This window comes from Symphalangus syndactylus, chromosome 9, assembly GCF_028878055.3.
Source record: "Symphalangus syndactylus isolate Jambi chromosome 9, NHGRI_mSymSyn1-v2.1_pri, whole genome shotgun sequence".
NCBI lineage: Eukaryota > Metazoa > Chordata > Mammalia > Primates > Hylobatidae > Symphalangus > Symphalangus syndactylus.
In genome coordinates this window covers 46,157,489-46,229,577 of record NC_072431.2, presented here as the reverse complement: position 1 = coordinate 46,229,577, position 72,089 = coordinate 46,157,489, and the positions used below count along the sequence as shown (strand labels likewise).

At 34.9% G+C, this 72,089-nt stretch overlaps 1 non-coding gene and 1 pseudogene across 1 annotated transcript; both read left to right on the top strand.

Moving 5' to 3' along the window:
- The first annotated feature begins 36,024 nt into the window (after positions 1–36,024).
- On the top strand, positions 36,025–45,507 carry LOC129490651 (NADH-ubiquinone oxidoreductase chain 5-like; annotated as a pseudogene).
- Positions 45,508–62,392: 16,885 nt separating this feature from the next.
- Positions 62,393–62,499, top strand: LOC129490817 (U6 spliceosomal RNA). The gene has a single exon (XR_008660313.1). It is a non-coding gene; the product is annotated as a U6 spliceosomal RNA (small nuclear RNA).
- The last annotated feature ends 9,590 nt before the right edge of the window (positions 62,500–72,089 follow it).

Genomic DNA, 72,089 nt, shown 5'->3' with positions numbered 1-72,089 from the left:
GTTCCTTTTGCCACCACACTTCTTTATGAAAGCTGAATCATATCTTCTCTACATCCTACCCTCCCATCAATCCTGACCCCTGGAAGCACTGCTGTGCATGAAGACTTTCTCAGGAATGACTTTCTCTCAGTTAATTCCCAATCTACTTTTAATTAGCTAACTTCAAATTTGTTTATATCCCTAATCAATCAATGTTCTCTAGAGGGTCACAAACAGACTTGCAAAGTACAATTCAGTGGTCTATTCTAAACCTTTACTTCTTTAACCACTTCAGTGCATCTGATTTTTCAAATTCTTTTCTCTGGCTTTTCTAGCACTGAAACAATCTACCTTTGGAAATTTTGTTATCCATCTGTTGTCTACTTTTTCCCAGCCTCAAGATGTAGGAATTCCATTCTTAGTTCTCTGATCTATCTCCATACCTTGACAAACTCCAAAACAGCACAATTTTGAGTCTGTATGTATAACTTGAGTAAAATATCAGGTGGCAATAAACACAAGATTCAATGGTAGATTTCATCTAAAGTTGATCTTAACTGAAAAAGCAAGAAAATGCATGTAGAATATGCAGTTAAAATATTTCATGTGACTTATGTTTGAATAATAATAGTAATGATAACAAATAAAACTAACATGTAATAGCGCTAGCTGCTTTACTTAGACCTATTTACTAGATCTGTCAGTATTATTCAAATCTACAGAACAAAGGACTGAAGAACAGAGCATTTAGCTAAATTTTCCAGTTACTCCTATATAAGCTTTGGTACTGGGATTTAAAACCTGGCATTATGGATCTAAAGTGTTATGTTCTTAATCACATTTTCAAGTAAATACTTTTCCCTTTGGAAACTAAAAACGACAAGAGAGATAATAAAGGTTTGCTATCTAACAACTAATACCCACTTCATCTTAGTTAACTTACCCACCTCCCATCATTTGTCTACATATTAGGAGGCAATTTATAACTGGAAATATAAAAATATAAGAGAACGGTTTTCTGGGAGTCAAAAGTTTTCCATTATCATGTGTTTGTGTCTGTGTGTGAGAGAGAGAGACAAAGAGATAAAGAGGAGGAAGGAGAGGAGAAGAATTATAAGAGGAGAGGAAGGAAGGAAAAAAAAAAAACAGAGAAAATAAGAGAGAAGAAAGGAGAGGAGAAGCAAAGAGAGGTCCCTGACTTCTTTCATTCTGATTTGGTACAATACTGCGTACAATTGGACACGTGACAGCAATGTTCTATGACCACAAGAAGAGATGATATTATTTATGAGGGGAAATGCTATGTCGGGGGCACCAATTATTAGGGGGACCAGTCAATTGCCAAAGCCTCCAATTATGATGGGTATTACTATGAAAAAGATCATGACGAATGCGTAGGCCGTGACGATAACATTATAGATATGATCATTACCAGAAGGTTGCCAGGTTGACCTAGTTCAGCCCGAATAAGGAAGCTTAAAGCTGTGCCTAGGACCCCAGCTCAAGCACCGAACAACAGGTATAATGTTCTGATATCTTGGTGATTAGTTGAGAACAATCAACTGTTGGTGAACATAGGTGGGGTGGGGGGTGGGGGGGCGGGTGAGGGTTGGGGGGGCGGGTGGGGGTGCGTAAAATGGCTGAGTAAGGCATTACACTGTAGATCTAAAGACAGAGGCTAAACCATTTTTTACCAGCCCCGAGGTGATCATCATGTTGAATTGCAAATTCAAAGGAGCAGCTTCAGTCCTGCCGAGGCATCTCCCGCCCTTTTTTCCCCCCCGCGGCAGGAGAAGTAGATTGAAGCCAGTTGATTACGGTATTTAGCTGTTAAGTAAATTTTTGTGGGTTTAAATCCTGTTAATCTAGTAAGGGTTTAGCTTAATTAAAGTGGGTGATTTGCGTTGAGTTGATGCAGAGTAGGGTTTTGCAGTCCTTAGGTATTGCAGAAATTAAGTATTATTTACTTACTGAGGAAGTTTTGAAGGCTCTTGGTCTTGTTTAACCTAAGTTTCTAGGAGATAGATAGGGTAAGTGGGGAGATTGGTAGGAGGAAGGTGGTGAGGATGGTTAATAGGGGGAGGAGTAGTTTGGGTTTTGTATTTTCAAATTGTCACTTTATTTTTACATTGTTGGACATGGGGAATAGTATAACTGAAGCAGAGTAGATTAGGCGTATGTAAAAGTATAGGTTAAGGAGGTTATAATAGCTATAGCAGTAGGAATGGTAAGGTTATTATTTTTTGTAAACTCTTCAATGATAATTCATTTGGGTAGAAAGCCGGTTAATGGAGGAAGGCCTCCTAGTGATAGTAGAATAGATGGGATCAGGGGTGTTAGTCAGGTTAATTTGTTTCAGGTGTGAGATAGTGCTAGGGCTGTAGTGCTTGAGTTTAGGTTGAGTACTAGGAATGCGGTAGTTGTTAGAGTAATATATATGGCCAGGTTAAAAATGGTAATATTTGGGTTGTATATTAGCACTGCTATTATTCAGCCTGTGTGAGTGATTGAGGAGTATGGTAGGATTTTACGTAGTTGTGTTTGATTAAGTCCACCTCAGCTGCCTGCCATGATAGATAAAACTGAAAGGGTAAGGAGAATATTTATGTTTACTAATGGGGAGATTTGATATATAATTGAAATAGGGCCTAGTTTTTGTCATGTGAGGAGCAGTAGGCTGACACACAGAGGGTGGTAGAGCAGAAGTTTATAAATGACTTGGGCCCATCCGTGGGACCAATTATCTCTAGAATTTCTAAAACATGAGGAACATAGGCCGCTATTGTTTATAGCACAATTAGTCAAGTGTCCTTTTACTTGCAGCTGGAGAGACTCTAACATAGTCAGGTCTGAACGCTGCTACTTTGTGCCATCAGATACTGTGTTACAGAGACAGTGAAGAGTTAAGATGCAGAACCAGATTGCCTTTAAAAACTTATGTGAGCATCTCAACCCTCTCCTTACACTCCAGCTTCCTCATTTACAAAATGGAAATAATTATAGCAAATAATTTTATTTTATTTTTATTATCAGCATCATATTCCTACCTTTATTTTTGTTGTAATTATTCCTTTGTGGCTAAATTTTAAATATTCCTTTCTTGCTCTGATGTTTCATCTACATATTTCTAATCACCTTCACATTATACATAACAGATTGCTGTTACATTGTCTTTAAACATTTTATATGCAAGTTAAATATGGAGACAGTTTTAAATCAGCAGATCATGGACGTCTGTTTGAAGGCACACAAGTGAACAATTTCCACGAAAAGTTTTGATTGGAGAATCTAGAGATTGGTTAGTAAGTGATGGGATCCTGAAAACTAGCTATAAAGCCCAAAGAGAAATGACTGCTGAATAAAGATGTAGTTTCCCCAAATAGTAAGAATTAAACATCAAAGGCCATAACATTGCTATGAATAATTGTATTGACTATGCAGAATTACACTGAACTAATTAAAGTACCTTGAGCTTTGACGTTTTCATTTTTGTGACAAGAAATGCTCGTCCCCTTATCTATGTTCACTAATTAGTGGTAAAATTTGCTGGTAAGAAAAATGTCATGCAATCAGTTCTGTCTGTGAGGTATTTCTCTTTGATATGGTTTTCTTCTGAATATTTTTTTTTTTTTTTTTTTTTTTTTTTTTTTTTTGAGACGGAGTCTCGCTCTGTCGCCCAGGCTGGAGTGCAGTGGCGCAATCTCGGCTCACTGCAAGCTCCGCCTCCCGGGTTCACGCCATTCTCCTGCCTCAGCCTCTCCAAGTAGCTGGGACTACAGGCGCCCGCCACCACGCCCGGCTAATTTTTTGTACTTTTAGTAGAGACGGGGTTTCACCGTGGTCTCGATCTCCTGACCTCATGATCCGCCCGCCTCGGCCTCCCAAAGTGCTGGGATTACAAGCGTGAGCCACCGCGCCCGGCCTCTTCTGAATATTTTTACATAACATCTTTTTTATCATAAAATTTAAATGGTTAAAATAAAATTTTTTTCCACCCTAAAATAACAATAATTTAAAAATCTGACTCCTTGTCATCTACCCATTCAGTCTCGATTCCTTAGCCATTTAGTTTTTCTCTTCTTCATGCACCCACTCAGATCTATAATATTTAATTCCTAAATTTACCACAAAAACCTCTACCTGCTTTTCCTTATTCTAAGCTCCGTACTCTCCAATTAAGATTATCCTTCCTAGTGTGACTTCCTCTCTTTGAAAGTCAGTTGAAACTTTCAGTCCCAGAGTTAATCTATCACAATTATAGAATACTTTAAATAGCAAACGTATACCACCATATCTACCCTGACAGATGACCTCAACCTAACATGATCTTTCTGCTAGAATTATATAACAAAACAGGGTTGTCAGCCTCTGCACCACAGCTGATCCTCAGGAGACCCAGTCTCAGTTTCGGCCCTTCTCACTGCAGTTGCAGAATCTATTCCACCTGTGAAGTGACCGGCTGAGAAACAAGCACCCATCTGAACCAATGAGATGTGCTAGGGCTGAACAGCCTCTATGTAACAGCAGATCCTGAGGGGGACAGTCTCAGCTCTAGCCCTTCTTTCTGCAGTTGGGAAACCTCTCTGCCCCTGCAAGGAACTACTGGAAGGCACATCCATGTAGGCCATCTGGGCACACTCACTAGTTTTCATCCCACAGCAGATCTTGGCGGTCCTGTCTTGGCTCAAGGTGCTCTCTCTGCAGTCCCAACTGTGCAGAGTAATCCTGGGAGACACTCCAGTTTGGGCCACTGGGACAGGCTTACAGGCAAGGGCCCTGGCCAGCCTAGGTACCGTCCTTGTTCTTCCCCAGGTGATAACACCCAGATGAAAGAACCATGCCAATCTCAGAGCCCTAGCAAGACTCACAATACACATGGGCTTAGAGAACCCTCCAGTGCTGAGACATTTGCAGAGTGCATGGGCTCATGGAACATAACAGTCTGCTTAGAATCTCTGGAAGACCCACGGAAGAAGGACAGACACAAACAAAGCCAGAATATGAATATTAAAATATGGAATCCCTCCATGTGGAGAACATATTGCATGTCCACAAGCATAAAGAACATTCAGAGAAATGTGACCTCACCAAACATACAGAATAAGGAGTCAGAGACTGACCTTAAAGGTATGGAGATATGTAATCTTGCAAACAAATAATTCAAAATAGCTGTTTTAAAGAAGTTCAGTGAATATCAAGGAAATACCGAGAAATTATTCAAGATTATCAGATAAATTTATCAGAGATATTGAAATAATTTTTTAAAATTTAACAGAAATCCTGGAGTGAAAAATACAATGACTAAAATAAATAATGCAATAAAGAGAATCAACAGCAGAATTGTTCAAACAAAAGAAAGAATCAGTGCGCTCAAAGACAAAATATTTGAAAATGCACAGTCAGAGAAGAAAGAAAAAAGGATAAAAAAGAAGAGAAAAAGCTTAGGAAATCTATAGTGCCACATCATAAAAGCAAATATCTGTGTTATTGGATTTCAAGGTGGAGCTAAGAAAGACAAAAGAGTAGAATTATTATTTCAAGAAATATTAGAAAGCTTTCCAAACCTAGAGAAATGTATAAATATCCAGGTCAGGAAAATCAAAGGTCAGTAATCAGATTTAACCCAAATAAGACTACCTCGAGACATAATCCATAATCGAACACTTAAAGATCAAAGACAAAGAGAGGATCCCAAAATCCTCTGATAGAAAAGAAGTAAAAAACATATAATGTAGCTCCAATACATCTGGCAGCTGACTTCTCAGCAGAAACTTTGCCAGCCAGGAGGAATCATTCAGAATGATGAAGAAGGGGAAAGAAACTTCAACCAAGAATTCTGTACCCAACAGAGCTATCCCTCAGAAATGAAGGAAAGATAAATATTTTCCCAGACAACCAAAAGTTGAAGGAATTCATTACTACTAGACATGTCATGTAAGAAATAATGAAGGAGTTCTTCAAACTGAAAGGAATGCACACTAACCTGTTACAGAAAAACATTTGAAGGTAAAAAATCCACTGGCAAAACTAAGTATATGGACAAAATTAGACTTACTTTATTACTTATTCTAATACTATTTTAGTGTTATGTAAGCAATTATATAATTATATCTTTGATGACTAAAAGACAAAATTATTAAAAATGATAATAACTACCCTAACTTATTAAGAGATAGGCATTATAAAGAGATGTAAAATGTGATATCCAAAATTCAAAATGTGGAGAGTCAATGCAATTAAAGAGGACAGGTGTTTTTTGTTTTTGTTTTTGTTTTTGTTTTTTTTTTGTGTGTGTGTTGTTGGTTATTCTTACCCTTACAATTAAAGTTAAATTGTTATCAATTTATAATAACTTGTTATAACTATAAGATGTTTTTGTAATCTTCATGGTAAGCACAAAGCAAAAAAAAAAATACACTAAAATTAAAAAACAGCAATCAAAACACACTATTAGAAAAAACTATTTAACCAGAAAGGATGACAGAAAGGGGGAAAAAAAAACTACAAAACAACCAGAAAATAAGAAAAAAAAAACGGCAGGATTAAGTCCTTACCCATAATAATTACTTGAATATAAATGAATTAAATTCTATAATTAAGGAACATAGAGTGGCTGAATGGATTAAAAAAAATAAGACCCAGTTACATGCTTCCTATAAGAAGGTCACTTCACCTAGACACACATAAATTGCGTGAATGGGAAACGATATTATGTGCAAACTGAAACAAAAAAAGGAGAAGAGTAGCTATATTTATATCTTATAAAACAGACTTTAAGTCAAAAGTAGTAAAAAAGACAGAGAATGTCATTATGTAATGATAAGCATATATAATAATTTTAAGTAAACATGCATAAAACACTGAAGCACCTAAACATATAAAGCAAATATTAATAACCTAAAGAGAGATAAACCTCAATACAGTAATAGTAGCAGACTTTAACATCCCACTTTCAGCAATGGATATATCATCCTCACAGAAAATCAGCAAAGAATCCTCAGAGTTAAACTGCACCCTAGACCAAATGAACCTAACAGACATTTACAGAACATTCCATCTAACATCTGCAGAATATACATTCTTCTTACAGAAGATAAAACAGTCTCCAGGATAGACCATATATTAGGTCACAGAACAAGTTTCAAAGAATTTTTAAAGTGCAAAATTAAATTAAAATTTTTTTCTGATCACAGTGGAATAAAACTACAAATCCAGAAACTGTGCAAATACACTGAAAGTAAACAACATGCTCCCAAACAACTAATGTCTCAGAATTTTAACATTTCTTGAGACAAACTGAAGTGGAAACACAGCATACCAAAATCTATGGGATTACAGCAAAAGCATCTCTAAAAGGAAAGTTCATAACAGTGAATTCTTACATCAAAAAGCAAAAAGAGGCCAGGTGCGGTGGCTCAGGCCTGTAATCCCAGCATTTTGAGAAGCCAAGGTGGGAGGATCACTTGAGGTCAGGAGTTCGAGACCAGGGTGGCAGCATTGTGAAACACCATCTCTACTAAAAATACAAAAATTACCTTGGCATGGTGGCGGGTGCCTGCAATCCCAGCTACTTGGGAGGCTGAGGCAGGAGAACCGCTTGAACCTGGGAGGCAGAGTGTGCCGTGAGTGAAGATCAGGCCACTGCATTCCAACCTAGGTGACAGAGCAAGACTCCATCTCAAAAATAAATAAATAAATAAATAAACAAATAAATAAAAAATAAAAAAAGCTCAAATAAACTAATATTATACTTCAAGAGTGGTGTGCGTCTGAGTTGCTAAAGCAAGGACAGTATTCTCCCATGGCTATTGAAGAACAAGTGGCTGTTATCTATGTGGGTGTAAGGGAGTATCTTGATAAACTGGAGCCCAGCAAGATTACAAAGTTTGAGAATTCTTTCTTGTCTCATGTTGTCAGCCAGCACCAAGCCCTGTTGGGCACTATCAGGGCTGATGGAAAGATAGAATAACCGGATGCAAAGCTGAAAGATATTGTAACAAACTTCTTGGCTGGATTTGAAGCTTAAACTCCTGTGGATTCACATCAAATACCAGTTCAGTTTTGTCATTGTTCTAGCAAATTAGTTCCATTTGTAAAAGGGTTACTCTTATACTCCTTATGTACAGAAATCACATGAAAAATAAAGGTTCCATAATGGTAATAAAAAAATAAAACTAGAAAATCAAGATCAATCAAACCAAGCCCAACATTAGTAGATAAAGAATATAATACATATCAGAGCAGAAATAAACAAAAAAGAAAAAAATACAATAGATTAATGAAATAAAGAATTCATTTTCTAAAAGAACAAAGAAACCTTTAGCTGGAAGCTAGACTAAGAAAAGAAGAGAGAATACTCGAGTATTAAAATCAGAGATAAAAAAGAAGACATTTCAACTAATACCACAGAAATACACAGGATTATAAGAGACTATTATGAACAAATATACACCAACAAAGTGGAAAATTCAGAAGAACTGAACAAATCACTGAACACATCCAACTTCCCAAGATTGAATTATAAAGTAATAGAAAACATTAACAGACCAATGATGAGTTGAGTTGAGTAATTGTGTTGAATCAGTAATAGAAAATCTCCCATCAAGTAAAAAAATAAAACAAAAACAACAACAACAACAACAACAAAAGCAGGACATAATGACTTCACTGCTAAATTCTACCAAAAATGTATAGAATAACTAATACCAATTATACTCAACTTCTTCAAAAAAATTGAAGAATAAGGAATACTTCTAAACTCATTCTACATGGTCAGTATTACCTTAATACCAAAACCAGACAAAGACACAGTAAAAAAGGCAAAACTAAAAGTCAATATTCTCGATGAACACAGATGCAAAAATTCTCAACAAAAGAGTAGCAAACAGGATCCAAAAGCACACAAAAAAGATTATTCATTATGTTCAAGTGGGATTAATCCCAGGGATGCGAGGATAGTTCAAAATATGCAAACCAGTAAATGTTACATTAACAGAATGAAGGACAAAAACCACATGATTATATCAGCAAATGCAAAAAAGCATGTGATAAAGTCCAATATTCCTTCATCATAAAATTCTCAACAAATTAAATATAAAAGGAATGTCCCTCAACACAATAAAGGCCTTATATAAGAAAAACACAGCTAGTGTCATACTGAAGAGGGCCAGTCGAAAGCTTTTACTCTAAAATATGGAATAAGACAAGAATGCCCACTTTGATTACTTTTATTGAACATAGCACTAAGAGTCCTAGCCACAGAATTAGGCAAGAGAAAGAAATAAGGGACATCCAAATGAGAAAGAAGGAAATTAAATTGTTCCTGTTTTCAGGTGACATGACCTTATATATAGAAAATCCTATAGACTACACCAAAAAAAAGAAAAAAAGTTAGAACTAATGAATTCAGTAAAATTGCGGGATACAAAATTAACATACAAAAATCAAGACCATTTGTACATGCTGATAATGAAAAAGAAATTAAGAAAGCAACCCTATTTACAATAGTGGCCAAAAATATAAAATACCAAGGAATTAATTTAACTGAGAAGATAAAAGATCTCTACAATGAAAACTACAAAAAATCTGTGAAATAAATAAGCAGAAAAATATTTTATGTCATGGATTGAAAAAAATAATATTGTTAAAATGTTCTTACTACCCAAAGTTATATATAAATTCAATGAAATACCTATCAAAATACCAATAAAACTTTTAACAAAAATAGGAAAAGTTATCCTAAAATTCATGTAGAACCATAAAAGACCCCATACACCCAAAGTAATTTTGAGCAAAAAGAACAAAGAAGGAGGCACCACTCTACCTGACTTCAAAATATACTACAACACTATAGTATCTGTAACAGCCTGGTATTGATGTAGAAACAGACTAAAAATAGAACAAAATGAAACAGAATAAAGATCCCAGAAATAAATTAATGCATGTACATCCAACTAGTCTTTGACACAAGTGCCAAGAATACACATTGGGGAAGAACAGTTTCTTCAATAAATGGTGCTGGGAAAATTGGATATCCATATGCAGAAGAATGAAACTATCTCTCGCCACTTAAAAAATCAACTAAAATGGACTAAAGACATAAATGTAAGATCCAAAACCATAAAACTACTAGAAGTTTTTAAGGTCTTTACCAAAAAGTCACTTCCCAGACCAGTGTCCTAAACCATTTCATCTAGTAGGGCAGCATCAATAATTTCTAATAGTCTTACCATCATTCTTCTTATTTCTATTTTTTCTTCTACTAGTTTCTACAACCACTGAAATCTGATTTCTATTATAATTTTACTGAAATCACTCTTGTTACAATCATTCACAATCTTCTAATTATTAATAGCCATTTTTAATTCCTCTATACTCTGTGGCCTAATTTGATGCTGATGATTTAATATCAATTTTTTCTGTATCTTTTTCTACTATTCTGGCCATTTGATTTTATTCTCCTTTATAAGCTATTTCTTCTTTGCTCCATTTTACAATATGATAATTCCTAGTCTTCTTTATACCCTTTTGTTTTTAATATATCCTAGGAACTGGTGACCCACAAACATGTCAATGTACAAGAGCATTTTGCATTTCCACTCCTGTGTTTCTGATTTTCTATTAAATATATCCTAGTACATGCATCCAAAAGCTATAGTTCCAAAATGATTCCATCAATTTTTGCCAGCAGGCATGAGAAAGCAAACAATATTTATAGAAAGATAAGATGGTCTATGTGGCCCATGATCCATGACTATGTGAATGTTATCTCCACTTCCTCAAATGTCAATGCCTGAAGCCTGAGCCTGCTCCTAAAACTCAAACTTTCCTCAATCTCTACAAATATAAAGTCAACAATGATTAAAAATTTTACTTCTTTTTTTGTACTTTTTTTATTTCCAACTTTTATTTTAAGATCCAGGGTACGTGTGCAGGTTGTACAGGTTTGTTACATAGGTAAATGTGTGCCATGGTGGTTTGCTGCACCTATCAACCCATCACCTAGGTATTAAGCCCAGCATCCATTAGCATTCTTCCTTATGCCTTCCTTTCCCTTTACCCCCGACAGGCCCAAGTATGTGTTGTTCCCCACCATGCGTCTGTATGTTTTCATTGTTCGGCTCCCACTTATGAGTGAGACCATGTGGTGTTTGGTTTTCTGTTCCTGTGTTAGTTTGCTGAGGATGATGGCTTCCAGCTTCATCCATGTCCCTGCAAAGGACATGACCTCATTCCTTTTCATGGTTGCATAGTATTCCATGGGATATATGTACCACATTTTCTTTAACCAGTCTATTGTTGATAGGCATTTGGGTTGATTCCATGTCTTGGTTATTGTGAATAGTGCTACAATGAACATACACGTGCATGTATCTTTAAAATAGAATGATTTATATTTCTTTGGGTATATACCCAGTAATGGGATTGCTAGGTCATATGGTATTTTTTCTTCTAGATCTTTGATGAATCACCACACTGTCTTCCACAATGGTTGAACTAATTTACATTCACACCAACAGTGTAAAACTATTCCTTTTTCTCCGCACCCTCACCAGCATCTGTTGTTTTTTGACTTTTTAATAATCACCACTCTGACTGGGGAAAGGTGGTATCTCATTGTGGTTTTGATTTGCATTTCTCTAATGATTAGTGATGTACTTTTTTTCATATGTTTGTTGGCTGCATGAATGTCTTCTTTGGAGAAGTGTCTGTACATGTCCTTTGCTCACTTTTTCATGGGTTGTTTTTTTCTTGTAAATTTGTTTAAGTTCCCGGTAGACTCTGGATATTAGACTTTGCCAGATGGATAGATTGCAAATTTTTTCCCCATTCTGTAAGTTGTCTGTTCACTCTGATGATAGTTTCTTTTGCTGTGCAGAAGTTCTTTAAAAATGAATCAACATAAGCTACTTAATGCTACATTGCTGTACCTCTGCATTCCTCTGAATAGCTAACTCTTTATAGTTTCTAATACTTTCATCTTCAGGACACCTCCCCCACCTTGTTTACCCTAGCACGTTAGCTTTTATTACTTGTGTGCTATTCAAAGAGCAATTCTTCATTTATCCTTACTTGTCATTCAGCTACAGTGAGCTGTCGCATAACTCCATTTCTCTGCTTTAGATTTTTGAAAATTAAAATTCCAATTACACACGAGAAATATCTATATCCTTCATAGGTAGCCAAGATATACATATCTATTTTTTTCTTATTTTTTATTTAAATGGCATTTCTTCCTACCTTTCCATTATAACAGATCTTGAACAATGCCCAGGGTAAGGGAAAAGCAATTATGGGTAGGATGAAAATATTAATAAACTCAAGATTGAAAATAAAACTTTTCAAGCTTCCCCATTTTTTAGATTAAATCATTTTCATTCAACAGGTATATATTTAGTAACTGACATTTGCCAAGCACAGTACCAGAGCTAGGAAAAATAAAAGAAAAATAATGCAAAGTGAACTGAACTGCACTTACACACAAATAAAAAAATGTAATCTGCTCTTTTTCTTTTATGGTATCTCTTTACATACAGTCAAAACAGGCTGATATTGTAGAGTTACTTTCTTAAATTCTTATTTTTTATTTTTGTGGGTACATGGTAGGTGTATATATTTATGAAATACATGAGATACTTTGATATAGCCATGCAATGCACAACAATCATATGAGAGTAAATGGGCTATACATCACCTCAATCCTTTATCCTTTGTGTTGCAAACAATCCAATTATACTCTTAGTCACTTTAAAATGTATAATTAAATTATTATTGACAATAGTCACCCTGTCGAGCTATCAAAAATATTAGATTTTATTCATTCTTTCCATTTTTGGCATGCATTAACCATCCCCACATTCTCCACTATGCAACCCCTCCCAGCTGCTGGTAACCACTCTTCTACTCTCTATCTCCATGAGTTCAATTATTTTAATTTTTAGTTTCCATAAATAAGAACATGCAAAGTTTGTCTTTCTGTGCCCGGCTTATTTCACTTAATACAATGACCTCTAGTTCCATCCATGTTGTTGCAAATACCAGAATCGCATTTTTTGTGGTGCTCCATTGTGTATATGTACACATTTTCTTTATCCATTTATCTGTTGATGGACACAGATTGCTTCCAAATATGGCTATTGTGAATAGTGCTGCAATTAACATGGGACTGTAGATATCACTTCAATATCTTAATTTCCTTTCTTTTGGGTTTATACCTAGCAGTGGGATTGTTGGGTCATATAGTAGTTATATTTTTAGCTTTTTGAGGAACTTCCATATTGTTCTGCATAGTGGTTGTACTAATTTACATTCCCCCCAATAGCGTATGAGGGTTCCGTTTTATCCATATGCTCGACAACATCTGTTATGGCTTTTGAATAAAACCATTTTAATTGAGGTGAGATATCTTATTGTAGTTTTGCTTTTCATTTCTCTGATGATCAATAATGATGAGCACCTTTTTATATACCTGTTAACTATTTGTCCTCCTTTGAGATACGTCTATTCAGATCTTTCGCCTGTTTTTAAATCAGTTTATTAGATCCTTTTTCTATATAATTGTTTGGGCTCCTTATATATTCCAGTTGTTAATCCCTTGACAGATGAGTAGATTACAAATATTTTCTCCCATTCTGTAGGTTGTCTCTTCACTTTGTTGATTGTTTTCTTTGCTGTGAAGAAGCTTTTTAACTTGATATGATCCCATATGTCCACTTTTTGTTTTGGTTGTCTGTGCTTGTGGGGAATTACTCAAGATATTTTGTACAGTCCAATGTCGCAGAGACTTTCTCCAGTGTTTTCTTTCAGTGATTGTGTAGGTCTTAGATTTATGTTTTTAATCCATTTTGATTCGATTTTGTATATGGCAAGAGATAGGGGTCTAGTTGCATTCTTCTACACATGGATATCCAGTTTCCTCCGCACTATTTGTTGAAGAGACTGTCCTTTCCCCAATGTATGGCCTTAGCATTTTGTCAAAAATGAGTTCACTATAGATGCATGGATTTGTTTCTGGGTTCTCTATTCTGCTCCATCAGTCTATGTGTCTGTTTTTATGCCACTACCATGCTGTTTTCATTCATATAGCTCTGTAGCACAATTTGAAGTTAGGTAATGTGATTCCTCCAGTGTTGCTAATTTTGCTCAAGATATGTTTGGCTATTCTGGGTCTTTTATGTTTCCATACAAATTTTACAGTTTTTTTTTTTTCTAGTTTTGTAAAGAATGTCACTGGCATTTTGATAGGGATTTCATTGAATCAGCAGATTGCTTTGGGTAGTATGGACATTTTAATAATATTGATTCTTCCAATCTATGAACATCGAGTATTTTTTCATTTTCTGGTGTCCTTGCCAATTTATTTCATCAGAGCTTTATAGTTTTCATTGTAGAGATCTTTCAGTTCTTTGAATAATTTCATTCCTAAATATTTAATTTTATTTGCAGCTATTGTAAATGAGATTACATTATTGGTTTTTTTTTCAGATTGCTCACTGTTGGCATATAGAAATGCTACTGATTTTTGTATGTTGATTTTGTGTACTGCAACTTTACTAAGTTTATCACTTCTAATAGTTTTTGTATGTAATCTTTAGGGGTTTTTTAAAATATAAGATCATATCATCTGCACACAAAAATAATTGGCTTCTTCCTTTCCAATTTGGATGTTCTTCATTTATTTCTCTTGTCTGATTGCTATAGCTAGAATTTCCAGTAGTATGTTGAATAACAGTTGCAAAAGTGGGCATCTTTGTCATGTTTCAGATCTTAGATAAAAGGCTTTTAGTTTTTCTCCACTCAGGATGATACTGGCTGTGGGTCTGCCATTGGTGGTTTTTATTATTTTGAGGTATGTTCCTTTTATATCTAGTTTTTGAGGCTTTCATCATGAATGGAAGTACAATTTTATCAAATGCTTTCTCAGCATCAATTGAAATAATCATACGCTTTTTCCTTCATTCTGTTGTCATGTTGAATCACATTGATTGATTTGCATATGTTGAGCCATCCTTGTATATCTGGGATAAATTCCACTTGATCATGATGAAAGATCTTTTTAATGTATAGTTAAATTTTGTTTGCTCATATTTTGTAGAAAATGTTTGCATCAATGTGCATCAGGTATATTTGGCCTACATTTCTTTAAGACTTTGTCTGATTTTGGTATCAGAGAAATACTGGCCTTGTAGAATGAGTTTGCAAGTATTCTCTGTTTCTCTATTTTTTTAATAGTTTAAGTATGATTGATATTAGTTATTTCTTAAATGTTTGGTAAAATTCAGCAGTGAAGCCTTTGCTTCATGGGCTTCTCTTTGCTAGGCGATTTTTTATATGGTGTCAATTGTTATTTGTTATTGCTCTGTGCAGGTCCGTATTTCTTCATGTTTCAATCTTGGTAGGTTGTATGTATCTAGGAATTTGTCCATTCCATGGTATTCCAATTTATTGGCATATAGTTGCTCAAAGTAGCCTCTAATGATCTATTAAATTTCTGTGGTATTGGATGTAATGTGTTCTTTCTCATCTCTATTTCAGGCTTCTCTGTTTTGTTTGTTTGTTTGAGACGGAGTTTCTCTTGTTGTCCAGGTTGGAGTGCAATGGCGCGATCTCAGCTCACTGCAACCTCCGCCTCCTGGGTTCAAGCGATTTTCCTGCCTCAGCCTCCTGAGTAGCTGGGATTACAGGCATGTGCCACCACGCCCGACTAATTTTGTATTTTTAGTAGAGACGGGGTTTCTCCATGTTGGTCAGGCTGGTCTCGAACTCCCGAACTCAGGTGATCCGCCTGCCTCAGCTTCCCAAAGTGCTGGGGTTACAGGCATGAGCCACCACTCCCAGCCTTTTTTTTTTCTTAATTTGGATAAAGGTATTTGCCAATTTTGTTTATCTTTTCAAAAAAGCTGCTTTGGGTTACATTGATCTTTTGCATTGTTTTCTTTTTTTCAATTTCATTTATTTCTGCTATGTTTTAATTATTTCCTTTCTTCTACTAATTTTGAACTTGATTTCCTCTTGCTTTTCTAGTTATTTAAGATGCATCATTAGATTATTTATTTGAAGTTTTTCTACTTTTCTTATTTAAGCACATATAGCTACAAATTTCCATCTTACTATTGCTTTTGCTGTATCCTATAAGTTTTGGTGTGCTGTATTTCCATTTTTATTTGTTTCAATACATTTTTAAATTTTTTTCTTAATTGATTCATTGACCTGTTTTCATTCAGGAGCTTATTGCTTAATTTCCATGTATTTGTATACTTTCCAAAATTCCTCTTGTCATTGATTTATAGTTTTATTCCATCATGGTCAGAGAACATGCTTAATATTATTTCAGCTTCCTTGAATGTTTTAAGACTTGTTTTGCGACCTAATATATGGTCTATTCTTGAGAAATGATTCATGTGCTGATAAAAAATCATGTATATTCTGCATCTGTTGGATAAAATGTTTTGTAAATATCTATTATGTCCACTTATTCTAGGCTGCAGAATAAGCCTAAAGTCTCTTTGTTGATTTTTTTTGTCTGAAAGATCTGTCCACTGCTGTAAGTGAGGTGTTACAGCCTCCAGCTATTATTTTATTGAAGTCTATCTCTCTATTTAGCTCTAGTAATATTTTCTTTATATATCTGGGTGCTCTAGTATTGTGTGCATATGTATTTAAAATTTTCATATCTTCTAGATCAATTGAGCCCTTTGTCATTATATAATGACCTTTTCTGTCTCTTTTCATAGTTTTTGTCTTGAAATCTATTAGTGATACAAATATAGCTACACTTTTTCTTTTTTGGTTTCCATTGGCATGGAATACCTTTTTCCATTGCTTTATTATCAGTGTATGTGTGTCTTGTTCCTATTTGGGTTTTTTTTTTTTTTTTTTTACTCCATTCAGCTACTCTGTCTTTTGAATGGGTAGTTTAGTCCATTTACATTCAATATTATTATTGATAAGTAAACACTCCTGCCATTTTTGTTATTCGTATTCTGATTGTCTTCTGGTCTTGCTTCCTTTTTTGTTTTTCTTTCTTCCTGTCTTCCTTTTAGTGAAGGTGATTTTCTCTGGTTATGTTATTTAGTTTCTTGCTTTTTCTTTTTCGTGTATCCTCTGTATTTTTTAAATTTGAGATTACCATGATACTTGCAAATAATATTCATTATTTTAATCTGATGATGATTTTACACTAATTGCATACACAAACAAGAAAAGAGAAAATGAATAACAACTCTACACTTTGTCTCTTCACTTCTTAACATTGTCCTTTGTATTTATATCTCCTTGTACTGTTTATGTCTTGAGAAGTTGTAGTTTTTATTTTCAATTGGTTCATCTTTTAATCTTTCTACTGAGGATATGAGTAGTTTACACATCACAATTTCAGTGTTAGTTATAATATTCTGTGATTTTTTGCTTACCTACTATTACCTGTAAGTTTTGTACCTTCAGATGATTTATTATTGCTTATTAACATTCTGTTGTTTCAGATGGAAAAACCCCTTTTAACATTTCTAGTAGGTCTGATGTGGTGTTGATGAAGTATCTCAGCTTTTGTTTGTCTGAGAAATTTTTTATTTTTCCTTCTTTTTTGAAGAATATTTTCATCGAATATGCTATTCTAGGGTAAAATATTTTTTTCCTTCACCATTTTAAATATGTCATGCCACTCTCTCCTGGCCTGTAAAGTTTCTACTGAAGTCTGCTGCCAGATGTGTTGGAGTTCCTTTGTATGTTATTCATTTCTTCTATCTTGCTGCTTTTAGGATCCTTTTTTTTTTTTTTTATCCTCAACCTTTGGGAGTTTGATTATTAAATACCTTTGGGTTAAATTTTCTTAATGTTCTATAACCTTCTTATACTTGAATATTGGTATCTTGCTCTAGGTTTTGGAAATTCTATTTTATTATCTCTTTGCATGAACTTTCTGGTCCTATGTCTCTGTCTACCTCCTCTTTAAGGTTAGTAACTCTTAGATTTTCTCTTTTGAGACTACTTTCTAGAACTTGTAGACATGTTTCATTCTGTTTTATTCTTTTTTCCCCCTCTTCTGTCTGTGTATTTTCAAAGAGCATATCTTCAAAGTCACCAATTCTTTCTTCCGCTTGATCAGTTTTGCAACTGAGATGCTGATGCATTCTTCAGTGTGCCAATTGCATTTTCAGCTCCAGAATCTCTGCTTGATTCTTTTTAACTATTTCAATTGCTTTGTTAAATTTGTATGATTGGATTATGAATTCCTTCTGATGTTATCTTGAATTTCATTGAGTTCCCTCAAAACAGCTATTTTTAATTCTCTGTCTGAAAGATCTATCTTTCCAGGATTGGTCCCTGGTGCTTTATTTAGCTTATTTGGTGAGATTATGTTTTCCTAGATGGCCTTGATGCTTTTGGATATTTGTCAGTGTCTGGGCATTGAAGAGTCAGGAATTTTTGTAGTCTTCATTGTCTGGGCTGATTTGTACCCATCCTTCTTGGGAAGGCTTTCCAGGTATTCGAAGGGATTTGGGTGAAGTGGTAACTTCAGTCACTGCAACTGAATCTGTACTACGGGGCACCTTTAGCCCAGTAATGCTTGGCTCTTGCAGACTCAGAGGTACTGCCTTGTGGTCTTTTATAAGATCCAGAAGAATTCTCTAGATTATCAGAGAATTCTTGTTCTCTTCTCTTACATTCCCCCAAACTAATGATATCTTTTTCTCTTTGCTGAGCTGCCTGGAGCTATGGGAGGCGCAATAAAAGGACTGCTGTGGCCACCACCACTGGGACTGCACTGTGTCAGATCTGAAGCAAGCACAGCCCTGAGTCTCATCTAGAGCCCATTATAACCATTACTTGGCCAACATCTATGTTTGTTCAAACTTCAGTGCTCTACAGTCAGCAGATGGCAAAGCCAACAAGGCTTGCCTCTTTCCCTTTAGGGTGGAAAGTTCCGCCCCAGCCCAGGTAGGTCCAGGGAAGCCATCCAGGAGCTGTGCCTGGAGTCCAGAACCTTAGGAATTTACCTGGTGCTCTATTCTACTGTGGTTGAGCTGACACACCAAAAGACAAAGTTATTCCCACTCTTTTTTTCCCCTTTCCACAAGCAGAGGATCCTCACTGCAGGGCCACTGCCACCACAGTTCCACAGAGAATACTGCCAGGCTACCACCAATGTTCAATCAAGGCCCAAGGTCCCTTCAGTCAGCTTGTGGTGAATGTTACCAGGCCTAGGTTTACCCTTCAGGGCAATAACTCGCCCTCTGGTCCAGGAAAGGTCCAGAAATGTCATCCAAGAGCCAATGCTTGGCACTGGTGACCCCAAGAGCCCACTTGGTATTCTTCCCCGTTGCAGCTGCAAGACAAAGTCACTTTACTCTTCTCTCTGCTTTTCTCAAGCAGAAGCGGTGTCTCCCCATAGCCATCACAGCTGTGAATATGCTGAGTGACATGTGAAGCCAGCTCCTCTCAGAGTGTCACCTAAGGCCCATGGCATGTAATAACTGACTAATGCTGCTGATTATTCAGGGCCCAAGGGCTCTTTAGTCAGTAAGGGATAAATTCTGTCAGAATGTGGTCTTTCCCTTCAAGGTAGTGGGTTTTCTTCTTGTCCACAGTGTGTCTATAAATGTCTAGGAGCTAGGGCCTGAAATGGGTGCTTTGGGACTCAGTCCAGTGCCTCATTCTACTGTGGCTGAGCTGGTATCCAAGTTGCAAGACAAAATTCCGTTTACTCTTCTTTCTCCTTTTCTCAAGCAGATGCAAGGAATCTCTTTTGGAGATGTGAGCTGTACTGCCAGGAGTTGGGAGAGGGGTGGCACCAAAGTATGCCTTTGGTCACGCCCAACTAGTCTCACTAGGTCACTTGTTCCCCACAACCACTGGCTCTGAGTCCCACACAGCACTAGGACTTGTCTGGGAGTTGCAGTTCTTGTGGCCTAGACTGCCTTTCTTTCTTTTTCTTTTTTTTTTTTTTGAGATGGAGTCACTGGACTGCAGTGGCACAATCTTGGCTCACTGCAACCTCCGCCTCCCAAGTTCAAGCAATTTTCCTGTCTCAGCCTCCCTAGTAGCTGGGATTACAGGCACACGTCACCATGTCTAGCTAATTTTTTTGTGTGTTTTTTAGTAGAAATGGGGTTTCGCCATGTTGGCATCCTGGTCTCAAACTCCTGACCTCAAGTGATCCACCCGCCTTGGCCTCCCAAAATGCTGGAATTACAGGCGTGAGCTACTGCGCCTGGCCACCCACTGTGCCCAGCCTGTCTTTCAAGTTTAATTGGAATGCCAGAGCACCTTAGCCTACAGAGGTGAGGCTTGCTGAAACTCAAGTTCCAAGCAAGGAGATGGACAATTTCTCTTTGGTTAGAGGTTCTAAATGCTCCCTCTGTGGACATCAGCTGAGTTCTGCAAAGTATTGTTTTCCACTGTGATGGAGCAGCACTGAATTCCAAGGCAAAGTCCCATAATCACTGCACTTCTCCTCCCCCAAGCATACAGATTCTCCATATCATGCAGTTCCTGCTAAGGAATGGAAAAGGTGTGGTGTCAGCAATTCGAGACAATCTCTCCTACTCTTTACAGTGTCTCTTTCAGTGATATCAAATTAAAACCAGGTGATTGCTCACCTGATTTTTGGTTCTTATGAAGGTGCTTTCTTGTGTAGGTTGTCGTTACATTTCATATTTCTGTGGGGAGGACAACTGGTGGAAGCTTCTATTTGGCCTTCTTGGTAATATAATTTTTGTAGCAATAGAAGTATGTATATTTCACAGAAATAACACATAATTTAAACTGATGCTCTCAGTAGTTTATAATCATTAGGAAAGCAGCATGAAAGAAGTGACCCCTAAGCAAAACTGCAGGAGATCAGTGGGAGTGCAAAGAGTTACATAAATTGGGAATTTTAGAAACTGGAAGTAGCAACTATCAACATCAGTATGCGGATGGCTCTTTTATGTTTTTGTCGCATTTAGCATCTGATGAGTAAAATAGACAAATAATATACATATTTGTGTATAAGAGAGAGAAACTGTGGTAACAGGAGAAAGGTATGACCAACATAGATTTCATAGTTATGAAAAATGACATTCTTCTTAATCCTCATATTATATAACTGAATCTATTTTGCACTGGGACACTAGATTGTTCTATCTCTTTTATTTATTTATTTTTTAGATGGAGTCTTGCTCTGTCGCCCAGACTGGAATGCAATGGCACATTCTTGGTTCACTGAAAATTCCACCTCCCGGGTTCAAGCAGTTCTCCTGCCTCTGCCTCCCGAGTAGCTGGGATTACAGGTGTACACCACCATGCCCGGCTGATTTTTGTATTTTTAGTAGAGATGGAGTTTCACCATGTTGGCCAGGCTGGTCTCAAACTCCTGACCTCAGGTGATCCGCTGGCCTAGGCCTCCCAAAGTGCTGGGATTACAGACGTGAGCCACCGCGCCGAGACAGATTGTTCTATTTCCAATAATTATCAATATTGTTTTCTTCATTCAAGTTTATAAGGTAAATCTCTCTATATGGCTACATCTTAATACCACTGCTTTACTCATATATGGAAGTAGAAAGGACTGGACATCCCTTTTCTGTTTTGGTGGGCTGGTTCCAGAACACTATATAATATATTAGAGCCATGAGAGGTGTTAAAATCCTTAAAATACAGAGCCACAATCCCTCTCTAATAGGTTTGGGAAATCTCTACCTGACAGGAGATAACAAAGTAAGCAGATTCCTGAATATCACACTTGCTTCTCATATTTTCCTGAAGAATGTGGCTGAAATAAATATCACCAATGACCTTTATAGGTTTCACTTTATTAGCCATCCAAATATTTGACAACTACTTAATCAATTAAGAATAGGTACCACACAAGAGAGAAACAATTTTTCTAGTTAAAGCAGAAGCTTAGAAAAAGTATAACTCGTTTCAAGAATCTCAAATTTCATGATGCATAAGAAAATTTCCCTATCCTTACATATGCTATCCTATGTCCAGGGAAAGATTCATCAAAAATATGGTACTAGTATCAAAGATTGGGAGAAAGACCTAAAAGGTAATGGTTCTTCTAATGTCTCAAATTTTAAAAAATGAGCAGGAAGATCTCTATAAAAGTTACACATTATAAATCACATTTTCCTGGAACAAAACACCACTTACCTTGGAAATTGCCTCTACAAAATATATTGTCTCTCTTACTTACAAAAAGCAAAATAATAATTACCTGACAAAGAACTACAAATATATGATTTGCTTAATTACAAGCTCCATCTTTGGTAGAAGCTTTGAACAAGATTTATGTAGACCTTCACTTAATTTGAGAAATATGATTCAGGATTAATTTAGAGTAAGAGAATGCTAAATTAACTATTGGGGTGAGGTCACACATGAATCTCCAAAGCTAGCTCAGTTCAAGGCATATTTTCATGAAATTGTAAATTGTCTTTCATAAAAGAGGTTCTTGAAATGCATGTAACAGATTCATTCATGAATGAAAGGAAAAAATAGGAAAGCAAAAACATTTGAAAAGAAGCTCATTAAATGTATTTATTTTAAATTAATAACATTGAACATTTACCATATTTTTATAATCATAACATAAATAATTGATATCATACAGTACAACAAAAATCAATTTGATGAAATAAGACATCTAATGGAATATATTGAAGCAAAATCACATTTTATAATACAAAGATAAAAGTAAAAGCAGATAATACAGAATAAATATATATAAATGATAATTTGGATTATTTTTCAGATAATTTCACTGTCCTTTCCCTCTCATTGGGAGTGAAATAGAATTCCTTCCTTTAGTAATGTTCAGCTTGGCCATGTGACTCACTTTGGCAAATAGAAGGTAATGATTTTGCTACAAGCAGAGACATGGCTTGGATCCTATTATGATCTTATGGTTTGCCAGGAGAGGAATACATCCTAGATTGTCTGGACCTCACAATGGAACGTGAAGAGACCATTTGCCTTGTAGGTGCGGGTTCAAGGAAGATGAGACAAATATGGAATAAGCTTGTATCCATTCCTGGAGCCTGGAGCCTGGAGCCTGGGGCCCAGATACTGAAGCCTTGAGTCTAATTTAGTCCAGCTGATTTTCAGCTAACCCTCGCACACATAAACATGAGAATAAATGAGTTTTCTTTCAACTCAAAATAATTTGTCTCTAAGAATTTAATTTGTCTTTAAGAATTAGAAAGAAAAAGAATAAAACCAGGAAGAAAATGTAGTATTGGAATTTTTATGGACAAAATTATTTCTGTTCCAGTTTTTTATATTTATACCTTTGTTCACTGTGATTATTCTGCAGTTGATTGGTAAAAAAGCATATCTGTATGCTTTTTCAAGTGTGATTGCTCATCAATGTGTTATTTTAAACAATTTTGATTTTATGTTATATTAAAGAGAATAGCTATAGGAAGCAAAGGGTTGTGTATAATGACCTACCATTATTTAACAATGAGCTTAACATTTTTAGATAGAAACACAGCCTGATATTTTAAAGGTCTTCAAAACCTGGTACTAATATGTATAAGTAACTCAGTTAAGAAAATACAACAATTTAGGAATGAGTGACGAGGAGAATTAAGGCATATGATAAATGGAATTGCCAGTGGTTGATTTAGACATGTGCAATTGACTATAAAATCAACCATTGGTTTGTAGTTTTATTGCAATTCCATTTCTTCAGGAACAGTCTTGACATACAAAACTATTGAATATTATAGTCAGTAAGGTACCATATAATATCTACTTTGTCAAAAAAAGTGTACTTTCTAAATTAATGAACAACTTCCAGGTGAAATACAAAGAGGAGAAATGTGGCATGGCTAACTTTCACTCAAATCCAAGGAGATTTGCTTGTCTTCCACACACATTGCCTTGTATTTAGAGTTATATCCTATAATTAAATCCAGAGGGAATGAGTCGTATTCTCTCTGGTAACTCATCTTTCAATGTTTTCACATAAATTTCAGGAATGTCTTGGTATAATAAAACTAATTGGTCTCTGTGGGAAATACAAAAGTGCATTTTGAAGAGGTTTGCTTTCATTTTACTGTGAGTTTTGTTTGGTATATTATTAATATGTATAATAAAGAAGTAGATATCTATACATATGCAAAATCAGTCCTATAATCCGAATATTATAATAGATTTGTTATATAAGGCCTGTTTCAAGTCAGTTCTATGGAACACAGATTGTACTTTTCAGAAAAATAATGATATCCCCAAAGATTATTATTCTGGACAAGACTGAAAAATAACTATCTAAACTCCTAAAGCAATTTAAATCCTCCTTGGAATAAGGCAGGGGACAATAAATAAATAAGAAAAAAACAAATAAAGCCTAATGTAAATGATGAATAGACTATGTATTAACAATGTTAACATGAAAAAGTAATTCAGAATTTCACTTTTATTTTCAGAAAATTAATGATCTGTACTCTAATTCAGGCATGAACTGGGAGACTCTAGTTTGAAAAGAGGTAAACAAAGTCAACATAGTATTTGATTGTAAAAATTTAAGTATGATAGAAGAAACTTAAATTTGCACAGAAGTAGGACTAATGGCAAAAGTACATTATTTGAGACATTCTCTATAGTGACAGGACAAGCTGCTGACAGCAAAATTGATCTGGTTGCAAAATGGAGCTCAAGAGAAAATTTAAGCAAGAAGAAAACCATTGGGAACTATGGAATAGTCAATATCTTAAGAGTCTATGAGTCAGGAAAGATGACAAATTCCCAGCAGCAATAAATGGACAGAAAAAGATCAACTAAGAATTTCCTGTCTATATGCCTGCTGAGATAGAAAATTAATCTGAGGTGTTTGTTTAAAATATATAGGCTAAGAGCTCACTCTTTGTAGCTGAATATTAATGACTTCCTTGATAAAATTAGAACAACATATTTTTACCACAAGAATATATTTTAAAATAAGTAGTTCAATTAAGTTGACTAGAACTGTCTCCAATGCTTAGCACGGTGTTCAAATCTAGTATGTTGAGAAGAATATAATGGATCATCAATAAATATTAGACAAAATTAATTTAATTAATATTTTGGGATTAAAAATTAAAATATTAGACATTAACATACTTGTTAATATTATTTTTGACTTTTTTTTTTTTTTTTTTTTTTGAGACAGAGTCTCGCTCTTTCACCCAGGCTGGAGTGCAGTGGCGCCATCTCGGCTCACTGCAGGCTCCGCCCCCCGGGGTTCACGCCATTCTCCTGCCCCAGCCTCCTGCGTAGCTGGGACTACAGGCACCCGCCACCTCGCTCGGCTAATTTTTTGTATTTTTAATAGAGACGGGGTTTCACCATGTTAGCCAGGATGGTCTCGATCTCCTGACCTCGTGATCTGCCCGCCTCGGCCTCCCAAAGTGCTGGGATTACAGGTGTGAGCCACCGCGCCCAGCCTATTTTTGACATATTTTAACATACTTTTTAGAAATAATTCTTAGTAATTTTGATGTTGCTGTAATAAATGATATATTTATCTGAAATTCCAAAAAAACAACAACTGAGGTTTAGTGTAGTTTGGTCAAGAACAAAGAGCTAGTAGATAGCAGAGAATATATGTAGATTTAGACTGGCACCAGAGCCTGATCTTTTAGACACTATTCTACATGGGTTTTGAAAATTGAAACAAAGTCCAAATTTGAATCTCAGTCAGATTTCAGACCTGTCTGCACATAACCAATAAAATAATGGGCAAATCCTTTGGATGTCACTTTTTAAGAAGAGAATGGGAAAGTAAGTTGGCAAGGGGATTAGTGGAATTGTAATGTCAGAAAGGTGTCTGCTCAGTATCTTTGCCCAAAACTAATGTACTTGTGCCTGAGCTAGTCATCAGGCTAAATCTTCCTTTTCTATTCAGGAAATCAGGACTGGAAAAAGTAAAAAAATAAAGTTTATAATCTAACTTCATTGACCAAGCATTGGTGTCAGTTGCCCTGAAAATAGAGCATAAACTTGGGCCTGCAGCTTCTTTCCAGTAAGCAATTGAGCTGTGAGTTTTCAGCATTAGTCCTTGCAGAACTTTAAGAAATCTTTAATTCTATCCAAAAGGAGATATCTACAACAACCTACTAACTGAAGAGCCATTGGCCCTTGAATAACCGGCAGTGATACACAGATACGACATTGAGGGACTTGGGTGTGGCTCTGATATTTAATGACTTCAGGTGAAGCTCAGCACATACCCAGCTGTGGCTACAGGGCAAGACTCCTGCTTGAGAAAACAGAGGGAACAGTAAAGGGGACTCTTGTCTTGCACCATACGTATCAGCTCAGCCACAGTAGAGCAGAGCACTGTCTTCTTTGGGTGCCTGATTCCAGGATTTCTTTAAAAATATATTAAACCAAAAACCATATAGATCATTGTTTGGGAATTAAGGACTTCTGCTCATATGAAGGCAGCAAAACAAACCAAAAAACAAGCAACAAATGAGAAAAACATATTTTCAGTTATTTAAGGGATATAAATGTTTGTGTGCACGTATCATAATATATATATATTATAAATAAAGAATGACTGTAACTCAACAAGGAAAAGATAAGTGATCCAATTAAAAAATAGGCAAAAATATTGTGGAGACAATACATAGGAAGAAACAACTAGTAACTATTAGGTTGGTGCATTAAAAGTAATGACAAAAACTGCAATTACTTTTGCACCAACATAATTTTTAAAGATTTAGTTTAATCAAATTGAAAATTAGAAGAATCAAAAATAAAACCACAATAAGATGTCATTTCACACATATACTAGATAGGCAAGAATATTAAAATCTGAAAATGTCAATTATTAGAAAAGATGTGGAACATTCAGAAGAACAAATGGCTTATCATAATGTAATATAGAACAACAAGCCTGGAATGACATTATATAATAAATTTGAAGATATGCAAAACACTTAGAAATTCCATTCCTGAGAATACGCCCTAGAGGAATTCTTGCTATTTATATGCTCCAAGAGTCCTGCTCAAGAATATCAATGGCCATACGTTAGAGACACCTGGGAAGAACGTTATTGAGCACTGAAAGAGAAATGACCTAAAGGTTCCACCTGTATTTATGGGCTAGAATGTGATACAACACTGAAAATGAATGCATTACAGCTGTGCACACCTACAAAAACATATTTAAAATCTTAGCTATGACCAAGAAACACAAGTTATAGGCGAATATAGGAAGCCTAATTCCTTCATATACACATAAAATTGAACTATATAAAGTAAAGGAAAAGAGCATATAGAATTATGATGAAAGGCAAGGGAATCTTAAACACAACATTCAGAACAGTGGTATGGCTTTTCACCTGACTGAGAAAAGAAAGGAATGGACGAGGCAAGGAAGAGAGGAAATTTCAAAAACAAGTAATATTATGTTTCTAAACCTGGGTTATATTAATTGAATCACTATGATTTATACTACTTACATTTTAGAGTCTTTTGCGCCTACAGATAATTTAAGCAAAATAAAAGATTTTTTATTTCACTCTCATCTCACATCTCAAAGCATTGTCTGGTGCTCCCACTTGGAGAATGCCTACAACAGAATAAATAAGGAAGATGCTTACCCATCTTCACCGGAATTTCTGTTGGCTCCCTTAAGGCATATGTTTAAACAGATTGTAGAGTCTTATCGCACTATATTCTTTCTTTCTCTGCTTTCTTGTATAATTAATTAATGCTGATTAGTCCCCCTTCAAAGGTATTTCTTTCTTTATCTCCTCTTTAGCTCTCATAAAGGACACAAACTGACAGGAGACACACAAATGTACTCAGCCCTAATCCATTTCCTTTTATCCTTCCCTAATAACTTCCTAAAATTTTATTTGTTCAATTTCATATATCCTCGTTATTATCACCCACTTTAACTGTTGTTTATAAAAACATACATGCTCAAAACCAATTCAATTAGGGGTTAGCCTTTCCACACATGGTGCTGGAGTAATTTACATCTACTAGAAAAAAAACAACAACTTTGACATAAATCTCACGTCTTATACAAAAATTAATTCAAAATGCATAATAGACTTAAACATAAAACTATAAAACCTTCTGTAGAGGATCTTCAAGATGTGGGGCCAAAGAGTTCTTATATTTTACAACAAAGGCACAATTCATAAAAAGAAAAATTGCTAAGTTAAGCATCATCAAAATTAAAAACTGTTGACTTGGATAAGACCCTGTTAATAGAATAAAAAGATAAATTACAGAGTGGAAGAAAATATTTACATACTAGGTATTATACAGAGGACTATTATGTAGAATATGTATACAATTTTTAAAACCAACAATAAAAAAGTAAACAATCCACTTAGAACATTAGAAGGACAGGAAGGAAGTGGGTATAGCTATCTTTGCTATATCAATGTCAATATCCTAGCTGTGATATTTTACTGTACTTTTGTGAGATACTACCCTTGAGGGAACTGGGATAAAAGGTACACGGAATCTGTTTCCTTTCTTACAACTGCAGGTGAATCTACAATAATCTAAAAAATAACAAATTTTAAGCTTGGTGCACTTGGTGCATGACCATAGTCCCAGCTACTCACCTCAAGAGGCTGAGGTGAAAATTTGAGGCTTATACCCGGGAATTTGAGACCAGTCTGGGCAATATAGGAAGAACTTGTCTCTCAAAAAAAGAAAAATTTAATTAAGGAAGAAGAGCATGTGCTTTCAGAAGGTTAATTGAATTAGTCCTAACAATTAAAATATATACATTCTGATATTAGAACACCTTCTTGTTGAAAGAATAGTTTTATCTTTTTATGCCTCTGATATATTAAAATGTAACTCAATTGGAAAGATGATAAAATCACATTAATTTTATTACAGTTATTCATCATCATTCATCGTCATTATTCCCTTCCTTATTCACTTATAATTAATAAGCCATTTAACTTAACTGCTGGAAGTGACTTCAGTCAGAAATACAGTCTAATCCCTCATTTCAAATAGAGTATCTAAAGCAGAGCTTCTCAAACTTTAGTGGCATGAGAATCATCTGGGGAGTGTGTTAACTTACAGGTCGCTAGGTCTCACCCACAGAATATATAGAGTTCAGCAGTTCTGGGCATCCCTTGAGAATTTGCACTTCTATTAACTTTCCAGGTGTTGCTGGTGCTGCTGATGCAGGTGATGAAGACATTGGTCCACAGACCTCATCTTGAGTGGTACTCTTCTGAGGTCAGAGGACTTAAGTATTTGTCTAAAGGCCACACAATTCACAATAGCCAAGCACTATTACATTCTTTACCACTACTTTATTTTGAAATTTTGCTTATTTTATTATTTAAAAAAAATATAAGGAAAAGCCTTTTTCATCTCCACTGATTGGAATAATATGTCATAAACTAGAATTCCCACTTTTACAGCACGTGTGTATCTCACTGTGTGTTGGCCAAATTTTATAAAAAATCACCAAGGTTGAAGTCACCATTTGAACTGTAGTTTAAAAAGATAGAAGTACTTGAGGTTCTGTGTAAGATTCATAAACTTGTCATAAAATGGCTTTCAAGCACAGCATGTTTAGCCCCACACAGCAATATTGTCTTGCACACAATCATCCTTAAACTATAAGGTAGCATCCATCATAAATCTTATTTTAGAACTATGAAAATAAAAAAGCAGCACTATTTCTCTCAGTACTGCATAGAAGTAGATTCAAAATTCCAAATATATATGATAATATTGCCATCTAATGGATAATCCACAAAGAAAATATAAAGTTCATAATTAAATGTGCTGCTGCTGTTAAAATTCTGCTATAATCCAGCATAAAACCTTAGATTACCAGATCAGAGAATTGCTAAAAAAAAAGTAGCATACTAATTTTTCTCTGATATGGAAAATAGTGACATAAGTCATGAACTAATGCATGTGACAAAACATTTTCTTCTTTTTTCAATAAACATAATACTTCCTATTTTCCAGGAAAAAGGGTTAAAATTTTCATTTTTTATTATTTCTAAAACTAAAAGACCATTCTCTGTCAAAATATTTAATCACTAATTGTATTTTTTAATAAGATAGTTTGTAGAATTTTTTTATAAATTAGAGAAAACATCATAAATAAGGGAAGGAAATTTACAGTGACTGCCTTGGTCTTTGTAAAATAAGCAAGGAGTGGAGATCACAGTCAAGAGCACAGAATCAGCTGATAGTTATTATCTGACTTAAGCAAATAGACTACCATTTTACCACTCACAAAATAAAAATTTGAGATCAAATAATCTTTAAGAACCTTCCTGATTTAACATTCATGATTAAATACTTTTATTTGAGTTTCAGTTCCTTTTCTTATGGAAGGTAAAAGTTGATTGCAGTTGAAAAATGACTTTCAAGCAAAGTTGAAGCCACAATCACATTTGCTTTCTCAGGGATTTCCTAACTGCTTTTCAAGGCTGTGGGGTTAAATATATGTATTGTTTTCATTTTTCACACACCAGAGTTACATGTAATGTGAAAATGTATTTTCCCACCCAGAGTCACCAAGGCCTTAGGAGAAATAAAGCATTCCAAGTATTAATTCCTCTTAGTATAAATTTTCAGCAGCATATACCAAGGATAAAATCAGAGTGTCTAAAATTCTATTGCATGTAAGCTTTCCTAGGGTTACTTAGCAACCCTCAAATGTTTTAAAAGTTTTTGTTTTTTCTTTATCAAAAAACAAATGCAGAACAACAGAAGTAAGACAGAAGGAGAGGAAAAAAGGAGAAAGGGAGAAAGACATCTTACAAAACCAAACTGCAAATGTAATAGAAATACTCTGGGACAATATTATTTGTGTGTGCTATATGTCAAATCATACATGTTATAAAATTTGTGCCTAAATACATAAATATTTTCATAGTATATGTTCTTAGAAGTGAAATTGGTAATTTAGAGAATAGGCAATATTTACATTTCGACTGATACTGCCAAAATAATCTAGCTACAAAAAATAATAATGCAGTTTTTGTTTTCTTTTGTTTTGTTTTTGAGACAGAGTCTCATTCTATTGCCAAGTCTAGAGCACAATGTCACCATCTTGGCTCACTGCAATTTCCACCTCCCAGGTTCAAGGGATTCTCATGCCTCAGCCTCCTGAGTAGCTGGTATTACAGGTGTGTGCCACCACCCCTGGCTAATTTTTGTATTTTTAGTAGAGACAGGGTTTCACCATGTTGGCCAGGCAGGTCTCGAACTCCTGACCTCAAGTGATCCACCCACAACCTCCCAAAGTGCTGGGATTACAGGCATGAGCCACCACACCTGGCCAATACTGCAATTTTGATTGCTGTTGCTGAAAATGGAAAATACAGAGGCCATACAGTTCATACTTTTGGACCTAGATGTAGCCCCCATCTCTACTACCATGATCATTACATACCTCTGCCCATTATAACAGATTGGCATGGCCAATGATGAAGGCTGGCTAACTTTATCTGGCTGAATAATTTTGTCTACTTGGTTGTTTAGTGATTCTTCCATGGTAGATACTTTCTGAGAAGTAATACAAAATCTTCAAAATTCACATATACTATCATGTGTTCATAGACATGCTTCTACCTTAGATCTCTGTCTCATATCTACTAATCCTTTTGCTGTCATGTCCCTGAGAAATTGACCAGGCCACTGGCCACTGCTCGGGTATTTGTCTACATTCTTGATTCAGGGCCCCACGTCTCCTCCGCCCTAATTGCCTGACCAGGTAACCACTCACATCTCCACTCATCTGTTATTGGTTTTCATCCACATAGTAGCTGACACATCTATGAAACAAACTTGGGCTTTCCTCTCTCAGTTGGTGATACATGACCCTCATATGACCATGGTTGCAAGCTGAGGAAAGTGTGCCTATACACATGTAGAGTAATATATGGATTTTATTTACCTGATCACGCAGCTTACTTGTGTTGTCAAGTCCTATCTAGATTCAATCTTAGATTTTCCATTTAAAATGTACAAGTATGTGTAAATTTATGACTTGGTAGGGCTGACAGAACCCAGCTCATTACTATCAGTTTAGATGCATAGTTACTTGGTTCTGTTATCAAGAGTTTAGTCTCTACCAATAACATGCCAAGAGAGATTTCTCAAAGTCCCTACAGTTCTCTGTTGACGTTGACCTAGCTTTGCTGTAGAATCCCAAATTTCTGCATTTTCACTATAGCATTGGGCTTTGTCATAAGTTCCATGTAGCATGTTTTTCTATCACCACCATTTCTAATACCATAGACTCTTTTGGAATGTATGACTTTATTGGCATTGCTTCTTGCACTGTGACCTGGATCTGCTACAAAACACTCTCCTGCTTCAGGTTCAGTTCTAAACTTGCAGTTTATTTCTTCCAGATGTGAGATGGTTTACCACCAGGACCCAAAGAGGCTCACCTGGTTCAGTGGTTTTTCATTGTGGTAATGGATGCAAAATGCAACTATTTGCCTCTGACTTTGGAGAAGTTATACTAGATCATTCTTGATCACAAGATCCCTAAATTCTACCAATGTGGCAAGTGCTTGTATCTTCATAGTGATTATCTTTCAGCCTGTAAAATACATGTGTTTTCCTAAGGCCCCTCCAGTGAACTAGCCACCTATTTATCATCCTGTCTAATCTGCATAATATCACCAATGTAATGGATCTATGAAATGGCAAGGTGTGCCAGATAGCCTTGTATAATATTAGTACATGCTGTTTGCAGTAGTTCATTCCTGTTATCCCAGCACTTTGGGAGGCTGAGGTGAAAGAATCACTTGAGGAAAGAAGTTCAAAATCAGCCTGGGAAACATAGTGAGACCTGGTCACTACAATTTTTTTTTAATTAGTGGGTCACTGTGGTGTGCACCTGCAGTCCCAGATACTCCAGCTACTCAGGACGCTGAGGCCAGATAATTGTTTAAGCCCAGGAGTTTCAAAGTTACAATGAGCTATGATAGTACCAATGTACTCTAGCCTGGGCAACAGAGTGAGACCTTGTCTCTAAAAGATAGATGAATAAATAGAAAGATAGATAGATAGGTAGGTAGATACATACATACATACATACACACACACATATATATAATTACAGTGGGTAGGAAAGTTAACATAACTCTGAGGAAAACCTGAATAATTGTGTCTATCCCATGTAAATGTGAAAAATTTCTGATCCCTTTTTAAACTTGAAATAAGAAGGAAGTGATTCACCAAATCAATGGCCACATATCATGTAGGTGAGGCCTTATTTTTCTTCTCTAGCAGTGATACCACATTTGCCTCAGTGACTGGGATTGGGTTTACTACTTGGTTAAGCCTGCAATAGGCTACAATAATTATCCAAGAGTTACTTACCATATTTTTTCAGGGGCCAGACTAGAAAATTAATCAGATATATGACAGTGACCACCATTCCTTTATCCTATAAGTCTACAATAATCTCACTAAACTTGACCACCCCATCCCCCACCACCATCCTCCAGGATATAATACTGTTTTTTTGTTTTTACCTTGGCAGGCAGGGGGAAGTTTGAGAGGTTACACTTAGCCTTACTCATCATGTATCATAACTTTTATTCCACAGGCCAGGAAACCTAAAAATCTCTGTAGGTTTACTGACATTATCTAACACTCCATGGGTCTCTGAACCATTGAATACAAGACTTTTCTCACTCTCCAAGGTGCTTATAAAAGGTAATATGGGCAGGGTGTGGTGGCTCACGCCTGTAATCCCAGCACTTTGGGAGGCCGAGGTGGGCAGATCACCTGAGGTCGGGAGTTCGAGACCAGCCTGACCCACATGGAGAAACCCCGTCTCTACTAAAAATAAAAAATTAGCCGGGTGTGGTGGTGCATGCCTATAATCCCAGCTACTTGGGAGGCTGAGGTAGGAGAATTGCTTGAACCTGGGAGGCAGAGGTTGCGGTGACCTGAGATCACACCATTGCACTCCAGCTTGGGCAACAAAAGTGAAACTCAGTCTCAAATAATAATAATAATAATAATAATAATAATAATAATAATAATAATATGAAGAAGACTGAGGATAGAAAAAGCCATTCCAGAAATCCCCCTTGAGTAGTTAAGCTTTCAGATATCATAATTAGGCTCACTTTTTCTTCTTTTTTTAATCAAGTTATCTCTTGGGGGAAAATAGGAACCCAAAATCTTAGTAGCTAATAGGTTTTTGTTTTGATTTGTTTTGTTTGTTTTGAGCCATAAATATAATACTAGTCACTGGAGTCTATCCAGTGACCTGTTCTTGGTCATGTCATCCTGGTCCCCACTACAACATATTAACCAGGTCCTGAATATCTTTTGGTAAATATTCCATTTTTGTTTATATCAAGAACACTCTGAGACCTTCCTAGGTCCTGCTGAGATCTGAACCTAGTTATTTAAGAAGTTCGAGGATTACATTTTGAAGCATCTGCCCAAAGCAAGGTCTTTGCTGAGTCTCCAAGAAATAGGAGGCCTTATCTCTAACTAGGGAATCTGCTAGCTTATTAGATACCAGAGGGAACAGGCAATCTACAAATTCAAAAATTTTATATGTATTTCCCCAAATGTCCTCAGCGCAGGTCTCAGAATTGCTCTTCTTTCCTACTAGGGTCCTGATTAAAGTCAGGCCTACATTAAATTATAGGATGGGAAGCATTAAATATTTTTTGGAAAGGGCTAGATAATTAATATTTTTAGCTTTGCAGACCATATGGTGTCTGTCGTAACTATTCAATTCTGTAGAGTGTTGAGTGAAAGCAGTCATAAAAAACAGTGGTAATGGTTGTACTCCCATAAAATTTTATTAAAAAAAAAAAAAAACAAGTGGTAGGCTGGATTTGACCTAAGGGCCATAATTGTCTGACCCCTACATTACATCCTTGCCAGGACTATGAATATAAATTCTTTTGTTACTATGATACTTTATGATTAAATCTTCATTTTTATTACCAATACAAATCTGCCTTCTAGCTACAGAAAATGAGAGTTCCTTTATATACTGCCATAAAGGCTTTCTGTCTTTTCCAGCATGCCCTGAGTTGGTAGTTGACTAATCTTTTAGTCAATTTTTTTTCTTCAAGGTCTGTTTGGTGGATAACAAAAGTCAATCCAGTCCCTAATTGTATAACTAGTTGTCATAATTATTAATGTCCTTTTATCTTTCAAGTTTTAGAGCTATTTCTTAAGGTATATATTTCATTCCAATATGCTCCAAATGATGAAAGTTTTAGTAATTATACCAAGCTAGAGATCTCAGCAGCAACTGATTCCTTGTTGCCATCTGTTTTGTTTGTTTTTAATTTTTTTCAGCGAAAATAATTTCATTAAGGAAAAAATGAAAAGCAACAGTTTAAAGATTTTTTAAAGAGGCGCATGAAAAATTATGCTTATCCATTCTTTGACCCTTGTTTTGATTTTACACAAATGGTCTAAAACATCAAAATAAGCCTTAGTTGAGTTTAACTGAGTGGAAGATAATTAGATTCTTTACATAAATCACAACATAATCAATGAATCTCTATTTGACTAAACCATGTAAATATAATTTCAAGACGTAGCTTGTCTATATTCCGTGAAATCATGGATAAGAACTTGTCAAGCTAATTCTGAGTTCCCCAAATGCAGACTTTATATTTTACTATAAAAACAACTTCAGTAATCATACAAAAACAAAGCTCACATTGTTATAATAATTAACAAGGAACCAATTTCTTTTTACTATCCAAACAACTAATTATTTAGCCTTTAAAATTTTTTTCTGTATTATCTCATTACAGTAAAAATGCATTTGGTTCAGAAATTATAAAAACAGGCCCTTATCTTTCTTAAGTATACATATCTACTTGATTTCTTGTTGCCATATGAATGAACAGTGACCAAATTAGAGGTTTTCAACTGTTATGTCTGCTCACTGAGTTCTTTCCAAAGCATTTAGGTGAATGTAATTTAATCAGTGAGTGATCATAGAGGGCATATGAGGTGAGGAAGTAAGACAAAAAAAGATAAGAAGCTCAATAAAGGAAGCATTGACAATGAGCAGGTAGGAACTGCAGCTAAATTCTGATAAAAGCCCTCTGAATGACTAAAGAGAATACATTTCAGAATTGTCTCAATGAAGGAGAAAAAGTTGTGATCACCTACCAGCTCCCATCCCTCGTTTGTGGGAGATTGCATCTTTGCATTAATAGCCCCACCTCTACCCAGCCCCTCCAGACAGCTCTGGGACTCCCTGGGCATTATCTAGTAGAAGAAGAACACCCTCAGGCAGGAAGATGCAGGAAGCTACTGGTGTGTGTAGGAACTGTCTACTGAAAACCTCCAGGTGAACTGGGCTAATGTGTTCAGAGACCAACAAGATCTCTTACAAACGTATTTCAATGGATTTATTTGGAGGTTAACATCTGAGTTGTGACTGATCCACAGAAACACGTTGTAAGAACAATAAAATAATTTCGAAAGGTTATTGTCACTTAGCTTTTAGTTAACAAAAATACATAGTGAATAAATTAAAATGGGATTTGGGGTAGGTGGCTATACTATCATTTGCACGTATTCAGGTATCTCGGTGATCTAGTCAGGGTGTCAATGCCCTCTATCCAAAGACCACTAGGAACACACTTGTATTTGAACAAGTTGTGATTATTGCTCCTTGAAGCAAAGGAGAAGACACACCATGAAAAACCGTGGGCCGTCAAAGCAACAGGGTGTTAGAAAGGACTGGTTATAAAATTTGGGTATGTGTTAGGTAATTTTGGGAAATATTTCAAGAAGCATACTTTGCTCTGGACGAAATGCTATCAGGAAGCAGGAGTAATATTATGACAGCATGTTTGAATAAATCTTAGCTAGGAGGGTGGTAGACTAGAACAATTTTGTTTTTTTTTTAGACGGAATTTCACTCTGTCGCCCAGGCTGGAGTGCAGTGGCACAATCTCAGCTCACTGCAACCTCCACTTCTCAGGTTCAAGCGATTTTCCTGCCTCAGCACGCCGAGTAGCTGGGACTATAGGCACGTGCCACCATGCCCAGCTAATTTTTTTGTATTTTTAGTAGAGACAGGGTTTCATCGTGTTAGCCAGGATGGTCTTGATCGCCTGACCTTGTGATCTGCCCGCCTGAGCCTCCCAAAGTGCTGGGATTAGAGGTGTGAGCCACCACGCCCAGCACAGAACAATTTTAAAACTGTAGTTAGTAAAGCAACAGTCACTCACATTACTTATGAGTGGGGGAATAGTTGGTCCTTTGTGGCAGAGGCAATGGCCATGTGTTGTCTGTGTTCAGATATGATTATGGAATGTTTTTGTCCTGACCCATCAGATCATAGAACGGCCTTATCTGATGTTGATATTTTGTGAAATTGTTTATGTTTAACAGAACACCAAGGCACATCTCTGAATAGAAGGCCAGCTCATATCAGCAACAAGGCCCAGCTGATAGAAAAAGGCCAGATCCTGGATATCAGGGCATGCTTTCTTTCTCAAAGGCACAAACATAGTGGTACAGATTGAAAAACAGATCATTAAAATCCATTTCATTTTATGAAATGACATGTGTTTTTTGAAACAAAAGTCATTTACTGATATGGTTTCGCTGTGTCTCCACCCAAATCTTACCTTGAATTGTAGGTCACATAATGCCCATGTGTTGTGGGAGGCACCCAGTGGGAGGTAATTGAATTATAGGGGATGTTACCCTCATGCTGCAGTTCTTGTGATGGTGAGTGAGTTCTCACAAGAGCTGATGGTTTTATAAGGGGCTTTTCCCCCTTTTGTTCGGCACTTCTTTCGGTTACTAGGTGATAAAGGATGTGTTTGCTTCCCTTTCCATCATGGTGGTAAGTTTTCTGAGGTCTCCCCAACCATGCTGAACTGTGAGCCAATTAAACCTCTTTCCTTTATAAATTGCCTGGTCTGAGATACGTCTGTATTAGCAGCATGAGAATGGATTAATATATTTACAAATGAGTGTGGATGGTAAATGTAAATTATTTGGTTGAGAATTGATAAGCAAGAATTGTTTGTGTTTACATTTCTAAATCTTTTCAGTTTATGATATGACTATTTTTCATATTTAGAAACATCCACACATTTAAAATTTAAAATTGTTATATTAATTTAATATAGTCTTTAATCATTTAGCATGTTTAAATTAATATAAAAGTTCTCTAAGATAGGTCATTTTTTAAAGTCTTTATTTACTGCCACCTTTATATCCACTTATTTGTTTATAAAAAATGTTGCTGAATTTCAGAAAAAAAAATTTATTTAGAATTTTTTACAGTTTGACCATACTGGGCATATTTTTTTCTACTGAAGATGAAAAGAGACTTCTATGTGTATTATGGAAAGCATCTTTACTTTTGTATTCAGTGTTATTGTGAAAATGAAAATACTGCTAAACAAAGATGAGTTTCTCACCATATGAAATACTTTACTTTCAAAATAATAAAATAGTGTAGGCAAATTCATATTTGACCTTTTCTTATTCTATGCTATCAAAATATAAAGAAAAAGATAACATAAAATTATATAAATATAAATTTTACTGCTCAGAAATTTAGTCTCTTAAAAACATGAAATCATTTTCTTCTTACATTTCAGTTAGATTAGATAACTGACCATACAAGTTATAATTTTTGTTTTCAAAAGCTTAAATTACTAAATGTGGAGTTGATCAGAAACACAACAAATTATAATTACTGAATCAAATAAGATCAGTTAATTTCTCCATTTTATTTACAAACTGTATAAAATAAATTAATACATTCTGAAACATTTTAATTTGAAATATATTAAGAATACAAATTCTGGAAAATATGATGCTTGAAATTTATTTTAAACTAATCAGATTAAACTATTCCCCAATTATTCCAGTTACATGAGATTTGGCTCTAGCATGGAGGAACCAAATAAGAGGTACAGGTTAATAATATAGAAAGGTGAGCAGAAATCATTTGTCAGTTTTCTATGACATGTCATCCTGGAGTGTCACTCAGAGGGGAAATACTGATATTTGTTATAGCTCAGTTATACCCTTGTTTTATATGAACACATTTTGTTACCTCTATTAATATTCCTGACAGATGAGTAAAGTGTACAGCTGTCTGTTTCTTATGGCTCTGGCTGCTACACCTGGACAGCCTTTGTAATTAGCTAGGGAATGCCTCTTTTCCATCTGTCACTGCCGTGATAACCAAATTTAGTGCTCAGTAGAAATTTGTTGTAAAAAAGAAATAATGATAAACTAATAGAAAATGTACGTTATATAAAACTATATTTTACTCTTCCACTTAAAAATAATCATTATATGATCACACTGTTAAAAATAATTCTGCAAATCACATATTTAAGTAACCAAACAATAAAATCTTGGTGTACATATACATACACTATCTATATATTATAGAAAAAGTTAAAGGCCTTTGTTTTACATGAAGACCTGAGATTAGCATATCCTTAAAATTATTTCTAGGTCTACTATTCCATAATTCTAATATAGCATATTCTAACAAAGATAATGTCTAGTGGAGTCATATAGACAAAGAGGGACTCACATGTCTCAGAAATACTGCCTCTTATTTGTATACACAAACCGTAGCCTACCTCACGGTGGGAAATCCTGGGGTAGTAGAAAAAAATACATGAGTATAAGCTTATTCCCAAATATTCTAGGAAGCAGTTAGCAGTAAGCTCCCCTCTTTATGCCCCTGAAAAATGGAGAACACATATGTCACAACATATAAGAACCTCACAGCAAAGAGAAAATATTTTAACAATTTTTATTCTGGAAGTTGCAGTAAGACTGAAGTTGAGACTGAAAGTCTTTTCGCTGTGTTTTACGTCTAGATCAGAATTACATCATCATCACCTTTAATAGTGATTAGCAAAATTACTTACAATGAAATTTTATTTCTTAGAATCCTACTACCTGAGTCATTTCTCTTCTTTGAGTTTCATTCCATGGTTCATGTGATTGTTTTGTTGTTTTGAGCATTTTTCTATAATTCCAAAGCTAAGAAGCTTATTAAATGGGGCCAAATATTCTTTGACAATAATATTAATTCCAAAATTCACTTTATTTCAAGTTTTTTTTTCTGATTTAAACATTCCCAAATAAATGTTCATATTGGCAGAAATTAAGGGCAGAGTAGCTCTCTCAGGAGATCCTTGTCTACTGCTGAGAAAATAGTTTTAAGTCAATACAAGGGATTCATAGTCTTTTTATTTGAAGAAAACTTCTATCAATATAAAAATGTATATTATTATTATATTTTACCTTAATATTAATTTTACAATGCTTAAAATATAGTTAATTATATTATTCACTTATTAATCTATAGCAAATATCTCTTTTAATTTTTACACATCTTCCCCATTTTCCTTAAATTTTTACATCAGTGAAATATTCTCCAACATGTTTTCATCTATTTGCATACACAAGCATTTTATATATTGTATACATTCTATATAAAACCAATTCTAAATAAAAGTATTTTGTATATAATCCTTTACTAATACATATTTTCTGAAAGAAAGTATACCATCTGTATCAGTTAGTTTTTGCGGTGTAAGAAAACCACTTCAAAGTCACTTCTAAAGTTGGTTGGGCAGATTTTACTGTCTTGCCTGGGCTTAAAGATGTATCTTTGGTTAGATAGAGGTCTGGTACAGAGTTCTGCTAATATTTGCTCAGCTGTCTAATATGTTTGCGAGTGGGCTGACTAATATCTGCTCTAGTATGGCTTCATCAGAAGGGTTGGGATGACTTGCTGCTTTACCAAATGGTCTCTTATGGAGCAGACTATCCTAGGTTTCTCTTCATGGAGGTGCCAGGGTTCTGAGAAAGGGCAGAAGCACACAGGGAATCTTGAGGCCTAAGTTTGAAACTCACACATCACTTTCACTATATCTATTTGCCAAAGCAGTTCATAGGACAGCCAACAGTCAAGAAATGAGAAATAGATTCCACTTCCTTAAAGGAAGAGCTTTAAAGTCACACTATCTTTGAAGAACCGGGTGAAAGATTAGAGCCATTTTGTAATTAATATACCCTATTATCTAATATTATGTGCAATATAGTTCTATTTCATTCACCATTGTATGTTTAGCACCTGGAAGACTACCTGCAACATATAAGAAATAAGTATTTGTAAGACAAAAGAATGTAAAATCCCACCCCACTTGGAGGACTACTACTTATATGGAAAATAATATTGATTGTCTTGCCCAACATTTATTCCAACAAGGGACCAGCATGCTTTTCCAGAATGCCGATGTTTGAAAACTAAACCCTTTATTTCACATGCAGTTTAGTACTTAGTTTCCTGACGGAGGCTTGGTTTTGCAAAATAAGCATCTCCGAGAGTTGACAGAAGAAAATAGTGTGAGGCGGTGCCCACTCTAGGAAATGATTCTTCTTTAAGCAACACTGATGTATACTTTTCGCTTCTTCTTCTTCTGAGACATACCTAAAAGTTTCTGGTGTCTTGTTCTTAGGATCATATTGAAGCAGTAGCAGTTAGGTTTCTACATTTTAATCTCTGATTTTTTTCTACTTTTTTCCCTTTCAAACAAAAATTTAAAAAAATATAAATGCCTGTGCAAATAAGTAATTCACTTTTATCTTTTACATTTTTAAAGCCATTAAAAATACATTTTAGATTTGTTCTGATTATTTGTTCCAAAATGAATCACCAGGAGTGGGTAGCAACTAATGAGCATTGAGAAGTTCTACATCACATCTGAAATGTAAGCTTCAAGAAGACAGAATGTCACCTAATTAGTCATGTTAGCTCTAACTAAGGCCTCCTCTCAGCACTTCAAGAGACAGTCAGTCACCCAACAACCACTATGTATTCACAACTCATGAAAGTACTAACAGCTATGAAGCCTCTTCAGTTTGAATTGCCAATGAAGAGTCTTAATTTCCCACCACAATATGTTGTTCATATGACTACATTAGTTGAGCTTCTCCAACCCAAATTCACAAAGTCCTAAGAGTCTACACACTAAGGCTCAAGGACATTTATACAGAATTGGATCCATAGAATGTGTTGAGTTATACTTGGTGATTGCATGAGATAATCTTTCAAGGAAGAAGTATCAGTCCTAATCTCGCCGAAAAAAAAGTAGAATAGATATTTACCTATGAGAATGAAAAGTAAATAATGAGAGGTTTGGTTTCTTAGAAACATACAGTCTGTGTCTCTTGGAAAACTTGCTTCAAAAATAAAAGTTTAATTTTCCAAATTACTGTATTGTTCAACTAATATTCCTCCCTGCCAAATTGAGAGAAGTCTATTTGAATTTCCATCATTAGAAATTAAAAATAAACCTGATTTTTTTAATAGGGAATTTAAAATTTAGCCCTTTTCTCTAACAGCAAATTTTATGACAATAATCAAACTTTATTTTTAATTAATATTATACTTGTTGACATTTTAATAATTTTAAATGACATTTTAAGTCATTCACTTTTATTTTTTACGTTTTTAAAGCCATTAAAAATACATTTTAGATTTGTTCTGATTATTTGTTCCAAAAATGAATCACCAAGAGTGGGTAGCAATTAATGAGCATTGAGAGGTTCTACATCACATCTGAAATGCAAGCTTCAGGAACATAGAATGCCAAAATTCCCACTGAGGAGCCAAAAACTTGCCGCAATATTTCTTTATCTATGTTTTCACAGTTTTCATAACCTAACATATATACAAGTATACGTTAACATCAATTCATTTTCATTTCAGAATACTCAAAACTACAGAAAATGTATGACAGAGCAAAGTTGAGTATTGTTGTACATTTAAGGAAGACTGTATTCTTCAGCCCTCTCATGAATAAAACTTAAAACTGAAGTTTTTAAACGAATTCTTGTTAACTTCTCCAACCTAAGACAGATGGAACAGAGCTTACAAAATTTATTATCTAGGTTAGAGCTCCTCTCAGTGGCTTTATTTAGAATTTCACATGGCATATACGTAGAATACTCTCAAATTTATGGTCCCACAGAAGTTTACAGAAATAAAGTAGGAAAAAGGCTCACTTCAATACTCTGAGAGATATTGAGGGACAACTATTTAGGTTTCTTTTGTATATCTATAAAATGTTAAAATAAGGCTACTTAGAATAATATAAAGTACTCCAGATTTTTCAGATTACCCAATCATGATCATGGTCTTTTCACATCAGAGATACAAAAACAAATATCTTTCAAACTCTGCTTCCACTAATAGCCTCTTGATGACTTCTAGCAAATCTCACCAACCTTGCCCTACCCCCTACCATTAATCTAATAGGAGAACTCTTTGAAACTTTCATTCTCTTAATCAAATATCACTATAGTGCTTATAGGACTTAATATACTAATATACTTAATATACTAATTACAGCCGTTTACGCCCTGCATATGCTAATACAACACAACAAGGAACACTTACATATTATTTTAACAGTATGAAACCTTCCTTTACACGAGAAAACACATTAATATTTGTACATTTTGCACCTATCTTCCTATTATCCTTATACCCTAAAATTATTATGGGATTTTCATGCTGTAGCTATAGTTTAACCAAAACATTAGATTATGAATCTAATAATAGAAGCCTGCAACTTCTTATCTACAGAGAAAGTATGCAAGAATTGCTAACTCATGCACAAATGCCTAACAATATGGCTCTCTCAACTTTTAAAGTATTAGAGTCATCCATTGGTCTTAGGAACCAAAAACACTGATGCAACTCCAAATAAAAGTAACAAACATGTATTTTTCCACTACTGTAATAGCCCTAATTCCTTAATCTTACCAATTATTACTACCTTAGCCAATCCCTGCAAAAAAAGGTTCATACCCATTTTACATAAAAATATCTATTGCATGCGCCTTCATCATTAGCCTCATCACTACAACGTTTATATGTACAGATCAAGAAGTTATTACCTCAAACTGACATTGAATGACAATCCAAACTCCTAAACTTTCACTAAGCTTCAAACTATGCTACTTCTCCACAATATTTATCCCAGTAGCATTATTCGTTACCTGATCTATTGAAGACTTTTCAATATGATATTTAAATTCAGATCCTAACATTAATCAATTTTTCAAATACCTACTTATCCTCATCACGATATTAATTCTGGTTACTGTCAACAATCTCTTTCAGCTCTTTATCATATGAGAAGGCATAGGAATTATATCCTTCTTACTAATTAGCTGATGGCACAGCCGAGCAGATGCTAACACAGCAGCCCTCCAAGCAATTCTGTACAACTGCATCAGGGATATTGGCTTTATTTTAGCTATAGCATGATTCGTCTTATTCTCCAACACATGAGACTTTCAACAAGCATTTATTCTAAATCTTATCCATGACTCCCTTACATTAATTAGCCTACTCTTGGCAGCAGCAGGAAAGTCAGCTCAATTCAGTCTCCATCCCTGACTTCCATCTGCTGTATAAGGCCCAACCCCAGTCTCAGCTCTACTCCACTCTAGCACTATAGTGGTAGAAGTTTTCCTGCTCATCCACTTCTACCCTGTAATAGAAAATAACCCATTAATGCAAACCTTTACATTATTCCTCGGGGCTATTGCCATCTTATTTACAGCGATCTGCCCTTTAACACAAAATGATATCAAAAAAATGGTAGCATTTTCCACTTCAAGCCAGCTGGGCCTTATAATAGTCACAATTGTCATTAATCAGCCACATGTAACATTCCTTCACATCTGCACCCGTGCCTTTTTAAAGCTATATTATTTATATATTCAGGGTCCATCATCCATAATCTCAATGATGAACAAGACATTCGAAAAATAGGAGGGTTATTCAAGACTTTACCTTTCACTTCCTCCTCCCTTATTATTGGTAGCCTCGCACTTACAGGTGTGTTTTCCTCACAGGCTTTTACTCTAAAGACCTTATTATCGAAGATCTTTAGAGTAAATATGTCACAGACCAACACCTGAGCGCTTTCTGTTACTCTTATCACCACCTCATTGACACCTGTTTATAGTACCCAAATTATTTTCTTCGCTCTGATAGGGCAACCTCGCTTCTCAGCTCTGATTATTATTAACGAAAATAATCCCTTCCTAATTAACTCAATTAAATGCCTAACAATTGGCAGTATCTTCGCTGGATTCCTTATGATCAACAGTATTATTCCTACTTCAGCTCCCCCAATAACTATACCACTCCATCTACAACTCACAGCCCTAGGTGTGACCACCTTAGGGCTCTTATTAACAATGGAGCTTAATCTCATAACTAATAACCTTAAACTAAAGCACCCATTACAGATATTCAATTTCTCCAACATACTAGGTTTTTATTCAGCCACAATTCACTGTTCAACCCCCCACTCAAGCCTGTCCACAAGCCAAAATCTGGCTTCACTTCTAGTAGACCTAATTTGACTAGAAAAATCTATACCAAAGACTGTTTCACAAACCCAAATTTCACCCTCCATTACCATATCTACTCAGAAAGGCCTAATTAAACTCTATTTTCTCTTTTTTATTCCATCCATTCTAACCCTACTATTAATTATCTAATCTATTACCCCGAGCAATCTCAATTGAAACATAAATACTAACAAACAGTGATCAACCAGCAACTACCACTAATCAACACCCATAACTATATAAGGCAGCCACACCCACAGAATCCTCATGCAACAGCCCTGCCCCCTCACCCTCAAAATTTATTCAACTCCCTATGCTATTAAAATCAATGGTGATCCCTACCCCATCACACTCAACTATTCACCAAACCAACAGCAACTCTATTAATAACCCTAATAATAAAGCCCCTCAAATGTCAATACTTGACCCTCATGTTTCAGGATACTCCTCAATAGCCATCGCCGCAGTACAACCAAAAACAACCATCATACCACCCAAATAAATAAAAAAGACTATTAAACCCACAAAAGCTCTACCAAGATTCAACACAATGCCACAATCCACAGCACCACTAACAATTAGCCCCAGGCCTCCATAAAGAGGAGAAGGTTTCGAACAAAAACCTACAAACCCTATAACCAAAAGAATACTCAATAAAAATAAAGCATAAGCCATTATTCCCACATGGATTATAACCATGACTAGTAATATGAAAAACCATCGTTGTATTTCAACTATAAAAACACTAATGATCAACACCCGCAAAACACATCCACTAATAAAAAATTATTAACTACTCATTCATTGATCTTCCCACACCATCTAATATTACTACATGATGAAACTACCGCTCACTTCTTGGCACCTGCCTAATTCTCCAGACCATTACAGGATTATTAAATGCCTTCTCTTCATTCGCCCATATTAGCTGAGATATAAATTACAGCTGAATGGTCGGCGATTTTCACGTTAATGGCACCTCAATATTTTTCATCTGCCTCTTCCTACATGTTGGCCGAGGCTTATACTACGGATCATTTATATTCCTAGAAACCTGAAATACTGTTTTTTTATATACCGAGTTAAGTTTTGTAATTACATTTAATGATACAGTGATAAATAACTGGATGGTGTTTAGAGTAATATGCTGCCTAATGAAGCAAGGAAGCCATCATTATTTAAATTAGATGTACATATAAAGCATAAAGAAATAAGGTAAAAATCAAAAGAATCCACTATGAAAGAAACAGTTGTTCTTTCAGGACTTGCCACAAAGTAGCATTTTCGATTTCCAAGACTTAAAATACTATATACAATCTAGTGAAGAACAGTCAGTTAAAAAACTAAAATTGAAATACTATATACAACTATATATATAACATACTATATAACATTAATATTATATTAATACTATATAATATTAAAATTATATATAAAGTACTATATACAGTTAGTGAAGAACAATTAAAAGACTAAAATTGAAGACTAACAAAATCAAGTGTTGATGAAGATGTAGAAAAACTCAGATTTTCATACACTGTGAATTTGAATATAAAGTATTGCAATCACTTTATAATATATTTCAGCCATTTCTTAAAGAGTTAAACATATGTCTGCCATATAACCAGCTATTTTATTTTTAGGGAAATAAAAGTATATACCCATACAAAGGTTTGTACATATATGGTTATTTCAGCTTTGTTTATAATAAGAAAAGCTTAACTCAATTGTCCATCATCAGATGAACAAACCTTACACTATAGCATACTATAAAGTAAAATCCTAATCCTCAATAAAAAGAAATTGACTAATACATATGACAACATGGAAAAATCTCAAAACCAGTATTCTGAGGAAAAAGAAGCTAGACACAATAAATACTGTATGAGTCCATTAAAAAGTCAAACTAAATTGACAATATAAAATTATTAATTTTGATAGCTAGCTAGCAACATAGATAATTTTTAACATCTCTGTCATCTTAGAAAGTCCAGATACAGCCTTTTAAGAATAAAAGGCTACCATCTAAAAATATTAAAATATCATTTTTAACTTAAATATACAGAGCTCTTGAAAAAACAGCTAATTAAGGTCTAGGGCAGGAAATGTAAAAGATGGTGCAATAATATTTTTTCATGCCAGATCATGAAGAAGAATTAGCTGTCGAAACTGCCAACCTCATTTGAAATAAAATTACAAGCTAAATTAGAGAGACTATCACTGTTAAAAAATTGAATAACTTGAGCTTCAACAATGATAACAATTGCAATGGATTGTTACCCATAAAATTTGCTTATATCTATGAGCCCATAATATTTTTATGAAAAAACAAAATTATCAATTTTAGAAGATAATAAGAAATTTATCCATCATCTTGAAAGCTGAGGAATAATGGGAAATGATAGCGTTTTTAACCTCCCTTTCCTTTATCAATTGTATTATCACATAATGAAATAAAAGCACATCTTTATGAAAATATTATAATGATTGGAAAAGAAACGGTAGAATTATAAAACCACCATTTTATAACCCCTTCCACAATGAATTAGTAAATCTGCACATTAAGCCTCAACATTACAAATATTGTAATGCTAACGTTACAAATAGAAAGGTGGCCAGACTTTTTATGTTTCCTGTAGTCTTGCCTAACATGCCCTTTAGTCTTGACAAAAGGATCTGAGTCTGATTAAACTTCTGGATCCAGTTGCCAACTTTTAGAAAACACAAAAGACAGAGAATCATATTGAAATGCACGGTGACTGTGCAGCCAGCAAAATCCAGATAGTGGAAAACTTTCTAGGTCAAACACCAGGGTCCTTCAAGAGATAAATTGTAAGACAAAGAAAGAGATGACGGATACACTGAATAAGACAAAAAATATATCAGTTTGTAAAAATTGACATGATTAAGTGATATTGTCTAGTGATGTGCATTTGTGTAATAAAACTTTTTTTTAGTAGGAAATTATTGTAACTTAAAAGGATTAAGTTGTTTTGGAAAGAGAGAAGAATTTATTCCGGATTAGGACATTTAGAAGGGCTTCTGGGGCACTTGGCAATGCTTTGTTGTATGAACTGGTGGCCCTTCTAACAATTCTTTATACACTGGTTTTGTGGGTTTTTCTGTCTTTTTCATTTTATTGTAGTAATATTTTTACAAAGAGGAAGAAGAAAGAAGATTCACACATGAGATTCACAAATACAGAATCTGTCTCTTTCATCAAAAGTTGATTTTAAGTTAAACTGTAATATTAAAATTAAATTACTGAACTGGCTTCTAATGAAGGATTGAAAGTGAATTCAATCATTTCAAAATGAAGTCCCTTTGCTTCATTTTGCAGAAAAACGAAACCCAACATTATGAGGTTCATGGAATTGCATTAAAATCTCTTTAAGTCCTTACAACATAATTCTGTGAGATGGGTTTCTTTTTCATTAAAATGAAATGAAAAACCTGTTTATTTATGTATATTTGCAACACATGTAGCACTGTTATTTATGTAATTTAGATTAGATAAATTAAATACAGCAACAAAAAAATCTTATTTGATACAAAAAATTTAAATATTGATATAAGCAGTATTTATTCAAAGTGTCTTACATAAGCATTTAATTTGAGCAATTGCTATATCACTCATTTATTTATATGTGTGGAACAAAAAAGTTACAATATAAAATTAACTATGCTAATCACCTATACACAGATTTTCAGCACATAGTAGCCACAGTTTTACAACTCTTGTACTTGCCTATATATGTCTTTGTTTTTACTTAATTAAAATATTGTATCTGTTGTATCTACTAATAAAATTCAGACTTGCATTTCACATCATTTGGCTTTTACATTTTATTTTCTTGTAATCCATTTTACTGTGTTTCAAAAGAATTACTCTACAATAAATTGGAGTTTAAATAGCCTAGTTCATCATTATAGATAATTTGGGAAGTACTGCCTTTCAACATTTAGCAGAACATCTTTTATTCATTTAGAAATGAATATATATTAAGTTGAATTTTTAAATTCAACTCACCAGATTTTACTGCTTGACATTGCTTCTTAGATCTTAACATCTTCTTACCTCACATTTTAATTTGTACTACGTAACAATATTTCAGTACAGGGCATACTTAGCTAATTTAATTCAGCAAAATTCAGTTTAGTTCCACTAAATTCCTACCATGTGAAACATGCAGAGTTAGGCAATAAAGGGATAAAGGAATCATTAATAAATTGTCCCAAGCCTTAAGCAGTTTAGAGTCCAACATGAAGTATAAGAAAGATACACAATTAATTTTTTTTTTACTTTTATTTTAAGTTCAGAGGTACAAGTGCAGGTTTGTTACCTAGGTAAACTCACGTCTTTGCAATTGTGAATAGTGCTGCAATTAACATTACTTTTATATAAATCAAATAGAAAGTGTGACAAGCATTTTAACACGTAGGGAGAAATCATATTTTATTTAAGAGATCAAGGGATCTCTTAACTAATTAATTAAGATAAGTTTGAAAGGTATTAGTAGAGAGAAAGAGAAAAAAGCATCAATAAGATAATTAAATGAAAACACATTGCTCTATATTTTCACATAAAAAAGCACTTGAATGAATGGAAACATAAATGTAATAGTAGACAGCATTTGAAAGATATATTATTGAGGACATCAAATACGCAGGCTAAATAACATTTATTATTTCAACAACCAATCGCATTGTTACACAGGTCCATGTCACAGGCTACACGTTAGAAAATAGTGGGTGGGAGAGCACAAGATGAAAAATACGAAGATAAATTAACCAAATGATCTTGTCAAAAGATACTTATAACATGGTGATAAATTCTGTGACATAGAAATTATAAGGTCTAAGAGCATAAAGATGAAAAAAGTCTTGTCTTTAAGCTATGATTTGGGGCTTGAAGTATGTGTAAGGGAATACTAGACAAAGCAAACAAGAATATTAGAGGCTTAGGGGAGAGCATCCATTTATTTAGCTATATATTTAAAATTCATTGAATTTCTACTAACTTTTAGGTTTTCACTACTTACAGCTTTACATATAAATGGAAATACACAGTACATAATCTTTTGCATCTGATTTCCATTACTTAATATCATGTTTGTGAGACTCATCTATGCTATGGCATAAAGACTCGTCTGTGCTATGCCATCCATGCTATGAGACTCATCTGTGCTATGCAGTTTATTTGCTTCCACTGATGGATAGTATTATTTTGCATGAATATTCCACAATATATTTATCCATTCTTCTTTGGAGCTATGACTTATGCTGCAATAAACATTCTTGTAATAATTTTTGTCAAGCATATTATCATGAGTTCCTGTTGGATATAAGCATGGGAGTGTAATTTCTGGGTCAAAAGTTGTGAATGGTGCCAAGAGTAACTACCTTATAATATCAAACTATTTTTCAAACCCATATCAATTTGTACTCCTACCAGCTCATATGAGAGTTGTCATTAATTTTTGTTCAATTAGACCTTGCTGATATTTAATTTGAGCTATCTTAACATGTCAATACTAGGATGTTGTTGCATTTCATTAATTATTAATAACATGTATTAGCACTGTTTATATGATTATTAGCTATTTGGATTCCTTCTTTGGGAAAGTGGCTGTTCAAGTAATGCTATGTTCTCAGAAAGAGAAGCGTCTAGTGAAAAATCGATTTGAGGTTGTGAGGAAGGTAATGAACTTTATTTCAAACATCCCAATTTGAGCGACTAGTGAAACTTACAGGTGAAGATGTTTAGCAGAGTGTTGAAAAGTGATTTGGAGCTTGCAAGGAAAGACAAACAATTCCTAAATCTCCATCTTTGCAAAGACAGGAAGAAAAAAGTCAACAACACGAGTGGAGAGAAGTTAGAACAGAAATATTATTTTCGATAAAACAAGAACAAAGGAAGACGCCACAGACAGATTTTGTGATAGAAAAGTTATTGATGGAGTTAATGTCAAATGACCTCTGTCTTATCAGACAGGAAATTGATGTGGACTCAGCTAGTGCCAAACTATTTCCAGTGTTCTAAAATCCTGTGCAAATAAAATCCTTTCTCTGTTGCTTTATCTGTCAGAGGAAACAATTTCTTCCAGGTTTCTTTCTCTGAAATCTTGTAGTTCTGAGTCTCTTTTAGTTGCTATAAATCTAATCCCTCTTGAGACAGAGTCTCTCTACACAGCTGCTTATATTTGTCACTTCCTAGATGTCTGTCAAGGGCTCCATGACCTCCAAGGTCCCTGGAGTGCCAAGCTTCTGTAAACTATTAAATAATTTCCTCCAGTGAAATAATCCTTTCCAACAGGGATTTTATGGACTCATCCTGCCTTCCAATCATTTTTTTCATAGATTCTATGTAGTAAAACTTTTGCAAAGTTTCTCATGCTTTAACCAATGTATCCTGCAAAAGACTTTTGGACAAATGAAGGATTAAACTCAAATTTATGAATCTCTCTTTTATTGTTATATCCTAATCTGTTGCTCAATAATTGTAGGATAGTAGTCTTGGAACAGACAACTTCTAAGTGAAAAAATAAGTAACATGGAATGAAGGTTTCTTTAAATTCCAAATGACTTCTCAAATTTTGACTATACCAATAATTTTTGTATCTCTCAAATATCTGGAGGAACTTCTCTTTCTTCTTTTTTTCCCTCCAAACGTTATAATGTAAAAGGTTTAAAAATGAATAAAATAAAAAAGTGTATCAAATATAAAAACGTATGTAGCCTTATATAGTAAGACAAAAGGAGCACATAAAACAAAGTTTGCTTTGTTGCAAAGGTGAAGTTATAAGTGAATGCTTATTTTGTATATTAGACACCATTTTAATGTACCAAAAATGCTGGTTATATAATAAAAATATGTTACCTGATTTTAAACCCAAGCAAGGATTTAGCTTCAACATCTTGGAGTTAGAAATATGAGATCAGAGCCATTTTTTAAAAATTGAGACAGCAGGATAATAATAATTTATTCATAGGACCATGTTCAATCAGTTATCATCCCATACTCATATTTATATAATACTCTAGTTTTAAAAATCTAACATTATTATCTAATTTGATGACATCATGTTTTATTTCTGCCACCTACTTCTTCCTGTTCTGATAATTCTACCAGGCTGAATTTAATTTGCCAATATAAAAATATAAGAAAACACATGTTAATCACAAATGCCTCATTTGTGTAACAAAATGAACATAGTTCTATAATAAAGTCTCCCATGTCAATATAGATATTGTTAGTACAGCTTAATTCTTTCTTATTTTCAGATTAATTAACACAAATTGAAGCTCTAGTTTTTTCTGTGTTCTCAAAGGATCTTTTTTTTCTCATATAGAGGTTCATCAAACACTTTGGAGTTTGTTTTTAAGATAAACACTATCACTGGGAAAAATATTATGTCTAGTGAATAAGGCTTACATTTGCTTTCCGTGGTAGTAATAAGCATTTTATTAGACTGTTTTTAAGGAACTATCTGAAGAGGGAAGTATAAGTAACTATAAAGGAAAATCCTACCCTGGTAAGGAGAATTATTACTCCTAAGGATAAACCAAGAAATAATGCAAAGTGCTTCATGAAAATACCGAAATAACCATTCTTAGAATTATTTAGTAGATAAGATGAACACCATAGGTATTACTCTAGGGAAAACACATTTTTTAATAGCCCAGTGTCTAAAGCCATTTTATAAAGGCTTAGGCTGGGAACTCTGTAGTTCAAAATCTAAACTGACACAAGCAACTCTTCCCATATTTTGTAACTTTCCTTTTATTCTTTTCGGTTCTCTGTATAGGCCATTTATTTTACTATTTGAAAGAGGAAGTAATATTCACTTATGAAATAGTTTTCAGTACCATTTGAAGTCATTAAAGAAAAAATGTTTAAAAAATAGAACTATAACAAGTCTCTTATTTCACTGCAGTGTATTGTGCACAATTAGTGATTATTTATGTTCTCTCTAATTGTTAAACACTGTTAAGAATCTTGATAAAATAATATAAAACATCTTAGCAATCTTTTATAAAGGGTATTTTCACCTGTTGTTTAATGACTATATGATTAATTTAATCTGTATTTTTATAAAAGATTCCCAAAGATTTCTTGTGTTTTTCTGGAATTCAGGAAGGAAACAAAGTTAGAAGAGAACAGAAGATTAGATGATCACCTCTCAAGGGATGAAGTCAGACTTCATTTTTTTCATGTCATACCTGATTCTTTAATGACTCTGCCATGGTGGATCTTAGAAGAGTGTCCCTAAATGATGAGTTCTCACTTATTTCTGCTAAAAACACTGAGTATATTTTGTATGTATCTACTGATGACTTTTTTCAGTGCCATCATTAAATGTCATGCATGCATTTTTGGAAGATAAAAAAGCAAAATTATTCTGTGCATATAAAGGATGTTTTAGCTGACTGATATAGAAGAATGAGGGGCCTTTTAAAACTCATATCACCACATGGGCAAGAAGTGAGTGCTTGGCACACGAGAGTAGAAAATACAAAAAGGAAGAGCTCAACTTCAAATCTGAAAAACAAATGATGAAAGCACATCATACCTTAAACTTGACTCCATAGTCCAAAAAGCTACCAAGAAATAGCATAGCATATTAGAATTATGCTTTCAGAAGGTGCAAAAGAAAGAATAAAAGTATGGTTAAACAAGTTTATAAAGAATACAGTGGTAAAACCCAAGGACCAAGTAGAAATTTTCCAGAATAACATTGGTTCTCATTGTAGATATTTCTTTTTCTCAAACATTCTTTTTTTTTTTTTTTTTTGTCAATAGTGTCACAATCAAACCAATCGTTTTGGTCAAAACCCTAGACATCTTCTGTGAATTTCTCTTTCTCTGTCTTTCAATATATAACCCAGTAGCCTATTTTATCTGCCTTACCTCCAAAATACATATCAAATCTTGCCTCTTCTTTCAATTTTACCTACTACTAACTTTTTCTAAACCCCATCCTCTCTCACCTCAGCTACTGCAAAGGTATCTGTGATAAAGCCTTTTAAATTCCAACATCCCCAATATCTATTCTCAGTTTAGAGGTGTTACCTTCCCACAAATCTGTTGTTTACGATACCCATAAGGTAAGTATCATTAACTTGAAGTTGAGGTGAATGAGCTATACACAGACCAGTAAATTGAAAAGTGTAATCCTTGGAGTTAAGAACTATGTGAAGGCAAGCTTTTTTGATGTGGTTACTATCACATGAAAAGGTGTGGAATTATACAGAGTGAAAGTCCAATAAGATTTTGGAAAAATTCTCTTGCCAAAAAATCATCAGTTTGACCTGTCAAAGCCCATGTCTGTTTGACTCTTAAAGGCAGCCCTGGATCCCCAAGCCCACAGTAGCAGGAAGAGTCATCAAAAGTGTGTGGACACTAACAGCATACTGCACGATGCCACTACAGATATGGTCACAGAGGATAATACACGAGAGAGTTTCTTCCTGACAGCAAATTTTATTGTGAGAGCATGGGGACCGTGAGGCATAATAAAAAAGAAAAGCTTTTATTTTTTCTATCTAAAAAATGTATCCTGCTCTCAAGGCTGAAAGTCTCTGGAGTTTCTGCACAGCAGATTTTTAACATTGACATGTAACTGTGACAACTATATGTATTCTATTCTTACCTTTCTGAAACAGAATATAAAATACAGTTTTTCATGTTTCTTACTGCATCAATATATATTGAGTTGACTCAAGACTACATATAACTTTTTTTTAGTTTATTGGTCGCTTGGTCATGAGAAAATACATCTTGCACTTGGAACTAAATGTAAATATTATATGGAACACTGATATTTTCTCTTTTCATAATTTGCGAATACCTTTGGTGTGGGGAAAAAAGGGTGAGTATGGATATTTAGTCAGGAAAAGACAGACCATGGTGATGACTAATAAGGTGTCCTGCTTGCATCCACTCTGTCTCATGTCTGTATTAAGTTTCCAGGGTATTTGGTTCCCAGTTAAAAACTATAATGTTCTGTATCCTTTGCAGCTAAGTATGGTCGCATCAATCAATTCTATCTACCAAGATACAAGAAGAAACAGATCTAACTTTTGCGTTGGGCCTTTAAAATGAAAGGTATTTACATTCCTTTGGTCCTTCTCCCTTCCTGTTAGCTAGGATTTATTCATGAACTAGGAGGAAGAAAGGCATTTTGAATTGAGAGATAGAAACAAACAATTTATGATAATAGATCAAGAAGATAAGTTGAATCTGTTTCCTCAGTACTATGGTTCTTAATTATTGGAGAATAATATTTAATCTAAAAATGTTAAAAGTAAATATCTATCTTGTTGACTCCTATGATATATAGACCTTCAAAAATAGCATCTTATAACCTATATCCAAAATAATAGGCCTCCAAATTAATTTTTCCAATCTACACTTGCTTCACTAAAATCGATTCTCTTCACTGCAGCAAAAGGTAATATTTTCAAATAAAAATTAGAGTTCTCCTTCTGCATTAGATGTTGGAAGCTGAAAACAAAATTATAGTGATAAGAAAAAAACCATTTAATTTACAAAATCATAATTCTTTTTGGAAACATCGGAGATCTGAGGCTACAAGGACCTAAGTGAACTGGATTCCAAAGAGTGAAATGTCCCTCCAAATACAGATGGGACACAGAAACCATTTCACCTTTGACGAAGCACAAAAGGAAGTTACAAGTTAAGAATAAATAAAAGCGGAGTGGAGTTCACATCCACTCAAAAGTTATTTTCCACAGGCCACTTTCAGGTGCTCAAAACAAGGCAGGAAAAGTGCTTCCCTAGGTGGCACAGACATGCCTGTAGTGAACACACGTCTGACTGACTCTAGAACAAACATAAAACACTGCCCATTCCCTCGATACTTCTTTTTCATATAAAGCCAAAACTTACGCCACTGAGAGAAGGGACAACAAGAAACCTTGTCCCCTGGGCCTAGGAAATGCTTCACTACTTCTGAGAGAGTCTCTAAGCCCCACGCTAAGCACAAAGTAAGAGCAGTTCACCACTGGAGGAGTCTGAAGCCTGCAGTGCACTGAAGGAAATGATAGCAACAAGAAAAATATCAATCCAACTCAATTACTAATTAGATTCACTCAACCCTCCCACAACACACACACATAGGCTAACAGCCTGAGACAATACGAGGAGCACCTACTTCTGGACACAAACGCTGTTTTTTACACAATATCAGGCATTTAGTTTAAAAATAATCAAAAGACACACAAAAAAGGCAAGAGAGAAAGCAATCAACACAACTAAACTCAATGATGACTCAGATGTAAGAATTGTCAAGCAAGGAATTTAAAATACCCATAAAAATATATATTTTTAAATCTAGAAAGGTGGACAAAAGGCATGAGTTGTTAAATAATTTCAGCAGAAAGATAAAAACTATAAAGAAAATTTAGGTCAAGATGGAGTGAGTACAACTTCCATCTCCCAGTGATTACAACTGAAACTGTAGACAAAATATTTTAAAATTATATAAGTACCCCAGAACATATAAAACAATAAAATCATAACAGATAAATTGGGAACTAAGGTCAAAAATTTAGTACTAAACTCTAATAAGTATGAGTTTTCTCAGGAGGCAGAGGCCATTCTAAATTTCCCTCTCTGCCTTGACCCAAGGGTGGGCTGAATCCAGTAACTGTCCAGTAAAAGCTGACAGCAAAACTTTAAGAGATACCATGTATTTCTACTTATAATATTGGGGAAAAAAAGGATTGGTGCCTGTGGAAGTTTGAAAGGAGAATCTATGTGTTTTGTTTCTTTTTTGTTGTTGTTGTTTTCCCTTTTCTTTATTGGTTCTAACCAAGGCTGGCCATATTTGGTTCTAACCAATTACAGAATTGCACTGCCACAGCAAAATGATCAGGTGCTCAAAATGCTGAGAAAATAATTATCTGAGACCAGAGAAACCAGGAAACAGGACCTCTGTTGTCCGGAGTGTGAAGTGAATACTCATTGTTTTTTCTTTCATTTTCTCTTGTCATTTTATCCCAAAGTTGGCCAAGGTACATGGAACCACACAATATCACAGAAGACTGAAACAATAAGACAATTCCAAATTCTGTCCAGAAGAACTGGACAAAGGGGTCTCTGGGAGCCAGAAAGTGTGAGAGAAATCCTGGATTATAGTATTAAATCAAGCAAAGTTCCAAAAAGTAACTGACTCAAACTTCAGGAAAGCTCTGAAGACTACAATTCATAGCTCAGCATTTTACCCATCAATGGGGTAGAGGAGACAAATAATTTACTTTCCTGCACCTTTTAGTTATGAAAACATGACTGTACCCAAAAAGATATATATTTCCAAGGACTTCTGACACTTTCAGTGTGTAGGAAAAGTGGGTTCCAGAAGCCTGAGGGCATTCCTCCAAAAAGAGATGCAGATGCTAGCAGTAGGGACAGAAAACACACTGGGTGCCAGACTGTAAGAAAATGATAAAGGAATGAAGAGAAGATGTCAGTGGAATACTAATATCTGCTACACTCTCCCATAGCTTTATCTGTTGGGCTTGAACTAATTCTTGCCCAAATATTTTCCTAAATGAACAAGAAAGCATTACACTTATCTAGAGAATTCAATTGTACCAGACATCACTTTTTCCCCTAAAGTTGAAGAAACTACAGCCATATATATATGTGTGTACACACACACACACACACACACACCCCTATATCTATATCTATTACAGCCATATATAGAGAACACATTTAATTGCCTTGATGAAAATTAAATGTGTGGAGCTGGGTGCAGTGGCTCACACCTCTAATCCTAGCACTCTGGGAGGCCGAGGTAGATGAATTTCTTGAGCCCAGGAGTTTGAGACCAGCCTGGGCAACATGGTGAAACCCTGTCTCTACAAATAGTACAAAAAATTAGCTAGGCATAGTAATGCGTACCTGTAGTCCCAGCTACCGTAGGGCCTACGTGGGAGGATCACTTGAGGCAGGGAGGTCGAGTCTGCAGTGAGCCATGATTGTGCAACTGCACTCTAGCCTGGGTGGCAGAGTGAGATCCTGTCTCACAAAAAAGAAAACGGAAGAAAATGTATAAATTTGAAGTGCATATTTATACATTATTGAAAAATTGATAAACCTATCTGAGCTGGATTGGTGACTTTGGAGAAAGAAATGGAATCTTCCAATTTAGGTCTGAGCCAGGAAACAGGTAATCTATTCAAAATCATTAATAAATTGATAGAAGGCTATGGCTCTACAGAAAAAAAATATACGTTTCAATCAACATTTTATTGGTATATCTTCCTACATGCTAATAAGAATTGGTTAGAGAGTGTTTCATACATTATGAACAAAGTGTCACTGGCAATACATGCTGTTTATAGTTTCATGCTACTTATTCAATTTTATGATTCAGCTTCTGGCATGATTGTTATCAACAATGCCATTTTTACTAACCAGTGCAGATGCTTCTGCTCACAACATACCATTCACCAAGCACCACCATCCCATGGCACCCTCACACCTGCTCTGATGTGGTCACTGAATACCACTTCTAATTTATGTTGTTACTTCTACTGGTCCCACTGCTCCTAAAACTGGCTTTGCCATCACTGGACATTACCACCATGTTTTAGGGACACTACTGTCATTTCTTCCAGTGGTCACCAGTTCCATGGTTGTAATTCTTCTCTTACAAGCCCTTGTTAATCTTTTTGAACATCTCTACCAACCTTGGGCATCTCTGACTTAAACTTACCACATTCATTGCACCAGCCTCACAATGTACCAAACCTGTGCAATGTTCTGTGGCCAAATGTGGGGAAATGTTTCTCTCTCTTTTTTTAATATCACTGTCTATTGGAAACTCAGTTTTTGTTTTACTTATATTCTTATATCTATTTTACATCTTTACTATTTAATAACTGTTATGATGAATACTGTTATCCTAAAAACATACAAAATATGTTTTAAAATTTAATAAAAAGTGCTTAGAGAGACCTTTAAGAATTTCTGTATACTGGAAATAAAAATTTTAAGAAAAAATAAACACTAATACTGAAACTATAGCCCACAACCTAGGCAGGAGAAAATGGATCCATTTATACCAAATCTAACTATACTTAAGTTTCAGAACAAACAGTAAAAACAGACTTATTAAGACTGTCATGGACATGACATAATTTTATATAAAATTTAAAGACTCTGCCAAAAGGCTCCTAGAGCTGATAAACAAATTCAGTAAAGTTTCAGGATATAAAACTAATGTGCAAAAATCAGTAGCATTGCTATGTACTAGTAGCATTCAAGCTGGGAGCCAAATCAAGAATGCAATTCCATTTAAAACAGCCAGAAAAAAATAGCTAGTAATACATTTAACTGAGGATGCTAAGGATCCTACAAGTAGAACTATAAAACACTGCTTAAAGAAATCATAGATGACACAAACAAATTGAAAAACATGCCATGCTCATAGACTGAAAGAACCAATATCATGAAAATAAGCATACTACTCAAAGCAATCTATAGATTCAATGCTATCTCTATCAAAATACCAACATTATTTTTCACAGAATTAGAAGAAACTATTCTAAAATTCATATGGAAACAAAATAAGAGCTCAAATAGCCAAAGTAATCCTAAGCAAAAACAACAAAGCCAGAGCCATTATATTACTTGACTTCAAATTACACCATAAGGCTACAGTAACCCAAACAGGTTTTTTCTTTACTAAGATAAAAGTAGACACATAGAACAATGGAACAAGCTATAGAACCCAGAAATAAAGCCACAAACCTACAACCATCTGGTCTTTGACAAAATTAACAAAAATGAGCAATGGGGAAATTATTTCCTATTCATTAAATGGTGCTGGGATACCTGGCTAGTCAAATGTAGAAGAATGAAAGTGGATCTCCACTTTTAACTTCATACAAAAATTAACTCAAGATGGATTAAAGATTCAAATGTAAGACTTCAATCTATAAGAATCCTAGAAGAAAACCTAGAAAATATCATTCTGGACATTGGCCTTGGGAAGGAATTTATGACTAAGTTCTCAAAAGAAATTTCAGTAGAAACCAAAATTGACAAATGGGACCTAGTGAATCTCAAGAGCTCCTGCACAGCAAGAGAAACTACACAGAGTAAACAGGCAACCTACAGAATGGAAGAAAACTGCATCCAACAAAAGTCTAACATCCAGAATCTGGAAGAAACTTAAACAATTCAACAAGCAAAAAAAAAATAAGCCCTTTAAAAAGTGTACAAAAGGTATGAACAGACATTTCTCAAGAGAAAATATATAAGTGGCCAACAGATGTGAAAAAAATGTTCAACATCACTAATCATCAGAGAAATGCAGTTAAAACCACAATGAGACATCATCTCACACCAATCAGAATGGCTGTTACTAAAAAGTCAAACAATTATAGATGCTGGTGAGGCTGCATTGAAAAGGCAATACTTACACACTGTTGGTGGAATGTAAATTACTGCAGCCACTGTGGAAAGCAATTTGAAGATTTCTCAAAGAACTAAAAATAGAATTATCATTCAACCTAGCAATATCATTGCTGGGCATATATCCAAAGGAAAATAGATCATTCCACCTGTATTTTCATCACAGATATTCACAATCACAATAGCAAGGATGTGGAATCAACTTAAATTCCCATCAACATTGAATTGGATAAAGAAAATGTGGTACATATACACTACAGAATACTATGCAGCCATAAAGAAGAATGACATAATTTCTTTTGCAGCAACATGGGATGCAGCTGGAGGCTATTATCCTAAGCAAATTAATGCAGGAAAAGAAAACCAAATACCAAATTTTCTCACATATAAGTGGGACCTAAGTGTTTGGTACACATGGACATAAAGATGGGAATAACATAGGGCTACCTGAGTCGGGGAGGAGGGACGGGGAAAAAGTCTGAAAAACTACCTATCGGGTACTATGCTTACTACCTGAGTGATGGGGTTATTTGTACGCCAAACTTCAGTATCACACAATATACCCATCTAATAGACCTGAACCTATATAATCAGAATTGAAAATAAGAGTTGAAATTATATTTTAAAAATTAACTGTCATGGGCATTATAATACTGCATTCATTCTAATTATTTAGCATCTCTGCTCCACCTCTCCAACTCATACTGAGCAGTCAGCAGTCAAAGAGTTTTGTTCCGGGTTAAACTAGTGACACACTACCTAAATAAACTGATGTGTCTTATGAAGATGGTGCCCAACATAAGTGGAGTGAGAAAGAGTTGCAGAGAAAATTCAGAAGTAACTTTAGATTTTCACAGGCTATAGAATATTACAAAAAAAGGAAAAAGAGCAGCTCTGTATGACATTTGGCTTCAGGATATTACCCATTGTTACATTTAACAGAATGAATGTCTATGCCCCAAAATAAGGTAGCAAACTCAGGAACCTGAGAATCCTGAATAAAAGCTACCCACACCATTTTCCTAGTACCTGTCACACTACTTTAACTATCCCAAGGGGAAGATATCTTCAAAGTTCTGAAAGAAAAAAACAATCTGTCAATATAAAATTTTATAACCACTGAAAATATATTTCAAAAATGAAGACAATACACACATTTCCAGACATCTGAAATCTGAAATAAGTTCTCACTAGCAGATTTACATTATAAGAAATGTTAAAGAATGTCTTCAGTCAGAAGAAAAATATCACTCTCATCTGAATGTATTAATTAAATTAGAAGTCAATTGCAAAATAAAATACTTAAATATTTGGAAATTTTAAAGTTTTAAAATTAAATAATTTAAAATAATTTATCATTCAATAAAGAAATCAATAGATTAAATAGAAACTATTTAGATCTGAGAAATAAAAACACTAAAAAGCAACATTTATGTGATGTAGCTAAAACGGTACTCAGAGAAAAAGTAATAGCTCTTAACATTTGTATTGCAAAAGACAAATGGTCTCAATGAATGACTTCAGATTTCCTGTTTGAAACAGAGAAAAAGAGAATATCAAACACAAAGTCAAGAAAAGAAAGGGCTGCTCGCTTTGGCAGCATAAATACTAGAATTAGAACGATACTGAGTAGATTAACATGGCCCCTGCACAAGAATGACACTTAAATTCGTGAAGCGTTCCATATTTCTGGAGCTTCTAACTAGAATGAACAGTTTACAGAGGAACTTAAATGACCCAGGGAGCTGAAAAACACAGCATGAGAACTTTGTAAAGCATATACAAGTATCAATAGCTGAATCGATCAAGCAGGAGAAAAAGTGTTATAGTCTGAAGCCCATCTTGCTGAAATGAGTCAGGCAGACAAGAGTAGAGAAAAAAATAATGAAAAGGAAGAAATAAAACCTTCAAGAAATATGGGACTATGTAAAATGACTGAACTTACGATTGATTGGAGTACCTGAAAAAGATGGGGAGAATGGAACCAAGTTGGAAAACGCACTTAAAGTTATTATCCAGGAGAATTTCTGCAACATAGCAAGACAGGCCAACATTCAAATTCAGGAAATACAGAGGACATCACTAAGATACTACATGAGTTATCAAACCCAAGACACATAATCATCAGATTCTCCACGGTTGAAATGAAGGAAAAAATGTTGAGGGCATCCAGAGAAAGGCCAAGTCACCTACAAAGGGAAGTTCATCAGACTAACAGCAGATCTCTCAGCAGAAACTCTGTAAGTCACAAGAAAGTGGGGGACAATAGTCAACATTCTTAAAGAAAAGAATTTTCAACCCAGAATTTCACATACAGCCAAACTAAGCTTCATAAGCGAAGGATAAATAAAATCCTTTTCAGACAAGCAAATGCTGAGGGATTTCATCACCACCAGGCATGCCTTGCAAAAGCTTCTGAAGGAAGCACTAAATATTAAAAGGAGAAAACGGTACCAGCCACTGCAAAAACACATCAAAATATGCAGGCAAAAGACACTATGAAGAAACTCCATCAACCAGTGTGCAAAATAACCAGCTAGCATCATGATGACAGGATGAAATTCACACGTAACTATACTAACCTTAAATGTAAATGGGCTAAATGTCCCCAGTTAAAAGACACAGATAGGTAAATTGGATAGAGTCAAGCCCCATGGGCGTGCTATATTCTGGAGACCCGTCTCACATGAAAAAGACACACATAGGTTCAAAATAAAGGGATGGAGGAAAATTTACCAAGCAAATTGAAAGCTGAAAAAAGCAGGGGTTGCAATCCTAATCTCTAACAAAACAGACTTTAAACCAAGAAAGATTTTTTAAAAATGACAAAGAACGACATTATATAATGGTAAAGGGATCAATTCAACAAGAAGAGCTAACCATCCTAAATATATATCCACCCAATACAGGAGCACCCAGATTTATAAAACAAGTTCTCAGAGACATACAAAGAGACTTAGACTCCCACACAATAATAGTGGGAGACATTAACACCCCACTGTCAATATTAGACAAATCAACGAGACAGAAAATTAACAAGGATATTTAGGACTTGAAGTCAGATCTGGATCAAGTGGACCTAGTAGACATCTACAGAACTTTCCACCCCAAATCAACAGAATATGCATGCTTCTCAGTGCCACATGGTACTTATTTTAAAATCAACTACATAATTGAGGGTAAAACACTCCTCAACAAATGCAAAAGACCTGAAATCAAAACAGTCTCTCAGACCAGAGTGCAATCGAATTAGAACTCAGGATTAGGAAACTCACTCAAAACCACACAACTACATGGAAATTGAACAACCTGCTTCTAAATGACTCCTGGGTAAATATGAAATCAAGGCAGAAATCAAGAAATCCTTTGAAACCAATGAGAATGAAGAGACAACATACCAGAATCTCTGGGACACAGCTACAGCAGTGCTACGAGGGAAATTTATAGCACTAAATGCCCATGTCAGAAAGCTAAAAAGACATCAAGTTGACACTGTAACATCACAATTAAAAGAACTACAGAAGCAAGAGGAAATAAATCCAAAAGATAGCAGAATACTAGAAATAACTAAGATCAGAGCAGAACTGAAGGAGATAGAGACATGAAAAACCCTTAAAAAATATCAATGAATTCAGAAGCTGGTTTTTTTAAAAAATTAACAAATCTACCCATCTGACAAAAGTCCAATATCCAGAATCTACAAGAAACTTAAACAATTTTACAAGAAAAAAAACCATCAAAAAGTGGGCAAAGGATGTGAACAGACACTTCTCAAAAGAAGGCATTTATGTGACCAACAAATATATGAAAAAATGCTTAACATCACTGATCATTAGAGAAGTGCAAATCAAAATGACAATGAGATACCATCTCAGGCCAGTCAGAATGCTGATTATTAAAAAGTCAAGAAACAATAGATGCCGGCAAGAATGGGGAGGAATAGGAATGATTTTACACTGTTGGTAGGAATGCAAATTAGGATCTAGAACCAGAAATACCATTTGACCCAGCAATCCATTACTGGGTACATACCCAAGGGATTAGAATTCATTCTACTATAATGACACATGCACACGTATGTTTATTGCAGCACTATTCACAATAGCAAAGACTTGGAACCAATCCAAATGTCTATCAATGATAGACTGGATAAAGAAAATGCGGTACATATATCCCTTGGAATACATCAAAATATGCATTCAAATTCATATATCCCTTGGAATACTATGCAACCATAAAAATGAGTGAGATCATGTCCTTTGCAGGGACATGGATGAAGCTGAAAGCCATCATTCTCAGCAAACTAATACAGGAACAGAAAATCAAACACCACATGTTTTCACTCATAAGTGAGAGCAGAACAATGAGAACACATGGACACAGGGAGGTGAACAACACACACCAGGGCCTATCAGCAGGTGTGGGGTAAGGGCAGGGAGAGCATCAGGACAAATAGCTAATGCATGTGAGGCTTAAAATCTAGACGACGAGTTGATATATGCGGCAAACCACTATGGTACACATATACCTATGTAACAAACCTGCACAACCTGCACATGTATCTCTGAACTTAAAATAAAAAAAAAAAATTAAAAAAAGAGAATAGTAATGACATCAGAGTTCAATGAAAATGGAAAACAGAAAATGATAGAAAGCATTAATGAAAGGAAAAGATGATTTAAAAAATAAAGAATAAATTGATAAACCTCTAGTCTGACTGATCGGGTATAAAGTGCAAACTGTAAAAAGTACCAATACCAAGAATATAGGAGGTGACATCAGTACAAATTCTATGAATATTGAAAATGTTCTGGTGTTAATATTATTAACAACTTTAAAATAGTATATTCAACAACTTAAATGAAGTATTTAAATATTTAGAAAGACACAAACTACTAAAGTTTACAAAAGAATAAATAGATCACCTAATAGCCCTGTACCTATTAAATAAATTGAAATTTTACTTTAAAACTTGTCCATGAAAATTTATTTAATAAATTTAATAAAAATACTCAATTGGTAAATGGGATCAAGGAAAAACATATAGCTTAAATGTGAAGTCTGACTGTTATCCTCCTAAATCAGAAACAATGTAAGGATATGCTCGCTTACTCTTATTTTGTATTGTACAAGATTTCTAGCCAATGCTATAAGAAAAAGAAATAAAGACAACCATATTAAAATGGAAGAAGTAAAACTGTCATTATTTACAGACATATTATTCTTTTGTATAGAAAATTCTATAGAATCTGAAACAAATAGCACTAGAAATAATAATCAAGAAGCTAGAACAAAATACAGTATTCAGAAATAGATATATGGATTTGTCTGATCACTTTCCAAAACAATGTAAAAAATTCAAGACTGAAAGAATATTGTTTAATATATGATTCTAAAACATTGTATTACCAGATGTGAAAATTACCTGTGATTGTTATATCACAACATACATAAAAACATACTCAAAATACATCATGAACTTCAATGTATAATGTAAAACTATAAAAGGTCTAGAAGATAAGTTCTAGAGAATATCTTTCTGAGTTTGTATTAGACAACAATTTCTTAGATATAACTCTAAATGCAAAAAAATTATCAAAGAAAATTCATATAAATTGAACTTCATCACAATAAAGAAAAAAAGGAATACAAGAAAACTTGCTATATCATATATACCATGGGAAATTTATCTCTTCTTCAAACATTTTTGAGGTCTCTAAATAATTATATATAGTTATACTTCGCTTAATGATGGAGATACATTTTAAGAAACGTGATTTGGTGAATTTGTCATTGTGTAAACATGATACAGCGTACTTACACAAACCTAAATGGTATAGCCTAATACACAACTAAGCTATATGGCATAGCTTATTGCTCCTAGGCTGCAAACCTGTACATGTTACTGAATACTATAGGCAGTGTAATGCAATGGTAAGTATTTGTTCATTTAAATTTTGAAAAGGTACAGTAAAACCACTATAAAAAGATAAAATTTGGTCCAACTGTATAGGCACTTATTAGCATACAGAACTAGCAGTTCCTCTGGATGGGACAATGAGAAAGTGATGAGTAAATGGGAGGGCCTAGGACACTACATGACTGTAGACTTTATAAACATTGGACGAATAGGCTGCCCTAAATTTATTTCTTTAAATTTCTTTCCTCAATAATAAATTAACCTTTGCTTACTATAATGTTTTTACTTTGCAAACTTTAATTTTTTTACTTTATGATATTTTTGTAATAACACTTAGCTTAAAACCCACATCGTATAGATGTACAAAAATATTTTATTTCTTTATATCCTTATTCCATAAGCTTTTTTCTATGAAATTTTTTTTACATTTAGAATTTTTGTTAAACACTAAGGCACAAATGCAGATATTAGCCTAGGGCTACAAATGACTGGGATCTGTAGCAATACCACGGTCTTCCACTTCCACATCTTGCTGCGCGGGAAGGTCTTCAGAGGCAATAATACAGATGGAGATGTCATCTCCTATGATAACAATGCCTTCTGGAATACCTCCTGGAGGACCTGCCTGCGGCTGTTTTACAGTTAACTTTTTCTTTTTTATATAAGTAGGAATAAAAAGTATAGTATAGTATAGTAAATACACAAACCAGTAACATAGCCTTTTATTATCATGATCAAGTATTATTAACTGTACAGAATTGTATGCGCTATACTAATATATAATTGGCAGCGCAGTAGGTTTGTTTACACCAGCATCACCATAAAAATGTGAGTCGTGTGTTACACTAAGACCTTACAACAGCTGCATCACTAGGAAATAGTAATTTTTCAGCTCCATTACAATCTCATAGGATTATTGTTGTATATGCTGTTCATCATTGACTGAAATACCATTATGCAGTGCATGCCTCTGTGTGTCTGTATGTGTGAGTGTATATTTTATGTATGCATAAAATAGACACTTTGTGTTCTATTACATGCCACTTCAGAATTCTTAGTCCTTGTTCTGAGTTATACCTTTTGCCACTCTGTATTAATTATTCACTTCTCATGATTTTACCATTTCTCTTAAAATATGATATTTTTGAAGACAGTATTTTTAGAGTATTTTTAGCTAAGAATTTGTTATAATGCATGGAAGTTATAATGCATGGAAATTGTAAAAAGAACTTTATAAAATAGAGTACTAATTATTATGCCCATTAAAGTTCATTGTCCATTTTTCACCACGGAACATTGCTTATAAAACGCCATAAAATCATGCTCCTTTTCCTCTGCTTTAGTTCCACATTCTTTTTTAACTTTTATTTTAAAAATAAAAGTTCAGAAGTACATGTACAGGTTTGCTATATAAGCAAATTGTATGTCACAGGGGTTTGGTGTAGAAATTATTTCATCACCCACGTAATAAGTTAGTACTTGATAGTTTTTCGATCCTTCCACTCCTCCCACTCTTCATCCTCAAGCAATCTCAGTGTCTGTTCTTCCCTTCTTTGTGTCCATATGTACTCAAAGTTTAACTTCCTCTTATATGTGAGAACAGGCAGTATTTGGTTTTCTGCTCCTGTGTTAGTTTGCTTAGGATAATGACCTCCAGCTCCACCCATGTTGCCTCAAAGGACATAATCTCATTCTTTTTTGTGGCTGCATAATATTCCATGATGTACATGTACCACATTTTCTTTATCCAGTCTACCATTGATGGGCATTTAGATGGATTCCATGTCTTCGTTATTGTGGATGGTGCTATGATGAACATACACGTGCATGTGTCTTTATGGTAGAATGATTTATATTCCTTTGGGTATATACCCAGTAATGAGATTGCTGGTTTGAATGGTAATTCTGTTTTAAGTTATTAGAGAAATCACCAGACTGATATCTGCAGTGGTTGAGCTAGTTAATATTCCCACCAGCAGTGCACAAACATTCCCTTTTCTGCACAGCTTTGCCAGTATCTGTTATTTTTTGACTTTTTAATAACAACCATTCCGACTGGTGAGTGATGGTATCTCATTGTGGTTTTGATTTGCATTTCTCTAATGATTACTGATGTTAAGCATTTTTTCATATGCTTGTTGGCTGCATGAATATCTTCCTTTGATGTGTCTGTTTATGTCCTCTGCCCACTTTTTAATGAGGTTGTTTTTCACTTGTAAATTTGTTTCTTATAGGTTCTGAATACTAGACATTTGCCAGATGCATAGTTTGCAAATATGTTCTGTCATTCTGTAGGTTGTCTGTTTACTCTGTTGATAGTTTGTTTTGCTGTGCAGAAGCTATTGAATTTAATTAGATCCCATTTGTCAATTTTTGTTTTTGTTGCAATTGCCTTTGACCTCTTTTTCATGAAGTCATGACGTGCCCTATGTCCAGAATGGTATTTTCTAGGTTGTTTTCCAGGGTATTGAAGTTTCTGGATTTAGATTTTAGTCTTTAATCCATCTTGAGTTAATTTTTGTAAATAATGTAAGGAAGGGGCCCATTTTCAATCTTCCGCATTTGGCTAGCCAATTATCCCAGCACACTTTATTGAATAAATAGGGAGTCCTTTCACAACTACGTATTTTTGTGGTCTTGTATATCAGGTGGTTATAGGTGTACAACATTATTTTGGGGTTCTCTACTCTGTTCCATTGGTCTATGCATCTGTTTTTGTATCACTACCAAGCTGTTTTAATTACTGTAGCCTTGTAGTAGAGTTTGAAGTTGGTAAATGTGATGCCTCTAGCTTTGTTATTTTTGCTTAGGATTGCCTTAGCTATTAAAGCTCTTTCTCTCTTTTTTATTTTTTGCTTCCATATGAATTTTAGAATAGATTTTTTCTAATTCTGTGAAGAATGTCATTGATGCTTTGATAGAAACAGCATTGTATCCGTACATTGCTTTGGGCATTATGGCCATTTTGATCATATTGATTCTTTCTATTAATAAGCATGGAGAATTTTTCTATTTGTTTGTGTCATCTTTGATTTATTTGAGCAGCTGTTTTTTAAATCTTGTTGTAGAGATCTTTTTGTTTGTTTGTTTTGTTTTGTTTTTTGAGATGGAGTCTTGCTTAGTTGCCCAGGCTGGAGGGCAGTGGTGCGATCTTGGCTCACTGCAAGCTCTGCCTCCCGGGTTCATGCCGTTCTCCTGCCTCAGCCTCCCAAGTAGCTGGGACTACAGGCACCAGTCCCTACACCCAGCTAATTTTTTTGTATTTTTAGTAGAGAAGGGTTTTCAACATGTTAGCCAGGATAGTCTCGATCTCCTGACCTCGTGATCCACCTGTCTTGGCCTCCCAAATTGCTGGGATTACTGGCATGAGCCACCGTGCCTGGCCTGTTGTAGAGATCTTTCACCTGCCCAATTAACTGTATTCCTAGGTATTTTATTATTTTTGTAGTAATTGTGTTGGGGTTGTGTTCCTGATTTGGCTCTCAGCTTGAAAGTTGGTGGTGTATAGGAATGCTACTGATTTTTGTACATTAATTTTGTACCCTGAAACTTTGATCACATTGTGCATCAGATCTAGAGGCTTTTCGGCAGATACTATGGGGTTTTCCAGGTTTACAATCATACCATCTGCAAGCAGGAATAATTTGAGTTCCTCTCTTCCTATTTGAATGCCTGTAGTTCTTTCTCTTGCCTAATTGCCGTGGCCAGAACTTCCAATACTACATTGAATAGAAGTGGTGAGAAAGGCATCCTTGTCTTGTGTCGGTTTTCAAGGGGAATTTTTTCAGCTTTTGCCCATTCAGTATGATGTTTCTTGTGGGTTTTTCAAGATGTTTCATATTATTTTGAAGAATGTTCCTTCACTGCCTAGTTTTGTTTAAAACATGTTGAAATTCATGGAAAGCCTTTTCTGCATCTGTTGAGATGATCATGTGGTTTTTGTTTTCAGTTATGTTTATGTGGTAAATAACATTTATTGATTTATATATGTTGAACCAAACTTGCATTCCAGGAGTAAAGCCTACTTGATCATGCTGGATTGGCTTCTTTGATATACTGTTGGATTTGCTTGACTAGTATTTTGCTGAGGATTTTTTGTATCTATGTTCATCAAGGATACTGCCCTAAAGTTTTCTTTTTGTGTTGTGTCTCTGCCAGGTTTTGGTGTCAAGATGATGCTGGCCTCATAGAATGAGTTAGGAAGGAGTCCCTCCTCCTCAGTTTTTTGGAATAGTTTCAGGAGGAATGGTACCAGCTCTTCCTTTTACATCTGGTAGAATTCAGGTGTGATCTGCCTAGTCCTGGGCTTTTTCTGATTGGTAGGCTTTTTATTACTGACTCAATTTTGGAACATTTTTTTGGTCTGTTCAGGGATTGAAACTCTTCCTGGGTCAGTGTTTGGATCAGCTACTTGAGAGGCTGAGTCAGCCATGCTGCAGTGCAGTGGCCCAATCTCAGCTCACTGAAGCCTCCACCTCCTGGGTTCAAAGAGATTCTCTTGCATTAGCCTTATGAGTAGCTGGGGTTACAGGTGTACACCACGCCCAGCTAATTTGGCTAATTTTTGTATTTTTAGTAGAGACAGGGTTTCACCATGTTGACCAGGCTGGTCTCGAACTCCTGACCTCAGGTTACCCACTCACCTTAGCCTCCCAAAATGTGGGATTACAGGTGTGAGCTACCATGCCTGACCTCTTTCTAACTTTTTGATGTGGGTATTTAGTAATATAACATGGTTTTGACTGTCCCAGAAATTCTGAATTCTGATATGTTGCATATTTTTCTCATTAATTTCAAAGAATTTATTGATTTCTGCCTTAATTTCATTATCAGCTCAGATGTCATTCAGGAGCAGGTTGTTTGATTTCCATTTATTTGTATTGTTTTGATTTTCTTAGCATTGATTTTTATTTTTATTGCACTGTCATGCAAGAGTGTGGTTGTTATGATTTCAGTTTTTTTGTGTTTGCTGAGGGTTTTTTCATGCCCAATCGTGTGATCAGTTTCAGAGTTTGCACTGTATGCAATGAGAAGAGTGTATATCCTGTTGTTTTGGGGTGGGTATTAAGGTGGTTTGTACCCAAAAATATTATACCCAGTAAATATAACTGTGGTGCATATCAGTGGAGTGCAGCATATAACCAGATAGCTCTATTTTGTGGTAATTCAAGAAAAAATTTGGCTGGGCACAGTAGCTCATGCCTGTAATCCCAGCAATTTGGGAGGCCAAGGTGGGCAGATCACTTGAGATCAGGAGTTCAAGACCAGCCTGGGCAGCACAGTGAAAACCCATTTCTATTAAAAATACAAAAATTGGCTGGGCATGGTAGCAGACACCTGTAATCCCAGCTACTTGGGAGG